This window comes from Thamnophis sirtalis, unplaced genomic scaffold (assembly GCF_051295495.1).
Source record: "Thamnophis sirtalis isolate CommonGarterSnake01/CBP01778 unplaced genomic scaffold, rThaSir2_p1.2 scaffold_11, whole genome shotgun sequence".
NCBI classification, from domain to species: domain Eukaryota; kingdom Metazoa; phylum Chordata; class Lepidosauria; order Squamata; family Natricidae; genus Thamnophis; species Thamnophis sirtalis.
The window spans coordinates 48,998,095-49,070,183 of NW_028261391.1; positions in this window are offsets into that span (position 1 = coordinate 48,998,095).

Consider the following 72,089-nt stretch of genomic DNA (forward strand, 5'->3'; position numbering starts at 1 on the left):
ACTTTCTCCAAGTTTATTAAAAAGATTAGAAATACATAATTATGTGTTGTGTAAAAATATTGTATTGACAAAAAACCTGTGAACCCCATGTGCACTTTGGATTAACAGTGATTTATAGATTATATTTATCACTGTAACAATAACAACAATATTTAGTTTTTAAAAATCTGGAACGTAAATAAAAGAATATCAATTACATCAGAAAAAAACCAAACTAGACACATTGCAAACCTAGACAGCTCTCTAAGGGAATAATGGAATACCAAGTAAGCACTTTTGCAATAAAAACAATATATGGGCTAGACCCTACTAAAATATATATTAGTAAAATAAAATTAAGCAATGTAAAATTAAACTTTTTATTATTTAAAGACTTTCATTTATGTTCATTCTGTTATTATCCAATAAATTTCAATCACATACTCCAGGGCAACATTTTTTGAGACTTCAGGTTGTGTTTGAAATGTGTAGCAGGGGATACATATCATATTTATTCCAGCTAAGGCACAAAACACATTTTAATTATTAGTGCAGCCCTAATCCTAACTATCTTTCCGACCTACATTTCAAGGGATATAATTTGAAATAATCAATATCAACAATCACAGCAAGTTTTACAAGTAATAAAACAAAATTTGGCTACAACATTTGGAGCTTTCCAAAACTAGCCACATGACAATTAACAAGCAAGCAATGCCAAAACTTGACATAACACAAAGCGTTGAAACTTCCTATTGTACATAGCAACATAAATGCTGCCCTTATATGACCATTTGTGAATATTGCTATGGTTACTTTTCACTTATTTTATTGATACAAGTGTTTCTATACTACACTACAAAATTAGGAAATTTCTAATTCAATAAATGTTAAAAAAACACACAAAAAATCAATACTAGAAATGTTACTGTGACCAGATCCAACATCCATATAGAAGATTTGTCAAAATAAGACCCTTTTAATCATCTTACCAAAAAGAATTAAGATGCAGGTGCCAATATCTCAGCGTTAAATGTTCTATAACATTCAAACTGCTGTCAAGAAGAGCAAAAATAAGTGAGAGCCTAATATAAAAGCTGATGGGGTAAGGGGAAAAAAACTCCAAGAAATGTTTGAGCATATCTTACTCAGGAATTCTGGGAGTTGAAGTCCACAGGTCATAAAGGAGCCATAGTTGCTCATCTCTGATCAACACAAAAGTCTTCTTGGCCACTGCTGAAAACTATTTTTTAAGCATAATTGTGAGTCCAACCTCCTCTTTCACCAAGATTGTACACTAATTTCTAATTGGAAAGTGCTATACCACTAGATGAAAGATGGAAGGTTTCTAAAGCCAGGGACCCCAAAACACATACTATCTCTTTTTTTTCCCTGTTTACAGTAGATCTACACAGCTCCCAGACATTGGGATAAACCATCAACACCATCGCTTATGTAGCCTGTCTCAATATATACATCAGCATCAGGGACGTGCAGTCACTAGAGGCAAGGGAGGTGGAGCCTCCCCAGTTTCCTGAGAGAAAGGAAAGAGTTTTAAATTTTTTTTTAATGAATTAAAGCCAGGATAGTTGCTACCAGATTTCAAGTCACAGTGGCTTGGTGTCTGCTCTCAGTGTTAACTAGGAGGAGGCCAGAGAACTCGGGGCCTCTTTTGCTCAAGGAATTTTTCGCCTTTTAAAAGTTAAGGCGGAGTTAAAAAGCAAAAGATTTAATATGCAAAAGAGGCATTGGTTCTCCCGCCTCCTGATCTGGGAGCAGCGAATCATGTCTTGCACTCGAGCAACTGCGCAAGTGCAAGGGTGATTCTGGAGAGGTTTTTCTTTCACCAGCCGCCATTTCTTCTGCAGCCAGCCCAGCACCGAGCGGGGAGGACGAGGAGGAGAAGAGCGGTGAGCCCTTGTGGCTGGCTGGGGAGGGACTCACCGCTCTTCTCCCAGCCAGCCAGCCACTCACCCCCACCTGACCTGCTCCCTGCTTGGCTGGCCGGCCGGCCAGCACAAAGACTCACCACTCTTCTCCTCCCAGCCAGCCAGCCACCCACCCCCACCCGACCTGCTCCCTGCCTGGCTGGCCAGCTGGCACAAAGACTCACCGCTCTTCTCCTCCCAGCCAGCCAGCCACCCAACCTGCTCCCAAGAATGTCAGCGGGGATGGAGGAGGCGGGGGGCAAGGCGGCAGAGCACAGCAGCGGCGAGAAGCAACACCCCCGCCGCTGTGTCCGACAGGCATCTCGCGTTTATGTCCATCATAAACGAGAGACGCCTGTCGGACACAGCGGCGGGGACGTTGCTTCTCGCCGCTGCCGCACTCTTGCCTCACCAACGGTATCCCTCACTGCATGTCACTGATCAGCATACTGATGACAGACTTCAAACATAAGGACAAACTCCAAATGTTATGGCCAAATTTTGTTTTATTGCTTGTAAAACTTGCTGTGATTGTTTATATTGATTTTCAAATTATATCCATTTATATGAATCATTTCATTTCATTGTTGCTATTTATTTCTGTCCTGTTGTTTCATATTTTTCTGTTTCTGGAAAGGAAAGGACAGATTAAACAACTTAATGTATGGGAAATCATGATAGTAAATAAATTAACACATGAATGTAATGCACTATAATGAAAATGTAGCAGGGGTGAAATGCTACTGGTTAGAACAAGTTCATCTGAACCAGTAGTAAAAAAGCTACCAGTTCGCTCAAACCAGTAGTAAAAAAATGCTACCGGTTCAGGCAAACCAGTAGCTCCTACAATCAGCTGTGAGAAGATCAGCTGTGCCATGCAATACAGCTGATTGTCGCACAGCTGATCATCAGAGCTACCGGTTCTTCCAAAACTGTAGCACTTTTTTACGTTCCAACAATCAGCTGTGCTACCATCAGCTGTGTCACGTGATGTGCATTTGGCATGCATGCACGTGTGAAACGAACCAGTAGTGAAACGAACCAGTAGCAGACTAGTTTGGCTAATTTTGGAAACCCTGTCATTTGAGATTACAATCATAGGACAGAGTCAGAAATGACCTGTGCTATTAGCTAGGGAAGTGACAGTTGCAAATGTTAGTTTGATTTGATATGTACAGAAGATGACTTTTGACTGGCTGACTCCATCATCCCACTGCTAACCTGTTTACCCTAACAAGCTCCTGGAATTAAGAACTTCTCTAACATGAGGCTGTGTAAGCGATTTCTTTATTCTAATTCTTTACGCACAACAAATAGCGCATGGAATGTAATTAAACAAATGACCAGGACTGAACAATTCAAGCAGCACAGTGTTAATGTGCACATAAACTTTTTGCACTTCTGAGTAGACCAGGATTTATGCATTTATCCAGCCTTTTCTGTCTATTTGCTTTTTGTTAACCCTGTGTTTGGTGCTGAGGATGTAGATGTTAGCGTTCCAAATACCATGCAGAATTAATTCAGAGTCGAAGACAAAACTATGCTTAAAGTTCCAATTTAATAAGACAGGCATGTTGGCATCGTGCTGTGGGATTCCAATTCTGGAAGTTACATCAGAATCCCACCCAGTTAAAAGTTCATGATCTTGTCCCCACACCCACAGTCCATCACATGGTCCAATCTTCTTCTTCCACACTGGCGTCTCCACCCAGCTGCCTCCGGTCAGGTGTGAAAGTGCGGAGACAAAGGATGACCGTGGCTTCTAGTAAAGAATGGAAAACAATACATTCCACAATCCTATTCCTTCTATTCCCCGCTCCCATTGACTATACTAAAGAAACAGCATAATGAAATAAGAGAAAGTGTGGCAGGCCAAAATTCTAAAAGGAATATAAATGCAGGCCTGTCAGGTGGCATCTCCTCAGAAGAAAAACGTTTCCTGAAAAGAGAATAACATAAAAGTTAATATATAAAAAATTAACCACCTACTTCCACCCCTAGGGGACCCTTTGGCTTATCAGGAACTTCTTGTGGAATTGTTCTACTAACTTTTCCACTTTTAAGTTCCAACTTTTCACCCAAGTGGCTTCAGACAAAGGGTAACCCTTCCATTGCACTAAATACTGCAAGAAATTCCTATTCAACCTAGAGTCTACAATCTTTTCCACCTCCGATTGTGTTTCCCCTTCTATCACTATAGATAGTGTTTCTCCTTTTATCTCTAAAGGAGGACAGAAAGCTTGGGTGGATGCTCTTACGCTAGACCCATTTACTGGTTTCAACAAGCTACAATGAAATTCTGGGCCAATTTTCTCTAGACTTCGGGATAGACTGAGTTGAAGTGTCAATGGATTAACTATCTTCACTATTGGGAATGGACCTAGAAATTTTGGACCAAATTCCTTGCTAGGCATTCCTAATCTTAAGTATTTGGTAGACACAAAAACTTTGTCCCCCACATGAAAGGGGTACTGGAGCGAACGGTGTTTCTCAGCTTATTTCTGGTAGGCTTCTGCTGCATCTGCTAGAGCCTTCTTCGTATTTTCCCATCCTTTCTTTAGCATGTCCATCCATTCATTCAAAGACATGGAGGAGGGAGGTTGTCTAGGCAGCTCAGGCATGGGAATAAATTCCATGCACTGGTAATCTGGAAAGGAGTAAATCCAGTGTTGCTGTGACTTGCATCGTTGTACGCCACTTCGGCGAAGGGTAGCAAGTCTGACCAGTTGTCTTGCTGATAGTCCACAAAACACCAGATGTATTTTTCCACTACCGCATTGGCTCTCTCTGTTGCGCAGTTCATGCTGGGATGAACCTCTGAGCTCAGTTCTTGTGTGGACCCAATGGATCTCAGGACCTGGCTCCAGAACTTAGCTGTGAACTGGACTCCGCAGTCTGAAATGATCCTCTTGGGCAATCCATGCAGGCGATAAACGTGTTTCACAAACATTTTTGCTAATTTCTTTGTGGATGGCAACTCTGAGCAAGCGATGAAGTGCGCCTGCTTAGAAACCACGGCTGTCTGGGAGTTGCACAATGAAGTCCATTGCGACCTCTTCCCATGGTCTGTTATGGCTGGCTTTTTGTAGCAGTCCAGACTGGTCTGTTGGGAGCGCCAATTTCATAGCTGTCATCAGCTTATCCTGGCTTCCATTACTATCATGCTGCAGTTTTCTCGACAAAACATCCCCCAACAAATTTTTGGGTTCTTGTTGGACAGCTGGGGCTTTTGTCTCTGCTGCAGGTTCTGGGCTCTTGGATTCAATCATCCCTGGCTGGCACTTTTTCTCCATCAGTGGTATTGGCTCATCCACAATCAACAATTTTCTACCACCGTCTTCCCACTTTATCATAGGTTTCCACTTGTCAAGCCATGCAAGCCCCAAGATAATTTTCTCTGGCATCTCTGGAACAACAATGAATCTGAGAAGCTTGCAGTGGCGGCCCACTTGTAACTTCACCAGGTCAGTTACTAGCATGGTTTGGGCCCCTCCAATTAGTGTTCCATCTACCTGCTCAACCCGAATGGGACAGGCCAGAGGTCTTGTGCTTATGCCTAGTTGCTTGACAATCGACATGCTGATTAAACATCGAGCGCAACTGGTGCTCACAACTGCTACAACTTCCCCCTCCAACCCCGTCTAGTAAAGAATAGAAAACAATACATTCCACAATCCTACTCATTTTATTCCCCCCTCCCATTGACTATACTAACGAAACAGCATAATGAAATAAGAGAAAGTGTGGCAGGCCAAAATTCTAAAAGGAATATAAATGCAGGCCTGACAGTAGAATCTTTTCTCCTTCTTGTGTGATATTTCTGGCTTTTATACTTGAGGAAAGTGGCACAATGGCAATCATTTTAAAGTGGCAGAATGGCAATTAGAATAGCTAGGTGAATTCAGGCAACTATATAGTAAAATGAGTAGAGTAGGAATTCCTAGAAATTGGGAGAAAAAATAATTTTGGACCTAGTCTTGCAATCTCTGGAAACAACTGAGATATCCAATTACCTGCATTTCAACTGAATTTCATGAGCATTGCTCTTATGTACATATGTGTAAGATTGTCTATGATTCACTGTATCACTATATAGTACCCTTGTAAAATCTTCAGCCCATAAAGACAGAATTCTCTTGTATCTAAACTTGAACAGTAAAACATAATCCTGCTAATTTATTTGTGGTTCCATGTGTGCATCCATCCATATGGTCATATTACATTCAATATAATAAATATTTAATTTGTATAGCAGATTCTTTACACTAGATTCTCACTTTTCTGCAAGTGCTAAGTAGCCATTTCTAAGTTTACAAACTGTGGCTAAACTGAAAGGATCCCTTCATCACAACTGTTGTTTCTTAAATTAGATTCCTCAACTGATCCCCTTAAGCGGGTTTTGCATCTAGATTTATTGAGACTAGTGCAATAATATGGCTTCATAATTTTCTTACAGTTAGCCCGCTGGCAAGTTTATTCAGAATAAGGGATGACAGTCAGTGTATTTCCTGGTGCTTATCATGTGTCTTGGTTGGTGCTGATAAGACACAAGGTCGAAGCCTTGTGGTTTTAATAGCCAAGAAGTACACTCTGGAGATAGAGCATCTTATTGGTCTAATGAAGTAGAACTGAAACATGAAGAAAAATGTTATAGTAAACTGAATATTACATCTTTGCCCTATAAAAGAAAATATTTAAAACAGAAGCAGGTTTTTTTGTTATTTTTTTAAAAATACACATTTCAAAATAAGCATATTTTTGGCAATTTCATCTGTGTGTCAGGGAAATTATATGAGTAAATTATGGTACTGTTGAAATGATGCTGATCAGGTGAAATAAAGATTGACTTCTTATGAGTTTTTTTTAAAAATGCATTAAAATAACATTTAGAAAAGAGAATCTTGATAAGTATAGAAAGAGAGAATCTATTTTGCTGCATCAAAGCCACTGCATATGGCAATGGGTGATGGGTGAACTATCCTTATTTTAAATTGCAAATGACTCATCTACAATTTCATAGGCAATTCTCAAATAGTTCATTTTTGTCAGTGCTTTGCTATATTTTTCCTTTATTGTAACATTAACATTAAAATGTTCTTAAAATAAAATTCCTATCCATATTATTGTACTATTGTATTTTTGTATTTAAAGAATAATATCTCTAATTTGAAAGCCTGTTTACAATACTATTGATCTGAAATGCAAAAGGAAATAAGGGCAATGGATCTTTCCATAAATCACAGCGGAGTATCTCTATCAGCTGGATCAAATAACAAAATTTGTTTGTTATATTCAAATTTCATCCAAATCACAAGTGTAAATTACCCTACTCTGAACAAAACATTTTGGTTAAAATTATATATATAATCACACATACACACACACACACACACACACACACATACATACATACATACATACATACATAATGCACAATTATAACTAATCTAAACATTCTGATGTCTGTGAGCATTCAGCATTTGACTAGACTTTTCCTTTCAGCTTTATTCCTGAGCAGTAGTAAGAAAGGTACCATTTATGACTGAACATAAACTATATTCTTTTAAAAGATGCGTCATTTCAGAATAATTATGGACAGGTATTAGCACTGATACACCTTTAAGATGGTTTTTAACTACAAAGAAAACCCTTTTGTCTGTAAGGATTAAATCTCTGTATCACTGTTTCTCTATTAATGTTGTATCAGGTTGTCTCTGAAATAAAGATACTGAAGTGGTCTAAGAAAGTGCTTTTGGTTGGTGATACAAACACAGATGGTGCTAAGAAAAGTCTTAATTTTCTATCTCTCTCTATAGAGGAACAAATTAATGTATCTATATATAGCTTTGGAGACTGATAGCTGTAATTTAGCCCCAGCTGCTCAGCACTTCTATTAAAAATGACAAAGTGTCTTCCAAAATTACCTGTTCTCTAATCAATCAATCAATTGCTACTCAGAAAAAGGGAGGTTCCTCTCAGCGGAGAGATGATCCTGGAACAAAACCTCTACTGTTGGGGCATGCAGAAGCCATGGAAAAGGGAACATCTGCAGAACCTTTGGATAGCATCTATGAGCAAATGTTTTTCTCAAGTGAATGGTATTAATTATATAATAATATATCCAAGGCAAAATTAAAATGTGAATTTACATGTTTTAATCACTTTTGGATTTGCACCAATTTTATCCTGTAGTATTTGCTACATGTGGAATTTTTTCAGGTAACGGTGAGTCAGATAGCAACATAAATCCATCCCATAATGTGAGGGCAGACCTATACCAGCTCATTGATCTTAAATTCTAGTAATCATGTAAAAAGATGGGAATCCAGTAGATGAAAAATCCTCTGTAGGACCTCCAGATTGATTTATCCTAAGGGGTGACTGTTACCCAAACAATCCAAAACACATGGTAACAGGTAAAGAAGAGAGTAATCTTCAGGTATCTATTCCTTAAATTAAATAAATGGAAAAAAAGCCCTTTCTTACCATCTAACAGATTATATGAAGGAAAACAAAAACATGACAGGCTTCTCACATAGTAATTGCAGTGCCACATCAATAATGTACAATATAAAAATTGATTGTCTGATGTAATATTTATGTTGTTAGTTGCAGAATTGTTATAAAAGACTGGGATGTAAAGGAGACTTTAATAACAAAGGTAAATATTTTCCTAATCCAAGAGCTAAACTGGCTCTAAACACAATAACTATGGACATTGTGCCTTTTATTTAGGGGCTTTTAATATAGTGCTTATAGTGTATCGAACAGAATGTAGGACAGTGTGTTTGGGTGATGGGCTGATAAATGTTAAGCATTCCTTTGCATATTAGAATAGTCATTAGTTAGTTTGACATGATCGTTACCTGCAAATGAATCATATGACTACAATATAAGGGAGTAATAGAATTGTACAGACTTCAAACATGACCAGGGAGGGATTTTTCCAACCTCATACAAATGTAAGAATTGCATCACTCTTCTATCTATTAAATGAGAATACACTTTCAGATTTAGAGAACAAACCAAACTGCAGGATAAGAGAACAAGCCAGGACAAAGAGTAGGAGCAGAAATACAAGACACATCAATACTCAGGTAGACCTTGTTGTTCCAAATACCATTGAGATGGAAAGCTATCATACTAACTAGGAGGACCTAGAAGCCAATGTAGACAAAATAAATGTAGTACATTCTTTTTTGAGAAATTGTAAGGTCAAAACTCACTCATAATGCACTGGGAAACAGATACCTGGCAATAATATTAGTTTTGACTTCCTAGGTAACTTTCTCCTAATTTTGCCAATTACATAATGGCAATGACTTGCTAGGCAAAACTGAAGCTTGCATCCTGATTGCATGATTGCATCTTTTACAGCTTCCTTATTGCCAAAATTAACACTGACTTTGTAAAAATTTTGCATTTTTATAAGTTAAGATTACTTGGTCGGCTAGTGGGAATATATAATTCACTGAATTTCTTGGGATGAATGATTATTTAGGATCTATTCCATCTTGAAATGTGTAAATTCAATTAAGCAGAAAGTTGTTCTGCTATTTATGCATTCTGAAATCAAGTACATTTATTTGAGGTAGTTCAGAAAATTAGTGCAACATCATTCAGAGGCTGTCTAGTTTTACCAGCAGAGCAATTTTGAAACTATTGCACCTATAATTTAACCTCCACATTAGGCAGGTTTTTCAAATGCAGGGGTGATGAGTCAATTGACATTTCTTGTCCAGATTTACAGTTTTTAGCTGTAGAGTAAATGGGACATAAGATATCAGAATATTGATTTTGCCCTCAGGTTTTATACTATTGCAATGTTGGTTTGGAGTAGTTAATTGTGCTGAAAAACTGAAATTGTGAAGCAATTGTTTGAAGTAGTAGCTATATAGACTCAGCTGCTTCAAAAAAGGTCTCTCATATACTAGTCTTAAATATTTCAACATTAGGGGGAAAATCAAGTGTTCGTTTAAACTAGAGATGGATAACTAACTGGATTACTCATTTGCAGAGTAAAAATAGAATAGGTTTTGCATGCAAAGCTTTGTATTTTAAGTCAGTTTGCAAGGCATACTAATACTACTACTAAATTCAGCCTAGAATTCTTCCAGCAGAAATGAAGTATACTTCTGTTTTAGAATGCTTGTGAGTGTTTCTGCACACTAACAGTTTTTAGAAGAGTACTTCTCAAGCATTTAAGGGCCTGAAAAGTGAGATTTTGAAGTTCTCATATGGTTTCTAAGGATATGCAGATTTGTAAAATGTAGTCTATTATACTAGACATTCTAGTAAGGAGTGTTCTGGTTTATAGAAATTTCAGATGTGATTTTTTTCTTTATTGTTAGCTGTTTCTTACTCTTCTTATATATTGCTTACTCACCTTAGTCTTTAGCAACTTTCATGTGTTTGAAGACGAACGCTTGCAGACTTTGTTTGATGTTATAACCCATTACATGCCACTAACAAAACTTTCAAGTCTATGTCCAAGGGCATCCATAGAAAGAAATATTATTTTATTTATCTAATTTATATAGTCTTCCATCTCACAAATAAGCGACTGAGTGGTGTACACTAAAACTAAAACAATACATATCCAAAATAATTATCATTAACAAATAATAAAAATGCTATAAAAACAGCCAAAACAACAATATTATGTATCTCTATTTTGTGGGCCCATATTTAGCGTTGCTATGAGGGGAAAAACCCCTTTAAGAAGACTCAAGTGTTTTGAGATTTTTGCAATAAATGTACTTTATTGACATGAAAGAAAATACAGCGATCACTGCCTCTCAGCAAAAAAAAACCAAAAAAACAAAAAAAAAAACAACACTCTGGTAGAACCGGGTATTCAAAAAAAGAATGATTATTTTTTTTTTTGGGGGGGGGAGGAAAAACTGAAGGTGTTTCAAGATGAATCATTAATTTATGACCCAGAGATGCAATGGTAGCAACTAGATAAACTGGGCAAAAGATCCTCAGTGTTGGTACCCTAACCCTAACCCTAACCCTAACCCTAACCCTAACCCTAACCCTAACCCTAACCCTAACCCTAACCCTAACCCTAACCCTAACCCTAACCCTAACCCTAACCCTAACCCTAACCCTAACCCTAACCCTCATCTTTCACATCTCGGTAGAAGGTTCTTGCAGCAACCAATCTAAATATCAACCAAACAGTAATAATAACATTCCATAATCAACTATCTTTTATTACAATGAAGAGATGATCTTCTTGCAGTCTCTCAAAAAAATGCCATATCTATTCTAATCTGTTATTTGTTTTCCCCTAAGGGTCATCCGGAATATGATACCTATCATTCCTTGCTCATGTCCCTGTAATCAATTTGCTGTCCCAAAGCCTGATTAATCCTTATAGAAAGCTTAATATGAAAAGAATAAACATGCAGTAATACAATACATACTCTGATAGCAAGTGGAAGATTAAGGCTCACTAGTGCCCTAAGCACTGACGAATCTTGGTGCCCCCCTCCTTTGTGCATACTGTACAAATCTTCATTGGTTTTTTTTTTCCTTTCTCAACTTTGTGGTGCCCCCTTTAGGCCATTTGCCCTAAGCACATGCTTGGTCTGCTTCATGGTTAATACACCAATACTGATAGCTCAAAAGGCAATGGAACTGCAAGCTCCAATAATAACAAAGAACACATAGAAAAAGCACTAAGATTAAATATGAAGAAGACCAAACTAACAATAACAGTAGGTACAACAAGAAGCCTAAGAACTGATAAGGAAAATACTGAAGAGGTAGATAGCTTCTGCTTTTTAAGACCAACCATCAAATGTAAAGCAACAATTTTCAAAAATGCACCACAGATTAACACTTGACATACTAGGCATGAAGTCCCTGGAAAACATATTTAATGTTACAAATATCATAATAAAGCAGGAAACAGTATTTCCTGTGACATTCTATGGAAGTGAAAATTGGAAAAAAGGGCACTGATGCTTTTGAAATTTGGTGTTTGAGAGACTCCAGAGAATACAAAGGGCAGTCAAGAAAGCAAAGAAATGAATCTTCAAACAAATCAACTCTGTGTTCTTACTCAGGGTGTAAACACCCATATTCAAGTGATCAAACTGGATAGAATATGTGAAGCTCTATGGAGAAGTCTTTAGCGTTGGGAAAAGTGGAAGGAAAGACAAGAAAAGAATGCACTGTTGGATGACCTGCAGCAAGGAAATGGATGAACCACAGGAAAATCTAAAGGTTAGTGACGAATAATCATGGAGAATATCTATGTGATTGCTAAGAATGAGTTGATGCACATAATGAATAAAACATGTCAAATATTGGTTAAATTCACACATATATATCCCCATTGGGAGCTATTTATAACTTTAAAAATATGACTCTTGGCCTTGTACAGGATAGCATTCAAAATATAAAGATGATTAGATTGGTCCTGAAGAGTAAGGATATAATATATCACATAATGATAAGATAAGCGGTGGACGTGATGAGCCGAGGTCTTGAGGCTGTTATGGACTGGATGACGGCTAACAAGCTTGTACTCAACCCGGAGAAGACCGAGTGGCTGCTGTGCTTTCCTCCCAATGATTCGATCAGTGTTCCATCGCTCAGGCTGGGGGGTCAAACCTTATACCCCTCAGAGAGGGTTCGCAACTTGGGAGTCCTCCTGGACCCACAGCTGACTTTTGACCACCATTTGACGGCTGTGACCAGGGGGGCATTTGCCCAGGTTCGCCTGGTGCACCAGTTGCGACCCTACCTGAACCGGGAGGCCCTCACAACAGTCACTCGGGCCCTTGTGACCTCTAGGCTGGAATACTGCAATGTGCTCTACATGGGGCTGCCCTTGAAGAGCATCCGGCGACTTCAGCTAGTCCAGAACGCAGCCGCGCGAGTGATTGTGGGTGCACCTCGGTTCACTCACATAACACCTATCCTCCGCGAGCTGCACTGGCTACCTGTCGATCTCCGGGTGCGCTTCAAGGTGCTACTTATCACTCATAAAGCCCCTCATGGTAGTGGGTCTGCGTACTTGAGAGACCACCTCCTGCCAATTACCTCCCTGCGACCAATTAGATCACATAGATTAGGCCTCCTCCGGGTTCCATCTGCCAGTCAGTGCCGACTGGCGACTACACGGAGGAGAGCCTTTTCAGTAGTAGCTCCGACCCTTTGGAACGATCTCCCCGTGGAGATTCGTACCCTCACCACCGTCCAGACCTTCCGCACAGCCCTTAAGACCTGGCTAGCCCATCAGGCCTGGGGACAAAGTTAACTGTCCCCACCCGAATGATGAATGAATGTTGCTTACTATTTTACTTCTATGTATTGTTGTGTCTATTGTCTGTATACCCCCCCTCCTTATTTTATGTAAGCCGCCCTGAGTCCCCTCAGGGAAAAGGGCGGCCTATAAGCATTAATAAATACTAAAATACTATTGCTTATGTCAAATATTGTGCCACTAGATATTCATCCCAGGAAACTGGCTTATCACTACCATCGCCACAAGGTACAGCTCATTTTTTTTCTAATATGGAACTTATTCAGCACCTAAAACAAGCTTCCTAGTTTTCTAGCCTTAGCTTCAAGTCCCCAGATGACAACTGCTATCAGCCAGCATCAGTTGTGAGTTTGAAAAAAGTTGATCTACTGTATCTGGTCCATCTTACTCCTATCTATTGCTGCTTTGTATACTTAATTTTTCTCATCTTATTTCTTATCAGATCACCCTGATACTTGCTTCTCTCCCTGTACCTGCCTCTTCTCCCTGATTTGTTTTCTTGGAGTAAATCTGCAATTGCCTCATCCCTTACTCAAATACTTTGACTAGATGCCTTGCTGGAAGATGTAAGTGTCAAAATTTAGTATCTGTCACCTATTTCTTTAAAGTCTCTGTTAGACTACACAATCTCCCTATTATATTTTCAGCTAAGCTAAAAGCAAAAAAAAAAGTTACAAAAATGCATTCATACCATAAGGATGGAAAGCAAATCCCATACTTTTATGCAAGGAGACAGCAGAATAGATCCTGCCAAGTAAACAGAGTTGGATACCATATTTTTCTGGCTTATGTGTGCATGTGGGTTTAGCCTCTGCCTGGCAGCAGAGCATCTGTGTTCCCATTATAAAGAGGGGAAACTATTGGCTGTCTGCCACATCCTAAAGGTTGTAAAATCAAATCATTGTTATGACAAAGAAAAGAAGTGAAAGAAATGAGCACAGGTGTTCAAAGGATGACAACCTGCTTCAGCTCCTGCTTTTGCCAAGGACAGCAGGTGCAAATTTTTGCAAATTTAAGACTAAGGGAATGAAGGGAAAAGAAATATTGTAAAAACCTATTTAATCCATTCAAATGATGCATGGATGCTCATGTCTCTCTCTTTTTTCCTCCATTAGAGCCTTTTTGGCTTGGCTTAACCATGTCCATTATTTCTTCATGCCTGTCTCAGTGTATCTCTTTCAAACATCTTGTATAGGTAAACTTTCTTTGATTAATTCATGTTGCTGCTCAACATGGACAAGCTTTCCATGTAATTCTCTGAAGACAATAGTTTACTCTCTCTGAAAATCCTAATCTAAAAGATGAGCTACCTTTTAAAGAGTCAGTTACAACTCTAATGTTTCAAAATGAAATGTGTGCAAATAACAAACTTAAGAATAGTAGATGGCTAAAAGAACAAAACAATTAAAAAAATCATTCATATAACACACTTGGAAATTAACTCATGTTTGGGGGCTTCATGGGTGATATTGAACATAGACTTACTGAATGAATACAATGTGCCAAAGTTCTGTCTCAAGAACATGAAGAGTCTGTAACCATGTAGAAAATTTTTATTGGTCTTTCATAGCCTGGGCAGTTGCTTGACTAAATTGCCTTATACAACCCTGACTTATAAACTGTCATTTTAAATGCTTACCTTTTCCCTTGGGATCCTCATTCATCATCCTACCTCATCCAGGATTTATTTTTCTAATCTCAGGAATTTGTGTTGCTGTTCCCAGGATTTTGGGGTGTCAACCATCTCACTAGCAGATAATGGCTTCTTAAGCTTTCTTTCACTCTAGCTGTTGTGTAGCTGTCTTTTAAACACATGATTCCAGTGCTGCCCTTTACAGAGTTTATTGTGTGTTGCACATTATATGCAATTTTGAGGTTGAACTGTATTTCTAATAATGGAGAAATGGAAATCGGTCTTTTTGATATTTGAAGCATGTAAAATGAAATCATGATGTGGTGAAGGATTTTTTGTTTGCTCTTCTGATTCCAATCTTCTAACTAGATTCTCTCCCTCTCTCTCTCTCCCTCCATATACATATACATATACATATACATATACATATACATATACATATACATATACATATACATATACATATACATATACATATACATATACATATACATATACATATACATATACATATACATATACATATACATATACATATACATATACATATACATATACATATACATCTTCTGTACAGATAGACTTTCTCTGCAACTGGAAGACCATTTTTTCTTGTGTATCAAAATTAATAAAAGGACCAATGAAGTTGCTACAAAGAAGCTTATTTGATTCCATTTCTATTACATTGTTATTCTATAATGCTGTGCCAATGAGTTTTTAAACTCTCTTGTGATTTAAAAAAAGAAACAGGCTTTCATTTTCTACATTTCAATTAAACCTCAATTTAAAAAATAATAATGATTTCCCAGGGAGCTTTTTCAGATGAGGAAATATGGGCAAAGCAGGAGGCTGACTAAGAGAGATGTTACAGAAAACGATAAGATCAGGACCTACAATTTATCCACAACAACAAAAAAATAAGCTTAAGAATTTTATCTGTCTCTATCTCTATTATCCTTAATCCATCTGAAGGCATTTAAGGGCAACCTAGGAACAAGGCAGAAGAAAGAGTCTTTTTTTTACAACATTTTTACAACATTTTGAAAATTGGAAGACAATTCTAGTATTTGTGAGATGTGTTTCATTCAGTATATTTTTCTAAACATGCCTTTAAAATAAAACCTGACCTAGTTTCATTGATTTGTGTGTGTGTGTATTGTACGCTACTTTATAGAATTTTCAAGGGCATAAGATCATGGAAGAAAATGTAATAAATTACTTTTTCTCCTGTAATAGGTTATCTGAATAAAGTCATTTTACTATGGATTGGAATCTGTGACAATGCTTTTGTACATAGCATTGTATGAGTCCAGGGAACACTAGGGCCAGGGATTGGCCAGTGCAATGGAAAAGAACAAATGCATTCTGACAAGGAAAGTAAGGATTAAACTGAAAAGAATTGTAGCTTCAGTTTTGGTTCATTAGACTAACAACTTGCATATAAATAATGAATGTAAAATTGTTATCACACATGTTGGCAAATGCTTGATTTCTCAAACTTTTGTCAAAAGGTGTTGAAAATAAAATCTAAAGTTGCAAGGTGTAAAACAAGTTTTAATGAAATTTCTTTATTTTTTAGATACAGAGATGCTATAGAAAGACTCAGTTACTGCCTCTACATCTGTTCTTAAACTTTTAGTAGAACTGACAATGCTGCTTGTAGAAAATTACTACTTTATTTACTGGACTAAAATTATGTTTAGCATATATTAGAATGGTATGGGAATTGTGAAGTCCTTGATAGTCTCCGAGCTTGGTGGTTTTGTTGCAGACATTTGATTACTAAATTAGGTAACATCATAACCTAGGATCCCACAGTTTAACCCTGAGGTACAAAAATTATCTTCTATTGGTATGGGAATTTGGAACAAGGAGAGGTGAGTTGGGCTGAGAGGAAGTGACTGGCCCAGTGGTGAAATTCAATTTTTTAAACTACTGGTTTTGTGGGCGTGGCTTGGTGGGCGTGGCAGGGAAAGGATACTGCAAAATCTCCATTCCCACCCCACTCCAGGGAGAAGGATGTTGCAAAATTTCCATCCCCACCCCACTCTGGGGCCAGCCAGAGATGATATTTGCCAGTTCTCATCTTCTCTTTCATCCCTGGACTGGCCCAAAGTCATCCAGCTGGCTTTCATATCTAAGGTAGTTCCAGAACTCATGGTTTCTGACTTTCTATCCTGGTGCCTTAACCACTAGACCAAACTGGCTCTCTTCTTGCAATTCTTGTAAACTTCTTGGAATTTTGCAAACCGGCTGTGACATATCCCAATGTACATAAAAGTATTTAACACTACAAAGCATAAAGTATATGTACTGATTGTTGCTGAGCACTTAATAATTTCAAGACTGGTTGGCTGGTTGGAATAGTTTGGATATTATTAAGAACACAACATTCTCCAAAGGAAACAACAGTCTTTGCTTTGGAGAAGATTTATATTGATCTTTTTTGCTCCAGAGAACAGCAATCAGTAGTATATAGTCATTTTCTTCCTTTCTCTTTATCTAGGATTGCTCCAGCCTTCATCTTGCTGCTTATTCAATAAAATTGTATTTGCAGAAGGACTCATGTGATGTAAAAAGAAATTTCATGAAAGCTGCCTTAGAAAGGGCAAGACTGAATTCATCCCAGAAGGAAAATGTCAGAGTAATTTGTATCATTCACTAGTCTGCCGTGTCACTTTTATTCCTTTGCTTTTGGTAGATCAGTGTCCCCAAATCAGTGGTTTCCTTTCATGTAAAGCAGAGTGACAGAACTTATCGACAAATTGGAAGAGTTCAGAGGATAACTGAAGAGATAATGAAGGCAATGGCACTCTGAAGCAAAAAGTCCAGGATGAAAGACATAAGCAGCATTGCAGTGACCAATGATTTGCCTGGGTGAGTGGGGGGGACTGTGCATATCTGAATGAGTTACCCAATAGTTAGCAGTACTGATGTGCTTCTGTGAACTATTTCTGAACAATAGGCAAATGCCTTCAAGAAAGAGGAGACCTTTTCCATTCCCTGAATTCTACATGTAAAACCTTGACCTTTTTATAGGACTACTTGCCTCAGAAATATTATTTTCCTCTTTGCTATGCCAATGTTACTCATTTTTTAATTTTTTTTCTGCATTAGGGGATCATACCCCCCCCCCCCTTTTAAGCTTTAGCTGGTTTTCCACGGGGACAGACTCAGTATGCATCCTGCAAAATGAACTTCATGGAATTTTTATCTGGAAACAATTTCTATTTTAATGTTGACATTAAAGTAATCTATATGTTGATTCCACAAACCTGCAGCCTGTCTGCTTTTTCTTAGGGATTTGAAAATACCAGTCATTGTATTTTCCAAAATATGTATAATTCTGCAATCAATGCTTTATCACTTTGAAATGTAGGTAATAAGTTTTTTTAATAGTCAAATTCTTTTACATTTCAACTCAGAATTTTTGATAAATTCATTGGCTTTTAACTTCAGGTAGGAAGCCTTCCAGTCGGCTGACCATATAATAGTTGTGTACAAGGCATAGGGATTACAGTACTGTTTGGAGCTGAGAGCATGCATCTCAGTGGCTATTAAAAAAAGAGATGGTATTGAAAATCAATTCTCTCCTTGAAGAGCTGTTTTATAAGGTATAATAAGATGAGCAATCTAATTCTAGCAATGAAAAAAAATCAAAAAGACCAAGCTATAATTTTCTTCTCTAAGAAAGTGCTGCTGTGAGGGTCACTTTGTACAGAAGAATGAAAGAGAGAAAGCCATACAGTCTTCTTGAGGTTAGTCTTTGGGTTTGGGTTTTTCTAATACTCCCCCCCCTTGTCTTGTCATGTTAAGGAGTCACTGTGTAGGTCCATATTCATTAGATTACTAGATTACTATTTAGGTATCTATGTAATCACTAGTTTACTATCTAAATCCACTAGATTGCTATCAGCAGTGACCTGAAGCCTCAGGAGCAACAAAATTAGTGTTTTCCCTGCAAAAAGTGATGAAAAAGTGATTTTTAAAATAATCAGCACAGCAAGAAACTTTCATATTTCAAGCCATAGATTGAGGTCTGGATTTTGGCTTGAGTTTGACAAACTTTAAGTGATTTCCTCCTTCCTGTTAGTCTTCTTGTTTGACTATCTGCTGTCAACTATTGGTTACTTGCACTTTTAGCTTTTTTAAAATTGAACGTGTATATTTTTGTTGGGAATGATTATGTGCAAAGCATCATGAAAATCCAAAGGAGCAGCTGCAGGACCAGCTTGGTATATGGCAGCACCCTCTTCCAACATTTTGTCTTATAGCATCAACTGCAGTTCACACTTTGACAATATCCCTGATCCTGATGATTGTATATTTATGTGAGCATTCTAGGAAATGGCAATGTGACACTGGGCCAATGATAATGTCAATAGCCCTGTTCTTACCAGAACAGAGGTTACACGAACTATGCTTTTGTGGCTCATTAGACAGTTTCAGAAATTTTAGCATTGCTTTGGGGTTGTTAGCTGCATTTAATCATATCCCACTTTGTGGCAGATTCCTGCAGGTTGTTGAGGTGGTGAGCCATGAATGAGTTTTTCCTTCACTGAGCTGCAGGGACTTCCAGATCTCATTTTTATTTGAAAGAAATGAATTATTGGCTTTGAAATGGAGCTTGCACAGCACCCCAATGGATTGTTTTTGATATTATTTTACCATTATTATAGTCAACTTCAGTAAAAGTAGTTGTAGACAATATGTGGAGTTGATTCCATGTCAGGCCTACCTAGTGGGGCAGTATCTTGCAAATCTGAATTTCCTGAACCTTATCCTCCTTTTAATAGTCCAGACAAGTACATGTGTCAGTCTCAGTCTATTTGAACAGCTTCCAAAGGTTATCTAAATTTTCTCATTTAAAAATAATTTCAGCCACTATGGTCTTGGCAATGCTATCTGGAGGTGTCTTCAAAGTTATCTTCTGGCAATAAACTTGGATTACTCTCGCTCTTTCTCCATCCCCATCCCTATCTCTATAATCTCTTCCTGTATCTTGCTCTACCTGTATCTATTATCTATATCTTTAAACTCTATCATCTGTCTATCTGTCTGTTACAGGGGTCTGCAACCTTAAACACTCAAACAGCCATTTGGACCCATTTCCCACAGAAAAGAAAACACTGGGAGCCACAAAACCTGAGTGGGCATGGCTAACCCAATGTCATTCACTCCCACCCAGTCACATGACCCCCTAGCCATACCTACCTGTTGTGGCCCAGCAGGAGTCATTGGAGCTGCAAACAGACTCAGACAGCGAGGGGCCTTATGAGTCGGCTCTGGAAGAGGTGGAGGACCCTGGACAGGGTTCCGACTCCGAGCAGGGTGCAGAGAGGCTGGTTGGCTACCAGGAGGCGCCTGAGGCATATAGCAGCGGTGAAAGCCAAAGGGAGTGTGCTCCTGACATCAGGCCTTGGCGCAGTGATGAAGAGAAAAGGGAGGTCGTCCTGGATGCCCAGCAACGCCGGGCAGATAGACGTAGAGAACAGCTACGCAGATACAAAAGATAATTGGACCCAGGTGGTTGTAATTAGGCTCCTCTCAAGATAGTATTTAAGGAGAGACTTTGTCAGGAGTCTGGTTGCAGGATTCAACTTAATTCTTAATGCTGGAGAAGCTGTTATCTGTATCTGTCAGAGTCTGGGTTGCTGCCAAGGTTCTTATCTGTTTGTTGTGCTTCCGCCACCGAGGTTTATGTTTCCTTCTAATAAAGTGCTGTGGTATTCCAGCTAAGCTTGTCTCGGTATTTGTTACTGGATGGAGGAGGGGGTCAGAACACCTACCCACTAGTCATTAGGTTAGAGAACCGGTTATTAAAAAACACCTGGAACCACAACACCCTTTTGACAACTCCCTCTCTCTCCCCCTCTCTATATCTCTTTCTCTCCCTCTCTTCCTCCCACCTCTTCTTCTCTCTGTATCTCTGTCTCTCCCTCTCTCTATATATCTCTCTCTGTGTATCTATCTCTGCTTTTCCCTCTCTATTGTCCCTCCCTCTCCAGGGGTGGGTTGCTGCCAGCATTACTGCCGGTTCAGTGCGCACACAGTTTTGCACTTCATGCATTTGCAGTTGCCCGAAAATAGATCTGCGCATGTGCAGAACATTAAAAATGGGAGGGTCCTTGCTTAGTGACTGCCACAGGAATCATTCTCAGTTATCATGGTGATTAAAAAGCAAATTAATCACCATTTCTCCCATTTACAACCTTGCAGGTCTGTAAAGCAAAGGAAAGTTGAATTAAGATTATAAGCATAGTTGTGGTTTCACTTAGAGGCCGCTTCCCCTAACAACCAAGTTAGTCCTAATTGTGATTACTAAATGAGGTCTACCTACACCACGGATTATTGGATTGGATCCTATCAGAAAAATCCTGGCCCCTTAGTACCAGTATCAGGTCTAGATACTGAACAATGAATAATCCTATATCACATGGGTGACAAATACCCTAGTTCATTGAAAGGAACCATCTCTGTTGCCTTTATAGATTCAAGGGTTTCCTTTGACTCAATTCTGTGTGACAGAATCTGAAGAAAAATGGCTGCTATATTGATTGCTCACCATATCCTCAAATTAATAAAAACACTGCATGTCAGTGCTACTGCGCAAGTTAAGAATAATAATGATGATTCAACCTATACCCATTCAGAAAGCTGTTAAACAAACATGTATTCTTTTCCCATTACTAATTAATTTGTACATTAATGAAGTTGAAGACTTTACCAACACAGAATTCCATCCTACATTGTTGTCCTCCTCCCCCAAATTTCTATTCTCTATGATGATGGCCTGGCCATTCTGTCTGTAACTCCTGAGTGGGCATGCATAAATGCCTTAGTTATGTTATTTTATTGAATACTTTGACATTAATTATTCTAAAAGACAGGTAGTTGAGAATTTAGTATTCTCAAGAGAGTGCTGTAAATCTACAATCAATTGGAAAATCAATGGAAGAATCATTGAGCAGGTCAAAACTAATATTAAGGTATCTGTTTTCAGTTTTCTATTTGCCAGACTAAAAATGCGAGAGATTGTAATCTAATCTAAGAGATCAAGAAATATGACTTCCATGAATGAAGGCAGATATACATGTCCCAGGATGATGTTTCAGGATCCAATCTTCGTCGGTCAACAAAACTAGAGGTTTAATCTTCCGAGCTTTCAGATTCATGCTGGAGCCCATCCTCAGGGAACTTCTCTCTACCAGAATGTGTGCTTTGGGCTATTCTATGCATAGTATTTATGTGGTACCTGGTTGCATGTGGCTTTTAGTTGTTGATCGGGGTGTTGATGGTCAGCTCTGAAGTTGTTGGTTGTTGTTTCCTTGTATCCATTAAGCTGGTGGTAAATCAGCACTCCTATAGACTGACAACAAGCCCATTTCCCAGGCTTCAAACATTTCCAGGGCTATCCCAGGTACAAAGATCCCAGGTATCTTTTATTATTTTATAATTAATTCCAAAGTCTTACTTTAAATTTATCTGGACCTTTAATTGATTTATAACTTTCTACAATCAAAGTTTTAATTAGCTTTTTGTTGTTTATTTCAGCCTGTTCTAGGGCTATCAGAGCAGAACCAGCAACATTGTTATTACATCAATATCAGTTGCAATTTTGATTATATTTTGTTTTGCTGTATATCCACTGAAACTGGAAATAAAATAAATTAGATCTGTAGAAGTGATAGCTGATTGTTCTAATATGTCAAAAGCTAAAATACAGTTCTTTTTTTAATTCTAAAACATACATAAAATGTTTTTCATCTCATTTTTACGTCACAGGAAACTGTCACAACAGAAAGATGGATTATACAAGCTGAAACTTGTTTGTGTAAAATTCTCCATAGGTAATAATTTCTTTTGTTATCCTTATTCTTGTCTTGTTAAATCCTACAAAGCCTGTATATCTCTGTCCAAACTGGCTGAGAAATACAGTGTCTTTTGTGTTCAATAAGATAATAACTCATAATTCAGGATCCTTAACCTCTTCAGTTGATGTCTTGTTTGTTCAAAAAGAAAGAGAAGGTCTTGCATTCCAATAGATGGATCAAGAGACACTTGTGTAACTACCAGTGACTAAATAAAGAACAGGCTATTTCCTCAATAGATAAAGCTCTTGCATAATTAGTTGACATAATACAAATGAATAATTTCCAACAGTACAGGAATGATTGAAAGGGGGGAGATGGGTCACAAGAAAATGCCCCTTTGCTAGTTTTTAAAGTGCATTTTTCTTTTCATTCTGAAGGATACTTTTATTAAACCTGTGACCTTTATTGTTAGGCCTGAGGTAGCTGGAGGATAATATTCTGGGTCTGGGTGAAAAGAGACGTTCTTTTCATATCAGCAATTTGGTAGGTTGGTATCTATCAAAACACATTGATTGTTCTATTGTGATTGTGTTCACATGGTATATGTTCAAATGAACAGTAAACAAGCATTCTTTGCTCTTCACTTGGGATATTTGATTACTCGGGCGTGGATCTTTACTATTTCTGTAACAGAAAGACCTTTTGGGGCAAGTTTTCCATCCTGATGGAAACCTTCTTTGGAAGTCACCATCCTAATATTCAAGGGAAACATTTGTCATCAGTGAACTATAAAAACCGTCAGGGATCTCATGTAGGTTCTCTTTATTCTTCCAGTCAAATGAAATGTTGGAAAGATATTATGTAAAGGGGCTTGGGACTCATCTGTCCATCTGTCTATCAGCAGGATAACTCTATGAAAATTGAACATAGTAGAAACAAATTTAGGATAGTAGGGAAAGTCAACAAAGCAATGAATTAAAAATAGATCCGGCCGTCGGCTATGGAGAAAAACTTTCCAGGAAAATAATTCCCCCAATGCATTCCTATTGGACGTGCACTTTGGCACACTCTGCACATTTTCCCTGAATTATTTGTTCCAATCCACTGAAATATTGGAAATAAATTATGTACAGCATTTTGGAATAATCTCAGTCTGCCAGGAGGATAACTCTCCAGAATCTTAACTGAATAGCACCAAATTTGATATAGTGAGAGAAGTTAGCAAAAGAAAGAGCTCCGAAATGAGTTACAGCCTTATGCCATGCAGCAAAGTAGTTCAGGGGAAATCCCCTCTGTTACCTCAGGTGGGAAACCTTTTCTTTCCTTTTTATTTGATCCTGAGTGAAGGGACATTATTAAGGGACAGAAACCATTCCAGATGCTGTGCTCCACATGCTTTCTCTATCTTGCTGTTATTGGGTTGAGAACCATGCCATAGTGGTGTATATTATTTCATAAGTGCAAATATGTATTATTTTATAAACACAATAAGTGTCATTTTAGTTTTTATAAAATTGCCACTAATCAATTATACTCTAGTTAGCAGAGTACTCCAGGCAAAAATATTGTGCTGTTACTCAGCAGCCGCCAACATATATTTGCATATCTCTCCATCGTGCCATGGTCTCTTAGCTAAATTGTGGGAATGGTTTCCTCTGAAAATATTGCAATGATGGTATGAAGGTTATTTATATGAATTTATAGGAAAGCCTCGGATATTGGATGCTTCTGTGGTAGCTATTTGGAAATGGTTATTGAGGAAGCTATTTTACAGCAGTGAATAACAAACATAGCAAGGAATAAAAAGATGGTAAACTTCCCAATTCAAGTTCCTCAAAGGAATTATGTTTCTCTACTTCTCCCTGTTGCAACCTCTCTTTTCTGTAGCATTGCTATGCCCGATTCCTTCAGAAAGAATCTTGTCCTTGAGCAATTCTTGTATATTTTCTCATTTTCCTGGAGAAATTATTCACTTAATTCACGTTGTCCCTAAATTTAATTTTGTGAAGAAATCTAGTGTAGTCATTTGTGCCTAGTGATGTTTCACCTTTGACTTTGCTAGCATAATCTTTACAGAAGCCAGAATTTAAATCCTGGGTATCTTAAATTCTGGGTGTCTCTTAAACACCGAGTAACTAAGAAAATGCCAAACAGGGGATTGTAGTTGTTGAGGACTCAGAAAGTCCTCGACTTACGACCTGGCGGCTAGCAACCAGCCAAGCCACACCCTGATTGGCTAAGGCATGGCTAGGGGCGCACTCAATGGCTTTCCCTGCTTGATAGCTCCGTATAAATATTTGTCAAGCAGGGAAGGTGCTGAATCGCCTGTAAATAGTTCTTACTTGAATAAAGCGTTCCTTGTTCTGCAGTTCTGGCTCCAGCCTCATCCTTCCGCCAATCCATTAAACTGGCGACGAAGGTGGGATCACGGCGATTCCATTGATCGGTGCCTAGGATGAACAAGAAGACCGTCAGCCGTGAAGCCGCACAATCCGCGGAGCTTCCGTCGGCTCTTCAGCCCGCAATTTTACTTCACCTCATGTTTCTTGACCAAGAGATGGCAGCTCTGCCACCATTCGCTCCGTTCGGAACCTCCGGTGAGTCCTGGGCCAGGTTCCTCGAGTGCTTTGAGTGCTCCCTCATAGCCTCAAAAAATCACAACCTGCCTCCTGAGGAGAAGTGCAGCCGGAGGAGGGAGAGGAGGAGGGAAGCCTCTGCATGTCGGCTTCCCTCCTCCTCTCCCTCCTCCGGCTGCCCGTGCCTGCCTCGTCAACGAGCTAGTGCCGCTTGATGAGCCCGCCTACGAACAAGTGGCCCAGCTCCGTGCTCAGCCTAGGCGGCCTCCTCCTCCGCCAGCCGTTCCTGCCACGTCTGCTTGTGTGGGCTGCAGAGGCAGGCATGATCGCTCCGCATACCCCTTCAAGGGCTCTGTGTGCCGCCGTTGTGGCAAGAAAGGCCACCTAGCGCAGGCCTGCCATGCCTCGCTGCCTGCTCCCTCCTTCCTGCAGCTGCCAGCCACTCCACAGCCTCAACCACATCGCCAACCGGATCGTCGGCCTCTGCGGCGGGCTGAAGACTGCTACGCAGTGACCCTGCCCGACTACATCGAGGAGACTGTCAGCCAGACCTCTGCAGGGTCGAAGAAAATCTCTGCTGCCCTTAGCCTGGAAGGCCAGCCCTGCAGCATGGAAGTGGACTCCGGCTCCTCCCGCTCCCTACTTTCCTGGGCTACCTTTGCCCGCCTGTGCCCCCGAGTTAGCCGTGACCAGCTGCAGCCGGCTGACACGTCCCTCAGAGACTACCAGGGGGAAGAAGGCGGGGCTTAGTAGTGTGAAGACGGACTTTCAGGCTGCTCCTGAATGTCCATCTAAACTGGATCATCGGGATGGTTCTTTTTGGACCCAAGCTGTCCCGAAGAGACAGTGAAAGGTAGGGGGAGACCCAGTGGTCCCAGAGACACCCGCAAAGTCTCTGGGGATCCAGGGAAAACCCTCTTTGCCAGTGATTTCCAGATTAGCCTCAAGGCTACTGAAACTGCTGACAGCCCCAAATAGACTGTAGAAGATCATGTCGTTTGGTGAGAGTCTTAAAATCTTTTTTTTATTGGAAAGAGATCACTCTAAATTTGGAAACTTAGTTTAAAATAAGGCTGACTAGTGAGGAAAGCGGCAGGTATAAGCTTTGCCAATTGAAGAATTATTTTTTACTTTTTCTGTTTCTCTTTTTATCTTTGGAAACCGGGCTGGACTTTCTTGCAATTCAAATCGGCTTTCTGTGTTTTTCTTTTTACCGTTGATATCTTCAACTCCGGACCTTGTGGGGACATTGAATTTAAACTTAAAGTGCTCTGAAGATCTGTTTTTCTTTTTTTTAGCTCTTAGTAATTCTAGTTACTTTCTTTATATTTGTAAACAAAATTACGGAAGCTTTAATACTGAGTTAATGAAGTTAATACAAGCTATTACTGCCATCTAGCGGACTTGAAATATTGTTACCAAAAGTTTCCCTGTAAAAAAGGCTTTATTTACACAGCTGCTGCTCTTCCTTATCTGGAACTTTGCTTCAGATGAAATAACAGAGCAGCAAAGGAAGCTGAGAATGACCTTGAAAAGACTTTTATCTTTGGGGGGGGGGGAGGAAAGACTGAACTTATTTGTTTTAGCTTGGTGGCAGTCTCTTTTTCTTTTTTCTTTTACATTTCTTTCATATTATTCTGCTGGGGAGATATTGATATTGACCCTTTTCTTTTTTTATTATTATCCTTTTTGACTTTTTGACTACTTACACTCTTTTTCTTTTTTTGTGGCTTGAAGCATCCTTGTTTTTTCTTTGGGGGGGGGTTCTTACCCTATGTCTTCTTTTTGCAATTTTTTGAAGACATTGGGACATCAATAGATGGCTCACCTTAAATTTTGAGCAAACTAGTCTGAATAGCCTTTTTTCTTCTTTCCTTCTTTCTTTTCTTATTATTTCACTATCTCTCCCTTTTCTCTCTCCTTTTTTCATCCTCTTTCTTAAGTCAGATCTCCACTCTCCCCCCTTCTTCTGTCTCTTATGCCTTTTTCCTCATTGTACCTATAATCTTACACCTTCCAAAACTTGCTGACCATGAGTAGAAAAGCAGCCCCTGTTGGCTCTACAACAATTTCTGCCCCCTCACCTGTGGGAGGCCAGAGGACAATACAGCCAATGCTTCAGCAAGAAAAAGAGAAAGGAGCAAATTTTGAGACAATCATGCAAGCAATGCAGAAAATGCAAGCAGGACTTGACAGTAAGGATGACAAGATTGTAAAGAAGTTTGAGAGTATGGAAAAATGGAGATAACGGAACAACAAAACCAAAGCATAGTACAAAAAGTTGATAAAATGGAAGGAAAAATTGAAAGTATGCATAACTGGATGATGAAATATGAAGACAGGATTCAAAAAATTGAAGATAAAATCCAAGAAGGAGAGAAGAAAATCGAGAAGCTAGAGAGCAGACTAAGTGACATTGAAAGAGAGAGTAGTGGAATACTAAGATGGGAGATGGATAGGTCTGAATTTTTCTTAAGATTTCAAAACATAGAAAAAGAAAAAGGAGAGAACTTAGTTCAGATAATATCTAAGATTCTGATAGATGTATTAGAGATATCCCAAGATAAGATGATAGATATGATAGACGAATCCTTTCGAGTATATACAAGATATGCAATGAGAAATGCTCTTCCAAGGGAAGTCCATGTAAGATTTACTAAGAAAACAACCAAATTACAAATTTTACAGAAAATGAGAGATAGAAAATTAGAGTACAAAGGCAAGGAGATTGTAGTTCTCAAACAAATTTCGAGAGAGGTGAGAGAGAGGAGAAGAGAATACCAATTCCTGACCAAAGTCTTGATTTAAAAAGGTGTTAATTACAGATAGCTCATACCGGAAGGTCTACTATGTACATGGCAAGGACAAAGACACAGGATAGATACAACTGAGAAGGCAGAAGCTTTTTATGCAGAATATTTTAGAGAAATGGCTGAGAAAACTGGGAAAGATGACTCTGTGGCACAACTACTGGAGTCACCTACAGCTGCGACTGAAAAAATAGAAGGAGCTGTAGGTGGAATTGAGAAAGAAGAAGGTGCTGTGGGGGATGTAAGCTGTAGAGAAAAACAAGAACCCAGATCTACTAGAACTATAAACCCTGTATATAAAGTATAAATATGGAAGAAAGAAAAATGATTACAATTAACATCAATGGACTTAATTCGGTAACTAAAAGAAAGAAAACATTTCATAAATTAGAGAAGTTAAAACTTGACATAATTTGCCTACAAGAAGTACATATCCAAAAGAGATATGAACATTTACTAATTCAACAAAAGCTTGGGAAAATGTTTTCAACACTGGCAAACTGCAAGAAAAGAGGAGTGGTCTTTTATATTAAAGGCAATATTCCAGCAAAATTAATTTATGCAGATAAAGAGGGAAGAATTCTGATGGTGAAAATCATGGATACTAAAAAAACACTCCTAATTGGAATTTATGCCCCCAATGAAAAACAAGACGAATTCTATAAAAAAATTACATAAAAGAATTTTGGACTTAGACTATGTTGATATTTGTATGATGGGAGACTTTAATGGCATCGTGAACCAAAATATGGACTATAAAACACACAAAACAAAGAAGTTACATAGAAAGTTGCTGCCGAAATCCTTCTTTAGGATGATAGATGAAGTAAATCTAAAAGATATATGGAGAGAAAGAAATGTCAAAAAAGAACAATACACTTTCTATTCAAATAGACATTTATCATTTTCTAGAATAGATATGATATGGGCTTCAGCAGAGTTGAGCTGCAATGTACAAGAAATTGAGATTGGAGCAAGCACTTGGGCGGACCACAACCCGATTTCAATTAAATGGAAAGGCCAAGGGCAAGATCCAGATGGACATTAAATAATACTATATTGAAAGAAAAAGACTTTGTACAAAAAATGGAAAAAGAGTTAGTCCTTTTCTTTAAAGAAAATAGGAAAGAAGATACATCAATGCAGAATCTTTGGGACACAATGAAGGCTGTTACTAGAGGTCTGATAATAGACTATACAAGGAAGAGAAACCTAAAGAAAAGACAAATGCATAAAGCTTTAGATAATGATTACAAAATACTTGAAAGAGAATTACAGAGATCGCCACAAAAAAAAAGATGTCAAGATAAAAATGGACATAATTAAACATAAAATAGACCTACTGGAAAAGGAAGAACTGGCACAAAAAATTAGAGGTGCTAAACAGAACTATTTTGAAAATGCAAATAAACCAGGCAGGTGGTTGGCATATAAGCTGAAAAAAGAGAGAGAAACAAAGAAAATATTCCAATTAAGAGATGAACAAGGACAAATTCAGTATGGAAATATTGAGGAAAAAATATATACAAGACTACTATGCTAAGCTCTACGAACAAGAGAAGGTGGAGGAAAGAGGAGTCAAAAAGTACTTACAGGATGCCAATCTTCCCCAGATATCAGATGAAATTAGAACAATGCTAGAAAGTAAAATAACAATGATGGAGCTAACAGATGCACTTAAAAAACAAAACAATGGGAAAGCCCTAGGACCAGATGGACTACCTGTGGAATTTTACAGAACATTTGAAGAAACATTGATTCTCCCACTCCTACAAGTCATGAATGAACTGATATTTGAGAGCAAAATACCAAAGTCATGGTCAGAAGCGTATATTACATTACTACCTAAGGAAGAGACCGATCTAACACAAATTAAGAATTATAGACCAATTTCCTTATTAAATTCAGACTATAAGCTATTTGCATCTATACTAGCTGAAAGACTTAAAAAATATTTAAATGGCTTCATCCACTCAGATCAAAATAGCTTTTTACCTAAGAGACAAATTAAAGATAATATGAGAATGATTTTGAATACTTTGGAATATTATGAGGCTCACCCTGAAAAACAAATGGCTTTGATGTTTATCGATGCGCAGAAGGCTTTTGACAATGTGAATTGGCAATTTATGTTTTTACAACTGGAGCAGATGAACTTTGGTAAGAAATTTACTCAAACCATACGAATGATATATCAGAAACAAGTAGCAAAGATAATGGTAAGTGGAGAATTAACAGATCCTATTGAAATAAAGAGAGGTACAAGACAAGGTTGTCCATTATCACCACTACTCTTTGTCTTAACATTAGAGGTCTTAAACAGAAAGATCAGAGAAGAAGAAGAAATAAGAGGAATGAAAATTAAGAAAGAAGAATATAAGCTACAAGCGTTTGCAGATGATCTAGTTTTTATTCTTGAAGATCCACTAGAAATAGCACCCAAACTGCTAGAAAGAAAAGAGGAATATGGAAAAGTAGCAGGCTTGAAAATAAACAAAGACAAAACAAAGATTATGACAAAGAATATGCCAACAACACAAAAGGAAGAGTTGTCAGAAACTTTGCAGATTCAAATTACAAGTAAGGTTAAATATTTGGGGATATACTTATCACCTAGATGCAGCACTCTTAAGGAGGAGAACTATACTAGACTAAAACAACAAATAGCGACTGATCTGATGAAATGGGAAAATTTGCATCTATCAATGATGGGAAGAATTTCTACAATTAAAATGAACATTTTACCTAGAATTTTATACCTGTTTTAGACAATCCCAATCAGATTGGGTAAGGATTTTTTTCAAGATTTAAATAAAATAGTTTTGAAGTTTATTTGGCAAGGGAAAAAAGCTAGAATAAAACTTAAATTGTTACAAGATGCTAGAATTAGAGGATGATTTGGCCTACCTGATTGGGAGCTATACTACCAAGCAACAAAATTGATGTGGATTAAGGAGTGGATATCATTAAAAAAACTCTAGATTATTGAATGTAGAAGGTCATGATTTACTGTTGGGATGGCATGCTTTCTTATGGTATAAGGGAACTAAAGCATATGGTTATTTTAGAAGACATTATATAAGGGAGGCATTGTTATTAAACTGGGAAAAGGTAAAAAGATTACACTACTTAAAAATTCCAGTCTGGATATCAACAATTGAAGCATTTTCATATCCAATAATATATAAAAAGGAACAAACAGTTAGGTATGTTGAATTATTGAATGCAGAGGGTGAACTCAAATCTATCCAAGAGTTGAAACAAGAAGGGATAGAAATGAACTGGTATTCATATGTACAGTTACAATGTAGATATAATGAAGATAGAAAATCCAAAGGTTTTTACAATAAAATGACTGAGTTGGGCAAACTTTTAACAGGTACTAATGAAAAAGTAATTAAAAAACTATACAGATACTTATTGGAGGTTAAACTACAAGAAGAACAAGTCAAAGAAACTATGATCGCTTGGGGGGAAAATTTAGGTTTCGGATTGATTTAGAGAAATGACAGAAACTGTGGTCTCAAAATTATAAAATGACAATGTCTACTGCATATAGAGAAAATTTGTATAAGATGTTTTACAGGTGGCATCTACCCCCAACCAGAATTGCATGAATGTCCAAGAATAAATCAGAAAAGTGTTGGAAATGTCATCAGATACCGGGCTCATATTACCACATGTGGTGGACTTGCATTGAAGCTAAAAGATACTGGACTAAAATCCACATGTGGCTGGAGAAAATGACACACAAACAAATAGACTTTAAACCAGAGGTCTTTTTATTGGGGATCATACCAGAAATCTATAACAAAGACTTAAAATATCTGATTGTAAATGTGTTAACAGCAGCCAGAATCGTATTTGCAAAAAACTGGAAAAATGAAACAATACCAAAACAGGAAGAAGTTATTCGAAAAATAATGGATTGTGCTGAAATGAGAAAATTGACACTTGAAATTAGAGAACAAGAGGACGAGCAATTTTATAAGATATGGGACTTGTTTTATCAGTGACTGGGGGAAAAAACTTGTTTTAGTCATGCTTTAACTGAAGGAGTTAAATGATAACACAATCATGCTGTGAAATAAATTAACAATGTATCTATGAATTGAGTACTTTAGAACTTTTTGCTTTAAAAAGGATAAGGATAATAATGATTTTATGTATACTTGATAGAGGACTGGTGATATAATGTATAGCGTTAAGAACATACTACAATGATATCTTGTTGTTGATAAATAATTTTAATAAGGGAATAATTGAAAATTGGTATATATATGTAGTGAATGTTGAATGTTGAATGTTGAATGTTGATTTTATTTATATGCCGCCCTTTTCCCCCGAAGGGGACTCAGGGCGGCTCACAACTCAAACCAGGGAAGGGGGGGATACAGACAAAATGAAAGTAATTACAGTTTAGAAAAGATCTGTTACTTGTCTTGATGTTTTTTTATCTTTACCAGTATGGCCACTATATCTTAGCAAAAGCAATTATCATGTAAGACTTATATACTGCCCCATAGAACTTTACAGCACACTCTGGGCGGTTTACAATATCAGCATATTGTCCCCAACCATCCATGTCATTTTATCTACCTGGAAGGCTAAAAGGATGAAAGGCTGAGTTAAGCTTGATTCCCATCAGGATTGAAATCCAGGCTGTAGGCAGAGTTTGCCTATGGTACTGCATTCTAACCACTGCACCACCAGGGCTCCTGGTACTTAGGCACCGTGCAAAGGTTTTTCAGTAAAAGGGCTAGATTCTTTCATGTTCTGGGTATAGGATTCACAGAATGGATCTTACTGGCCTCTGCTTATTATGTGTTTTATTATGCATTTTAGTTTGTGTGTGTGATTATTTAGAATATTTTTTTGAAAAATGAAGGAATAAGATTTCTGTCTGAATCTATGATGTACAAGGATAATAATGAACATAAGCATACCTGATAGTTGATTGGTGGAATTATCTATAATTGAAAACAGTGATATACAAATATAAATGGTTGATAAAAAATTTTTTTTCTATTACATGGGATTATATAAAGGTATACTGTTATCAAATAGATAATCAAGAATGTAAGGGAATCATGATTTATTGGGAAAAATAATACTAATTGTAACTGAACATATACTGTACAATGAAAGTGAGGTATTTAGTTATACTAGATGAAAAATCTGAGATGGTAAATATTATTCGAGAATATGGATGTTAAAACACCTGTAACCAAACGACATGCTGTATGTGATGATGTTCTTTTTATTATTATTGTGTGTATTAAATATATAAGTATATATACAACAGAGAGATACAAAGTGTGTGTGTGTGGGGGAATATATTTAGGATAGATTAGCAAAGGTAAGGGAATAAGAAATGATACTAAATTATGTCTGGGTTCCCAAGGAAACATAAACTGAGATTTAAAATAGACACACCAACAATAATAGAAAAAGAAAGGGAGAGAGGAGGAGAGAATGAAAGGAAGACGGGGAAAGAAGAAAGAGGTAAGGAGAGGAGGGTGGAAAGGAGAGAAAAGGAGGAGAGAGGGTAGAAAGGGGAAGAGGAAGAGCAGGAGTAGGAGAAAGATATGAGAAGAAGGAAGGGGAAGGAGAGGAGGAAGGAGGAAAGTAGAGAAGGGAGGGAGGGAGAAAGGAAAGGGAAAGGAAAGGAGGATGGAAGGGAGAGAAAAGGAAGGAGAGAGGGTAGGAAGGGAAAGAGGAAGAGCAGGAGCAAGGGAGAGGTAAGGGAAGAAGGAAGGGGAAGGAGAGGAGGAAGGAAGAAAGTAGAGAAGGGAGAGAGGGTGAAAAGAAAGAGGTAAGGAGAGGAGGATGGAAAGGAGAGAAAGAGGAGGAGAGAGAGTAGGAAGGGGAAGAGGAAGAGCAGGAGTAGGAGAAAGGTACAGGAAGAAGGAAGGGAAAGGAGATGAGGAAGGAAGAAAGTAGAGAAGGGAGGGAGGGAGAAAAGAAAGGGAAAATAAGGTGGTGTTACAACAGGAGGAAGGGATGGTAAACAAAGCAACCCAAACTGTATATTATAACCTATTAAATGAAATAATAAATGTATAAGAATGATAAATGTTAAAACACCTGTAACCAAACGACATGCTGTATGTGATGATGGTTTTTTTGTGGTTTTTTTGTTTTTTTATTGTTGTGTGTATGTGTGGTCTATGTAATAAAAAAAAAACTTATATAAAAAAAATAAGAAAAAAAAGAGACTACCAGGGGACTCCTATTCCCACCCTGGGTTGTTTCCCCATCTGGGTTGACTATGGGGATTTTCATGGCCGCCTGCCTGTATTAATTGTTCAAAAGCCCCTGCCTGCCCTGTTGGGTTTAGATTGGTTCCCTCCCCTGGAGCTGTCAATTGAAGGAATCCATCGGGTGGGTGACTCTGCCCCCTCATTGGAAGACGTCCTCATGGAATTCGTGGACGTCTTCGATGGCCAGCTGGGCTTTTGGCCAGCGACAAGCTGACCCCCCATCCTCTCTCCCAGGATGACCCGCTGGACGGAGTTCCTAGCAGCATACTCCTACACGCTGCTGTACTGTCCTGGCAAGCAGTTGGGGCATGCCGATGCCCTCAGCTGCTGCCCACTGCCCGGCACAGACCCTTCTCCGGTGCCCGCCCTGTCTGTCCTTTCGATTGCCTCCCTGGGCCTTCCTCTCACTGCCTCTGATGTGGCCGCTCACACCAAGGCCAACCCGGTTCTCTCCCAGGTGTGCTCCTGGGTGCTCTGCAGTTGGCCTCTGGGGAAGGTGCCCGATGCCTTCCGGCCTTATAAGGTCCGCCAGATGGAATTGTCTATCCATAGCGGGTGCCTTATCTGGGGGGACAGGGTGGTTGTTCCTCCCCCGCTGCGGTCTCAGGTCCTATCTCAGCTCCACAGGGATCACCCGGGCATAGCGAGCATGAAGGCGTTGGCATGCAGCTATGTCTGGTGGCCCCTGCTGGATACTGAGATAGTGGCTTGGGTGGGGCATTGTGCCCCGTGTCAGTTGTCCCGTCCCGCCCCTCCAGCAGTGCCTACTTGCGAGTGGGAAGCTCCGAGAGGCCCATGGTCTCGTTTGCACATTGATTTTGCCGGTCCCTTTCACGGCCAGGTGTTCCTGGTCATAGTGGATGCATACTCTCGCTGGGTGGAGCTGGTCCTCATGACCTCCACCACGGCTGAGAGTACAGTCAGGGCCCTACGTCGCTTGTTCATGACCCATGGGTTGCCGGACGTTATTGTGTCAGACAACAGGCCCCAGTTTGCTTCCACTATGTTCCAGGAATTCTTGGCCTCACAGGGCATCTGGCACACCACCCCCTATCATCCGGCCTGCAAGGCCGGGCGGAGCGTGCAGTCTGCTCGGCCAAGGAGGCCGCTTGGCTGGATGGAACAGGGCGATTGGCCAGCGGCTTACCTGTTAAGCCAACTCTCCACCCCCTGCCCAATGACCAACAAAAGCCCCACAGAATTGCTGATAGGTCAGCCCCTGCGAACCCCCCTAGATAGGCTCCATCCGCTCTATTCAGGGGAGCAGCCATGCAACCTGGGGGTTTCCCCTCCCCGCTCTTTCCTGGTGGGGGACTTGGTTTGGGCCCGCTCATTCACTGGGGATGCTAAATGGGTGGCTGCCTCTATTCTGTCCATAACCGGTCCCTGTTCTTATAGGGTTGGACTGGCCGATGGATCCGAGTGGAGGCGCCACGTCGATCAGTTAAGGAGACGTCTTCCCACTGAGACCAGCACCCTTTCTGATCCAGGGGCCCAGGACACCGCTGCCCTCCAGCCGGTTAACGACTTCCAGTTCGAGGCCTTTCCCCAGGCAGGCCTCTCCTATTCTGATGTTGCAGGACTTCCGCCTGCCCGTTCCCTTGCTCAACCCGAGTTCGCGTTTCGAGATTTAAACACACGGGCCTTTCCCCAGGCAGACTCCACCTACCTGGATGCCACCTGCTGGCCGGCGTCCTCAGCTCCACCTCAAGCCGATCCGGCCCTTTTCCCCAGTTACCACAGTTGCAATACACCGGCTGCCGTGACTCCATCCCAGATGCTGTGCCCCCACGGCCAGCCTACCAGCTGCGTTGTGCCCGCCTTCTGGGCCGACCCAAGATGGTGTTGCTCAGAGCTCCACTCCCTCTTGGGAGGAGCTTCAATGAGCACGACTCACCCCTCCGATGACTCCTGCAGGACTGAGGTGTTCTGGGTGGGTTCGGCACCACCGCGCCTATCTGGCCGATTACTCATGCTCCAACTCTGTGCATGCACTCTCACTCTCGCTGGGGGGAAGGGGTGTTGAGGACTTGGAAAGTCCTCGACTTATGATCTGGCGGCTAGCAACCAGCCAAGCCGCGCCCTGATTGGCTAAGGCGCGGCTTGGCTGAGCGCGGGCCGCTAGGGGTGCGCTCATTGGCTTTCCCTGCTTGATAGCTCTGTATAAATAGCTGTCAAGCAGGGAAGGTGCTGAATCGCCTGTAAATAGTTCTTACTTGAATAAAGCGTTCCTTGTTCTGCAGTTCTGGCTCCAGCCTCATCCTTCTGCCGATCCACTAAAGTAGTAGCAGAGCTCTTGTAAGATTCAAGTGTTATGAAAAGATCAGTTAAGTAATCTTTCAGGATGCTAAATAAAGAACTAGGAAATGATGCATTGCTGTTAAATCTACCCTTCCAACAATGTAGTGCCCTCCAATAAAAATAATTGAATTTTAATTCAGAAGAAAAACCTGCTTTCCAAATTATCAGCAGCCCTGAGTTTTGTGAAGCTTTCTGATTCTCCTTAGCAGCTGCACAAAGAGATCAGTTCAGAGGTGGATCAGGTATAGCTGTGAGCAATATCTGTTCCTGGGTAGGCAAATTTAAAACTCTAAGAAAAAGACTGAAATAAAATACAATCTCTTTTCCTCACCTCACCTGGTACTCTTTTGTATGTAAAATAACATATTGTTCACAGCTAGCTTTTATCCTTAAGATATTTCCTCCTGCTTTGGGACCTCTATTCCTATTTTTTTAAATGAGGAAGAATAGAAAAAAAAAAGGTGAGCCAAATTGTCTATCAAAGTTCTGTCTTCATGGACACCATATAAAAAGGACCAGGTTGGAAACAATCATAGATATAGAAGGAGAGTTCAATATGTAAACTTTTATTATCAAATCACCAATATTGTTTGAGGCATATCCAAAGTGGATCCAATTAAGCTATATAGGACAACCCCTTTATTCAGTTATTATTAACTGCACAGTTAATATTCTGGGTAGAAATAATAATAAAAAGATTTCCCAGCAAGACTTAAAAATATAACAATGAGAATGCCATTCCAAGTTTCGATGAAATAGCCTAGAAGAACATAAACATTTTAGCACACAAAAATCAGTTTAAACTCACATTAATCAACCTACTGTATGAAGGATCGTAATGAAAAGACAAATCCATATGTTTCACCCCTGAATTCCATTTCCAACAGCTAGGGGAAAAATCACAGATACTTATTAAACATTCTTGGAGGTGGCCACTATGCATAGAATATTTTTTGTTGTGCTGATCTTATTTTAAGAGCAAAAGAACCTAATCTCCCATTCTTGAAAAACATTATCACTGGTTTACCAGAAGAGACATTCAAGCTCATTATTCTCAAAGTCACATAAATTATTAATATCAGTTTCACGACATCCTGTAAAAAAATAAAGTATTGCCTTAACTAATTCTTCCAAAATCTTCAACCTTGATGGAACTTCAAAAACAACAGTGGTAATAATCAAAATAAGGACTTGAATGGAGTAAACTGTTGTTCAATAATATTAGCTGGGTAAAAGGACCCACATTATAGAATCTGCAATATTCACTTTGTGATATATATCTTGCAGCATTCATATGTCTTATGGCATTAAGTCCAAAAATTGATCCTGGTTTGAATTGCTGCAGCTCTGCAGACTTTTATCTTCTTATTGGCAGGAACTCCTTATTCACCCTGGCTCCTTCATCTTGGGATGAAGCCAGCCACTAGGTCGACTCTTTCCTCTGAAGCTTCCAAACACAGTTCTCACAAATTGCACCCCCCAGTACAAATACCGTGAGTTAGTAGAGGGATCCCAACCCCTCAATTTCCACAAACTCAAGATCTCATTATCTGAATTTTCCTTATCAACAATACTATACAAGAATACAATCCCTGTAAATACTGAGAGCCACCTGTGGCTCTCAGTTGCAAATAGTAGTTCCTTAGACAGAAAAGGAGGCATCCGAAACTATAATGCTGAAATCAAATATGGCTCTCTTTATTCCCCTATAATATTTCTATTGGAAGTATTGGAAAAAATATGGAAAAGAAATATCTGGACTAGCTGTAAAAGCTGTATTCCTGTGTCAAAAGCAAACCCCATGCTGTTCAAAAAGCCTTTTTCCCAAGGAAATGGGCATAGGGTTGTAGCTTATGTATTGTTTCAGGAGGCTCTTTGGTTTTGCCTGTTAGTCTTCTCCACAGTCAATTTGTTTCTTGCCTACCCAGCTTAAGGCTTGAGTATTTTCTGCTTTCACAGGAACGGATAGAGATTAAGAAAAGGATAGCAAAACCTTTTGTTGCAGGTGCTTGATTATGCTTTGGAAGGAACAGAGAGGCTAGTCAAGTCTTTCTTGGTGTGGCTTCATGCCAGGAGTTGACACATATTGAATTTTTCCATATATAGTTCTGGTATTGATTTAGTCAATTAATAAGGTTCAAGGATGGGGCTGGAAGTGCCTTTCCTGTAAGCACACAATGTATTTTTGTTGACATTTGAAGCATACACAATGAACCAGAAACCAGGTGAGTTTTTCAAATGTATTTTATCCTCCCTCCCAATTTTGTTCTCATTATTTTAAGAAATATAGCTTTCCTTGCTCAGCTTTCCCTGAAGAAATGTTAAGATGGCATTGCCCTTCAGGCAATTCATGGGCAACTTGGGAACAGTAATAGTTGTCATGGCGGCATCATATATCCTGCTGGAATTAATGTAAACATTTTTTTCCAAACTGCCTATCAGCTGAAAACATGGCCAGAAACTTGATGTGTCTAACAAGACACATTCAGATAATAGCAAGGCATGTTGGCTTTAGTGAGCTATGAATATGAGTAGCAAGACACCAAAATCCTAGGAATAGAAAATTTAAAATCAGATTGAGCCTCCAAGGGGTGCTTACAGTATAAACTCCATAATAGTCCATCCAAAATATATTCTCTGAGACTACAGGCCCCTAAAACATGTACCATTAAGGGTATTTTTGAATTGCATCCTCCATCTCTTTGTTTCATATGATTATTGTGTAGTAATGATGATGATCTGTGTAAGAATAGTAATAGTTATAATTAGCATTGAACATGCACAAAAAGTTATTGCTCTTTCTGATGAATACAGCCTGTCAGCTAAAGTGTTCCCTAGAAGGTTTAACTGTCAACATTTCCCAGAAAAGATACACACAGGAGCATGGGTATATTTAATAGCAAGGATGAATAAAGAAGAAAAAGAGAATGAATAGCATACAAAAAGATACCAGCGTAAAAAACAACATATCATGCATGTTTTTATACAATCAAAATAAAATGAAAGGCCCCAGTCCAATAGATACATGAAAGTAGTTTGGGAGGAAGGAATGTCAAAGTTAGTTAGCAATTAAGCTGTTTTAGAACATGATCTATGTGTGAGTCCTCAGTCCAAAAGTCTATGCACATAGATCACAAGTTCTGAGTATTGCCAAACTTATGAGTTGCCAACCAAAAAATACAAAGTGGAAGAAATATATTACAGATCTTTAAATCAAAACACATCGAAAGGAACAGAGAACATAGAATAAATGAAGAAAGAACAAAACGCTATAACATTTAATATGTTATGCAAAAAGAACAAAGAACTGCAAAAGAACCAAGGCATCTAACAGAGATGGCAGGCATCAGGAATCAGATACATTGTCTCATAACTCTAGGAATTTGACCTGTAACAAGGTCATCAGGATATTTGGTAGATATTGATTCATAAGGGTGAGCTAAAGCCAAGGCAAGCAAAAGTACAAAGCCATACTCATCACAAAAATAGGTCATAAATACACTTGGAGGCCACAGATTTTTTAAAACCCTCTAACAGTTGTAATGATGCCTCCAATTCTGTTTCAAAGACCTTCCTTTCTCTCTTAGACTGATGCTTAATATCATATACCAATCTACCTCAACTGGATGCCATTCAGGTGTGCTGGGATTATAATAGGAATTCCTAGCCAACATAGGAACATACATACAAGCAAATGTAGTAAAATTATACTGAAGATGTTCAGCTTTGGTTCCCCAAATTTCTTACTGAAAAGGGGAGACTGAAATGGGGAGTACTAGGAGAGAGAAGAATATCACACACAAATTATGGTAATAATGCTATTGGTTGACTTGGATATGAATGATTCTATGTAGGCAAGTAGCAGGTGAAGAATATACAAATCTTTGTTCCCTTTCTCATAGATTTTCCCCCAAAACACATAATTCAAAGTTTTTATCTTGTAGCATTCCAGAGACATTATCTGAGAAACGGGTGGAAGACACAATATTAGAAAAACAGGTGAACATTGGGGGCATTCTCAGGAGTCAAGAAAATCAAGACGGGAGTATTTTTTTTGTAAAACTTTTTTTATTTTTCCTTTCAAATTCATTCTTAGATATACATGCTTATAATTGTTATTTAATGTATTCAGATAATTTTTATGCCTGTATATTTACATTTTGATATTTTCTTATTTCCCCTCCCCCTATATTAATCATGTATCATATATCATCTCAGATATTTATTTCATGTTTTGTTGGATAGGGAGTATTTTTGACATCCCTACCTTGACATACTTGAATGGCAAAGAATGGGCTATATGCCTATTGCTACTGTGTCTTTGTTATAGGTGGCAGTTTGTATATATTTCTATCACGTTTTCAACAATTATTATCCTATCAGAATGGGTTAAATATCTACTATTCATGAAAAATTGCTCCAATTTATTTTTTTGACACAAAAGAAAGGCAGTTTTCATGGGAATAATGTTCTGCTTGTAGTGGTAGTTCTCAAATTACGAACCTATTATGATTGTAAGTTTTGATGGTTGTAAAGCAGATCATCACATGGCCAGACCTGATTTTATGAGCTTTTATATATCATTTGTTAAGTGAACCATTGTTCACTATAGTATGTTTCTGCAGAAAATTGGAAGTAAATACTGGTTTTCAGTAAAAATGATATCAATTATGGTTATGTGACTGCAGAACATTGCAAATGACCATAAATGCAATCCGGTTGCTGAATGCCAGAAATGTGGTCATGTAACTGCAGGGAAGGGCCCCAGCTGTCACAACTTTGGAACCAAATTGTACATACCTTATGGGGACAGGGTCCATCATAATTTCAAATGGTCGCTAAGTGACCAGTTGTAAGTCAAAGACTATCTGTAAGCGTAATTGCTATTTTATCTTGGGTAGATATATCTGCCTATTATACAAACCAATCCCCTGAATCCAGCATATCCTATTGTCTACCTGCCTGTAACCAAATAACATGCTGTAGGTGATGATTTTTTTTTGTTTTCTTTGGTTTTTTTTATTGTTGTGTGTATGTGTTGTCTATGTAATAAAAATAAAAATCTATATTAAAAAAAACTTACCTTAAACTGCTGTTGGATTATAATCTCCTTTTTCTTTGGACAAGTTAGTTCTACAATAGCTATGTCAAGGGAATCTAACACACTCTCATAGAGGACCAGGTGTTTCTACACTTCAGGAATGAATTTAATAGGATTCAATTTCCTTTCTCATTATGCGTAATGATTTCCTATCATTAGTCTTTTTGTTAACCACCAGTTTCCATTTGTAAATAGACAATCAATAACGACAAGGCTTTGGCAATGAATAATCCTGTGGAATAGATGGAAAGTCTTAGACTAAACTTGTAGGGTATGCTGACGAGATGCCAGCTGGATATTGTAATATGTAGATTAATTGTTATTATTTATAAAACAAAATATACAAATTCTGAAGGAGCTGATTAATATGGGACTTATACCCTCATTCTCTGAAGTACTGCAATGCAGTCTTTGAAAACTACCTCAAAAGCTATAATTAAGGCAAAATGCAATAGCTCATATCTTTTGGTTTCTAGGAAGTCTCAAGACCAGCTTCCTCGAATCAGAATTGGCCTGTACTGTATGGTTGTTCATTGTTATTTCTTCCATTAAATAAAGGGAGCTGAAATCATGAGACACTGTTCTGGAGTTATGGACCTGCTCTTCGGAATAGTGTTCCCTCAGCAGTCAGGCTTCCCCTTTCAGGATAGCATCCTGAAAGATGACAAAAACATTTTTTTTCCAGAAGGCATGCAGTAATTAATTTATCACAATTTATTCTAGTACTGATTTATATTTTTGTTTGCCCATTAACATTAGAACTCAGTGTCTATGGAGATTCTCAGTCATCCAGATCATGGTGGTCCCAAAGGTGCTTTTTCAAGAGGCAACTGGCCTTTCTGGTTTTTCTTTGAAGATGTTTTGCTTCTCTGAGCTCTGAGCTGAATAAGCTTCTTGGGTGAGAAGCGAAATGTTTTCAAAGAAAAAACAGAAAGTCTAGTTGCCTCTTGAAAAAGCACCTTTAGGATCAGGACTCAGTATTATCTTAATTTTTAATTGCTTTTTTCCAAGTTTTAATCATTACTCCTAATTGTTGGTTCTATAAAACAGAGGGAATCTCTGGCAGATTCAGCAGTAAGCAAATATAATTAAGATCTATTTATGCTATCTTTATAACAGTTTATAAATAACAAAGAACCAACAACAGTTTGTTGCATCATCTTGGTGCTGTAAGTGCTGTATCATTTTGCACATTATCACTTCCTCATTGAACAACCTTCCCCCTTTGGTATTTTCTAATTTTGTTTGCATAGTTGTTCCTAGGATTCTTAACCAGCATGGTCAAGATTGGGAAGGCAGAAATAGAATAAGGGGTGAAAACCTGTGATCACTGGGAAGAAACATAAGCCATTATGCTTAGGGCCTGGATATCTACGGGACCGTCTTCTGCCACATACCTCCCAGCGACCGATAAGATCTCACAGGATGGGCCTTCTCCAGGTGCCATCAACTAGACAATGTTGTTTGGCGGCTCCTCGGGGGAGAGCCTTCTCTGTAGCTGCTCCGGCCCTATGGAACGATCTACCCCCAGAGATCCGGACCCTCCCCACTCTCGCAGCCTTCAAAAAGTCTATTAAGACCTGGCTTTTCCAGCAGGCCTGGGGCTGTTGACCTCTTGAATGAGGTCCAGCCCCACTACGGTTGAGTGTGTTGTGTTTTAACCTGCTTTGTTTTCTTTTCTTTTTAAACTTTTTAGTATTTTTAAATTGTCTTTTATGTAAGCCGCCCGGAGTCCTTCGGGATTGGGCAGCATATAAGTTTATTAAATTTATAATTTATAACTCATTTCTACTTTTAGGCTAGAGTTGAGAGTAGCAAAAGAAGAATAATCTTTGTTATACAAGCCATAATAATAATTGTATTCAATCTTGCAACATTACTGGTGTAAAAGCAACCTCAGGTAATTAAGGGCCAAACAATCTGATAGTAAGGGAGGATTTCTCAAGTACAGTCTCAACTAATCAAAATCATCTAAAGTAACACACTTCAGGAATTCTGAGGTCAGAAGTATCTAGGGAATATATCCTGCAGACATCTGACCTGGTCTCTAAGCCCCTAATTGGGGCAAAAGTTTCAGCTTGTAGTTATGTCAAAGAAGAATAATACATGAGCACAAGCAGGAGTTTGCTGCCCAGATGACTTCTTGGTGACAGATGCCACTGGATTTTCAACTTCAATTGTATATACAGAATTTGAGGCACATGTAAAAAAATGGTGCTTTCAAAATAAGGCAACTGTCAAGCCAGATGAGTTTAGCAATTTGTGTGGTTTCTTTTTGACACTAGTTGAAGCACAACAGTTTCAAACTTTTTTATTTACAGGAATCATACACTTCATATAATTTTTCACAACCTCCTTTTGTGTGCTTCTTTTTAAAAGCATAGTTTATCATGATAAACAACTGATAATCCAAGCTGATTGCTGATTGCTGATCCCAATTAATGGCTGTATGGTGCTTCTTTTCTCTTCTAAAAAGCAATGGACATATAGGTTTGAAACAAAATAAATTAAAACTGAGAACAAAATAACCTTTCTGCTTTCAAGGGGTCATTCACATTTTGTTAAGAGGGAGCATTTTAGAATGAAGGTTGAGGTGAGGTAAGAATAATTTTACTTATTTAGCAAATTTATGTAGCTGCCTATCTCTCACAATGTAATTCTGAGTGACATACAAGCACAGCAACAATCAAAACAATGTAACCAATCTTAAAACACAGAAACATGAATAAAAATAAAAACAAAAAAAGCTAAGATCACGGAATAACAATCAGCTAACATCATATAACCATTTCACATTCTCGCACACTCCCTAAGGGTCTTGAATATTGCTGGAAAAAAACATGTTTTAAGAGCTTTTGAAGCAATGATTGATTAAGATGATCAATCAAAGGAAAGCTTTTCTCTTCTTTTTCTTACCTTTTACACAATGCATGAGCATCACTTCAAACAACACAGAACTTCTAGCTTCAGTTGATCGAGTATGATGCTACTTCAAGGAGCTTTCTTAGAAACTTGGTAAGAAAGGAAAAAAGGAAGCATATTCAGTTCCCAGGATGATTAAGCAACACTGTGACAAAAAGGTGAGACATTTTGCAAAAGGCTCCAACCATGTCTCTGGCAATATGCTTGCCTTGGCCCTGCAGTAGCCCCCTTTCCTGCTCTCTGGGACAATAGTAGCACTGAATAGGTATTGATAGTGCTCTCTTTGTAAAGTTGAACAGCTGCTTAGAAAAGCAACAGCAGCAGCAACATTGTTCAAGGAGAAGAGGTGACAAGAATGCAGGTAAAAGAGTCAGAGGTAGGATAAGATACATGTTTTGTTTGTTTTTACTTTGCTCAAATATAATTTTTCCTGAAAAAAACAAGTGTTGATTACCAGGAGTTTCTTCAGCAGCTAAAGCAGAAATGGTCATAGAAGCATAGTGTCTCGTGGCTGGATAGGAAAGGGCAGTCCTGAAATAAGCTGATTGAAGGTCTGGGAGTCCCACCCTCCCAAGGGCTCTCTTTCTGCCTCCACCTTTGCCTCCATCCACATGACAGATTTTTGCAATATAAGAGGACTGCTCCCATTTTCTAATGGAAAATCTAGCCTTAGCCAGTCCCAATATCAGACTAGCTTTGAAAAAAATGGTTTCATTAAGATACCCCTTCAATCAAGGAGTGCACTGGTTTGGAAGTTAGCAAGCCCACGTTCAAGACCTGAGTGCTGTTTTGTGGCAAGTTATCATCATTTCTCCAGTTCCTTTATGAGATGAAAGGAGCTTCCATGGGCATTTCCCTGGTCAATGGTGATGTCACCAGCTAACCTTTCAATCCAGAAGTGCCTGAAATGGTGCTTCCAGCATGAACAGGATGGGATGGGACCTTCAAACAATTTCAGACTGTCTTGTGAGCTGGAACATGGAAAGTGTGATGAAAGCCAAGATTTGTGGTTTACCTCATATCAAGACTTTTTAAAGATTGGTCCATGGGTGTCATAGTCATGAGGTAAAGGTTCTACATTAGGCCACACATTATCTAGGAATGGCATTAATGATGATGTCACTGCTCTAACTGTAACTTTAAATTTATAACCTTTATCAAATCTGACAGGATGAGTCACACTGTTTAGAATTGATCTTTTTCTTTTAAAAGTATCATTTTTAATCTAGTACTTTCCTAAAGTAATTGCCAGATTATTCCATAGGCAATAGTCTATGACAGGGCAAGTATTAAAGAACTCTTCAAGATGTTACACTTGTGAGGCCTTTTGCAATATTCAGCAAAATTTTCAAAATACATTTTGAGGATTGCCTATTACAGATCAGCTCATTCATAGAAATCTGGATCACTCTTCTAGTTCGGAAATTATTATTTGAAAAGGCCGATATACAGTGCAATAAGATTTGCTGAATGCTAAACTGAATAGGAAAAATTGTTTTTATTTATTTTTTGCTTCATATACCTGTATCTATAAAGACATAGTTTTTTTCACAGGAGCCTCACACTCTTGGAGCAAATTGTGATGTCCTTTAGAACTCTTATGATTGTCTGGTAATTTGCTGTTCTCCCTAATTGTGCTATATCAGTCTTAAGTATAGTACAGGTAGTCTTCATCTTCAGACCACAACTGAACCCCAAATTTCCATTGCTGAAAAAAAAAGTTAAGTAACTTTTGCCTCATTTTATGACTCCACGGTTGTTAAATTAATCACTGCACTTGTTAAGCTAGTAACACAGTTGTTAAGTGAATAGGGGTTCCCAAATAACTTTGCCTGTAAGGTAGAAAAAATTGATCACACGATCCCAGAGCACTGCACAGCCATCATAAATATGAGCCAGTTTCTGAATGTTGATCACATGGCCATGGGGACACTGCAACAAATGTAAGTGTGAACAATGGTCATAAGTCACTTTTTTTCAGTTTTCCAGATACTGAATTTGGTTATGATTTGAGTTACAAACATCACCATTTAACATAACCTATCTCGAGATAGAGGCAGTGTTCAGATTGCTCTTGTAACGTTTCGGAGAAATTGAGACAGAATTCTCAGAGGCAGTACTTCTGTGAAGTAAGACCTTTCTCCAGGCCAATTTTCTCACCACTCCATATTTATTGTGCAGCACCATACATCAAAACAATTTGGCATCTACAGCTGAGTGAAAGGATCATAACATACTAGGAAGACCTTAATTTAAAGACTAATCAGCATTTGAAAGGATTACTAGTTTACTGTGTCAGAGAATGATTAAACCCTAATCTTCTGAAATGGTTCTGCAAAGTGAGCCAACCGTGTTATGAGGGCATTTTTCCTTCTGCTGAAGAGTTCCTCTCATTAGGAAGATTTTCTGTCATCATATTCATTTGGAATTGGCCTTTCTATTACTAAAGATTCTGAATTTAGGGATGATACAAAATACGACTTAATTTTTGAACATTTGGAAATTAACTTTCTTTCTTGGTCCCTGAATTTTTTTCTCATAAGATCTAATTTCATTAAAACATTGAAGTACAATTTTTTTTGTATGCCCCTCCCTCCCTCCACCCCCCCAACCTCCCTCCTCCTTCCCCCCCCCCCGACTTCCCAGAACCCGTACACAGTATGGATTTTTAATGAACACAGTCTAAAATCTATTGAGAAAAAAGAAATAAAGAAATTAATGACATTCTACATTGACCTTAGCTTCTTCTTACTGAACTAACTTTAAACAGTTTAAATCATTTCTGATCTTAAGCATAGGCTAACTGGAATTTCTTGGTCCCGTATTTATTTTGTATATAGTCAATCCATTTTTTCCAGTCTTGTTTATATCTCTCATTTGAGTGATCTTTAAGATATGCCGATATTTTAGCCATCTCGGCTAAGTTTGTGACTTTCAATGTCCATTCTTGGATTGTAGGCAAGTCTTCCTTCTTCCAGTATTGCGCCACCAACAGTCTTGCTGCAGTTATTAGGTGCAGAATCAAGTTAGTCTCTACCACTGTAAAGTCAGTACATATACCTAGTAAAAATAACTGAGGAGTAAACTTTATCCTTCTTTTAAAAATATTTTGCATAACCCACCATATTTTTATCCAGAATGCCTTAACCTTTTGGCAGGTCCACCATATATGATAATATGTAGCATTGAGAGAACCACACCTCCAACATTTAGGCTGTACATTCGGATCCATAGAAGCCAACTTTTTAGGATCTAAATGCCATCTAGAGAACATCTTGTAAAAATTTTCTCTCAGATTTTGAGCTTGTGTAAATTTCACATTTCTTACCCAGATTCTTTCCCATGTATCCAACATTATTGGTTCTTCAATATTTTGAGCCCATTTTATCATACAATCTTTAACTAATTCTGTTTCCGAATCCATCTGTATTAATACATTATATATATCCTCTTTATATGCATTAAGCTTTGATCTCTTATTTGTTTAAACAAGTTATCCTCAACTTGGATAAAACCAATTTTTTGATCTATTTTCCACCTAGCCTGTAATTGCCCATACTGGAACCATGTTTGAACTACCTTCTCCTCTTTTAATACCTCTAAAGATTTTAATTGTAATACCCCCCTTTCCGAGGTAAGAAGCTGTCTGTAAGTAATTCTGTCCTGTTTTTGTGCTATATTCATATTTTCAATTGCGTGTCTGGGAATTGCCCACATGGGTATCTTGTCATTTAATTTATATTGGTATTTTTTCCAAACCCGCAGTAAAGCATTTCTTAAAATATGACTTTTAAAATTCTTATCCAATTTTTTGTTGAATAACAGGTAAGCATGCCAACCAAATACCAGATCGTGTCCCTCAATATTCAATATTCTATCATTGGTTAAATGAGTCCAATCACTAATTACAGATAATGCCACTGCATCATAATATAGTTTTAAATTAGGTAGTTTCAATCCTCCTCTCTCACGTACATCTTGCATTATTTTCATCTTTACCCTCGGCTTCTTTCCTGCCCATACAAATTTGTTGATACCCTTCTGCCATTCTAAAAGGTTCGCATCTTTTTTAAGTATAGGTAACATTTGGAAAAGAAATAAAAATTTTGGTAAAATGTTCATTTTCACTGCCGCTATCCTACCCAGCAAAGATAAGTGCAATTTCTCCCATTTTTTCATCTCCGTCTGTATACTATGCCAAAGTGGTTCATAATTATGCTTATATAATTTCCCATTTGAAGTTAAAATGTTAACTCCAAGATATTTGACTTTTTTAACTACCTCACATCCTAGCATCACTCCTAATTCTTCCTTTTGTTTAATATTCATATTTATAGCTAATATTTTGGTTTTTCCTAAATTTATTTTAAAGCCAGACACTTGACCATATTGATTAATCGTATTCATTAAAACCATACTGGATTCCTGCGGTTGTTCCAATATTATGACCAAATCATCCGCAAAAGCGCGGACTCCATATTCTTGCTGCCTAATCTTGATCCCTTTTAAACCATCCAAGCCCCGTATTTTATTCAACAATACTTCCAAAGTTATAATAAACAATAATGGGGACAAATGACAGCCCTGTTTTGTACCTTTTCCAATTTGAAAAGAGTCTGTTAAACTTCCATTGACTATGATTTGTGCTGTTTGCTGTTGGTATATTGCTTTAATTGACTGTAAAAAATTGTCTCCTATCTGCATTTTTTGCAATATCTTCAGCAGAAATTGCCAGTTAACTCGATCAAAGGCCTTCTCAGCATCCAAAAATATAAACGCAATATAAAAAAAAATTGTACTTCAATGTTTTAATGATTGATGAATGATGAAATATTTGTGTTTTTTTAAAAGAAATAAAACCTTTTTAAACAACAACAACAACAAAAAAAGAAGATCTAATTTCCATACCGGAGATCATCATAATTAATTTTCTTTCTTCTTTCAGACTCCAAAGTCTCATGATCCTAGAAAAAGTTACAACTGATTTAAGAAATTGGCAAAAGGTTTATGTGAATGTCTCTATATGCTTCGAGCCAGCCTTTTCTATCACAGTCTGAAATTTTGAAGAGCTTTAGTATGTTAGATAGATAGATAGATAAGTTTATTTATATGCCGCCCTTTTCCCTGGGGGGACTCAGGGCGGCTCACAACTTAAAAGGGGGGGGAGGAAGACAACCTTTTACATATAAGACAATACATAATTAAAAACACAACATTCATACCATTCGGGCGGGTTACAGTCTTAACCCCAGGCCTGACGGGATAGCCAGATTCTGAGGGCTGTGTGGAAGGTCTGGAGGGTGGTGAGGGTACGAATCCCCACGGGGAGATCGTTCCATAGGGTTGGAGCTGCCACCGAGAAGGCTCTCCTCCGCGTGGTTGCCAGTCGACATTGACCGGCAGATGGAACTCGGAGGAGGCCTAATCGATGAGATCTAATAGGTCGCGTGGAGGTAATTGGCAGTAGGCGGTCTCTCAAGTACCCAGATCCACTACCATGAAGGGCTTTATGGGTGACAAGTAGCACCCTGAAGCGTACCCGGAGATCGACAGGTAGCCAGTGCAGCTCGCGGAGGATAGGTGTTATGTGGGTGAAGCGAGGTGCACCCACAATCGCTTGCGCGGCCGCATTCTGGACTAGCTGAAGTCGCCGAATACTCTTCAAGGGCAGCCCCATGTAGAGCACATTGCAGTACTCCAGCCTAGAGGTCACAAGGGCACGAGTGACTGTTGTGAGAGCCTCCCGGTTCAGGTAGGGGCGCAACTGGTGCACCTGGTGAACCTGGGAAAATGCCCCCCTGGTCACAGCTGACAAATGATGTTCGAAAGTCAGCTGTGGGTCCAGGAGGACTCCCAAGTTGCGGACCCTATCTGAGGGGTGTAGTGTTTGACCCCCCCAGCCTGAGAGATGGAATACTTACCAAATTGGTGGGAGGGAAACAACAGCCACTCGGTCTTATCTGGGTTGAGCACGAGTTTGTTAGCCCTCATCCAGTCCCTAACAGCTTCAAGTCCCTGGTTCATCACGTCCACCGCTTCATTGAGTTGGCACAGGGCGGACAGATACAACTGAGTATTGTCCGCATACTGGTGGTATTTTATCCCGTGCCGCCGAATGATCTCGCCCAGCGGTTTCATGTAGATGTTGAAAAGTAGGGGGGACAGGACCGAACCCTGCGGCACCCCATATGTTAGGGGCCTAGGGGTCGATCTCTGCCCTCCAACTAACACCGACTGCGACCTGTCCGAGAGGTAAGAGGAGAACCCCCGCAAAACAGTGCCTCCCACCCCCACCTCCCGCAGTCGTCGCAGAAGGATACCATGGTCGATGGTATCGAAAGCTGCTGAGAGGTCAAGGAGAACCAGGATGGAGGCGTAGCCTCTATCCCTGGCTCTCCAGAGGTCATCGGTCAATGCGACCAAAGCGGTTTCTGTGCTGTAACCAGGCCTGAAGCCGGACTGGAATGGGTCGAGATAGCTAGATAGATGTTGTATGTCTAGTATGTTTTTTATTTATCCGTACATCAGATAAGCTAAATGGCAAGTGGTAAACAAAGATTTAAATTTCATTTCCTCACTAGACAGTTAGAACTGAAGAAGTTTCTTGGATGAGAAGCAAACCATTTTCAAAAAACCCAAGAAAGTCCAGTTGCATTTTGGAAAAAGCATCATTAGGACAACAATGACCCGGAAGTTTGATAATCTTCAGAAACATTCAAATTTCAATATTCAAAGAATGGTGAATTTGGTTTCTGGAAAAAAAGAACTTCTGTCACATCAGCAAAATGTTTTAAAGCCGATATGGAAAACTTCTGCTGAGATTATTTTGAACAAAAGCTATTGTGATTTACTTTCCAGTAGGAAATGTGTCAAAGTCAAGATGCTGGGAATGCAATGTGTTAAGTGGACTAAGATCTTCAGGAAAATTTCTGATAGGCAGATTCTATTAAGAAATATATCTTAAAATAATCACTCTGTGAAAAGTAGGTAGAAATTGCAATATATATTAGAGGTGAATTGATATTTCACACAACATTGCTTTCCTTCCAGTTTTCCCTTGTTGGCTGATTAGTTTCAACAGGAAAGCCACAAAATAATGAAGGCTACAAAGAGAAAATAAAGATTCCTAACACCTTAGGGTGAGCAGTTTACTTAGTAAAGTTTAAACAAAAGTCATGTATTGTATTTTAATTCAACTGATCCCTTTTAAAGAGACAGACATATAATGTCTCCATTCATTCAAACACATGTACAAAAAACAGTAGTGAAATTATTGGCTCTGATAGTCATACAAGAAATGGAGCATTTTTAAAAAGGATCTTCTAGATTTATTACAGAGATGAATTAAAATTAGCAAGACCTGGATCACAATCTTCGTTACTAATCCTACTAATCCATTAACCTTAATCCATCAATGGACTTTAATCCATTAATACCACAAAACTATTGTGAAGATAAAAGGGTGGGAAACTTGTTCATGACCTTGAATTTCTCAGGTGAAAAGCAGGATATAAACATATCTGACAAAGAAATTGTAACATTATTTATAAAGAAGAGAAAGATGGTGCTGTTTTAAACTCTAAAAGTTTTAGGCTTATATTTTGTAAACTCAATTTTTCTATACATAAAGTTCACAGGACTCAAACAACATTGAATTGGTAATCCTCCTGCCTCAGTTGCAGAGTTTCTTCCTTAATATTCTTCAGATCTTACAGAACTATAACTCCCAGAAACTCCTAGCAAATGGTGCAGAATATTGAAATACTATTCAGCTAAGATTCTTTGCCAGTTTGTATCTAACTATGACTCAGACTTACCTTTACCGAAAAGTGTTTTTATTCCATGCTGCAAGATGTTATCTTCCATGAGACAAGGTTAAATTATACTAATCTGTACTGGGTCTTTCCCTCCCTAGTTAGCAATAAGGGTAGCAAGATGAATATTGTATTGTGGTCTGCCAGCTCAAGCCTGTGTGGATCTGCATTTCAGCTCAGCGGTGGGAATGGCCTTAGACTGATATCTTAGGAAATCAGTAATATATCTTTTTTCTAAAGAAGAAGCCTGTCTGTACCTCCCACAGCTGTGAGCAGCTGCCACATTTATCCTAGATATGACATTAAATAACTGGAAAATTAGAGGTTGATTTATAAACATCAGAGAGCCCAATACGCCTATTAAATAAGTCAAAGTGTTTGTATATTCTTGCAAGTTTGGCTCTTTTAACAGGAGATGGCAGCAACCTTAATAATAATTGCCAAGTGTCAAGGAAATAACTGGCTATGGGATAAAGAGAGCCATGTCTCCATTCTTCTGCAGTCAGTAGACACTACTGAAAGTTCAGCATCATTTGAAAGGCATCAGATTGGAAAAGGGTGTGCTAGATAACTTGAAAATCATCTGAAGGAGAGCACTCATATTCCCATGCCCAGTTAAGGTTACTATAACAAATCTTGATTTTGTTTGTTTGATTGTTTATTTCTCACATTTGCATGGCTGTCCATTTCACAAAAAGCAACCCTGGTTGGTGTGTACAACAATGAACATGTGTGCGCATGTGGAAAGAAATAGCAGAAACTTTACGTTAAAAAAACAAACCCAAAGATCTCGACCCTAAAGTAAACACTGTAAAACTTTGGGGTGTCAGTTGCACTGTCTAGTGAAAATACAGTAGGAGATATTAGCCTCTGGATTTAATAGAACTTTAGGAGTCCGCATTTTTAAAGGGAAATATATATTTTCTCGACAATGCAGAAATCAATTTCTACCGTGTTTTCAAATCTTTCATATTCTGTTGAAGGGATGCTAAATCTCACCCTCTATGCAGCCAAAATGACATTACTGACCTTGTGGACTGTAATATGTTGGAGCATATAACCCATGCTTCCACTTATGATAAGGTGACCAGATTTTCAGATTGGTAAAGAGGGACACCTTAGACCGGGGGGGGGGGGGGGGTTGATTAAAAATTTTATATGGAGCAACAACAATTTTCATACAACGGAAAAATAGTATTTTAATATTTTTTTTTATTTTAACATAACTACAATTTACAAATATAAATTGTAACTGTTGCCAAACATCAAAATTTTGATCACGTGACCATGAGAATGCTGCAACGGTCGCTAAGTGTGAAAATGGTAGCTAAGTGTGAAAAATGGTCATCAGTCACTTTTTTCAATGCCGTTGTAACTTTGGTCACTAAACAGCCATGTTCCTGACTTAACAACCACAATGATTCACTTAACGTGGCAATAAAAGGTTGCAAAATGAGGCAAAATTCATTTAACAAATGTCTCTCTTAGCAACAGAAATTGGGGGATCAAAGCACCATCTGTCTAAATTTGCATCAGGCAGGCAGTAACATTTTCATAGACCATGATCAGAGGAGCAGCTGATCCTATGGAGAGACTCCTCCTGCATTCAGTCCCAGGCCTACAAGTGGAAGTACCCCTTCCTTCCTTCCTTCCTTCCTTCCTTCCTTCCTTCCTTCCTTCCTTCCTTCCTTCCTTCCTTTCACCTTCCCTCCCTCCCTCTTTCTTCCTTCTAGCCTTCCTCCCTTTCCATTCTTTCTCCTTCCTTCCTTCCTCTTGCCTATCTACTTTCTGTCTTTCTGCTCTTTAGATCTCTCTTCCCCCTTCCTTCCTCCTTCCATCCTTTCACCAAAAATCAGGATGTTTTATTAGCATCAGCATCATTCTGCTGAAAATGCAGGATTCTGTGGTACTTCTCCTTTCAGTCCCGATGCGGGCAACCCACTCGGCGTCCCTGGCCCGTGCTAGGAAATAATAGCCCCTGAGATCCCACCTGCCGCAACATCGCTTTCGGGAGAAAAAGGAGGTGGGGGATAGTTCTCCCCCCCGGCAGCAAAAACTTGTCGCAGCCACCAGAGCTCCGTCCCCCCACGACTTCTCGCCTTCCCTCAGGAGGAAGTTGCTTGCAATCTCACCCTCTTGCAAGGCTCTCGACTCCTCCGGGGACTCTTCGCCGTGGTGGCTTGACAAGCTCAGGCTTTCTCCTGCTGCTGTTGCCGCTGCTGTCTGGCTCCAGCAAAACGCGGCACGGGATGGCTTGGGGACTGAGCGTGGCTGGCGCAAAACATGTCAAAGACACTGGCCGCGCCACGTAAGTTCCCGCCCCCGCCCCCGCGCCTGTTCTTTTTGGAGGCCTGGCATCTTGGGTAAGATCGGGGACCTTGCAAAGGCCTTGCGAGGTCCCCGAACATGTCAAAGATGCCAGCCGTGCCGCGTACATTCCTGCCCCCACGCTCGCACCTGTTCTTTTTGGATAAGGTGGCCAGATTTTAAGATGGGGGAGCTGACGATAGTTTGAGCAGGCGCGGCCAGCGCAAACTACCGTCAGTTGCCACGCGCTCATCAAAAAAGTCCAGGGAGAGTAGGTGTTAGGCAGGAAGGCTTCTGGTGGCTCCCGGGTGGCGATCTCACTGCCATCCACTCGCCGGCTCTTCCCGCCCGGACGCCCAAAGCCGTCCAGCCTGCCCGGGGCGAGTCAGCTGCGGTGCAGCCGATGGTGGGCAGGAAGGCTTCTGGCAGTGATCCCACCGCCATCCACTCGCCGGCTCTTCCCGCCCTGATGCCCGAAGCCTTCCAGCCAGCCCGGGGCGAGTCGGCTGCAGTGCAGCCAGTGGTGGGCAGGAAGGTTTCGGGCGGCTCCTGGGTGGCGGGTGTCCGGGTGGGAAGAGCCGGTGGGGGTGGGGATGGCATCTTCGCTGTGAAGCAGAGGCGCAGCACCGCCAGCAGCAGGGCATCTTCCATTGGGCAGTGAGGCAAGCTGTGCACGTGAGGTTGCTTGGCCAGCCCACCTCATGACTCCTGTTAGTGCTTGGCAGTGTGTACCTGCCACGCAGCCTCCAGCCCCGCAGGCCATCCTCCCGGCGCACAGCCACTATCATCCTGCAATTCTTTGGCAGTGTTGGTGGCAGCGGCGGCTGCGAGACCTCAGCCACCGCCATCTCCTCCCTCCCTCTGAGCCCCCTCCCTCCGGCTTCCCTCAGGCCCTGCCCTGCTCTTCCCTCGCCCTCACACAGCGGGTCCTGGCTGCACTGCCGATGCCCTTTCGTCCATTCACCCATGAAAATCGGGACTTTTTAAAAACGTCGCAGGACGCGGGATAAATTGTGAAAAAGCATGACTGTCCCGCCAAAAGAGGGACATCTGGTCACCTTAACTTATGATCCACCTCTATTTTCATAAAAATTCAAAAATTGCAAAATACCTTACTTGACCACCTTTCAGTGGAAGTTAAACACAGGTATTTCTGTTCCCTCATTTTATATATACTGTATATAATTGCTTAGAGATCTATGAAATGTTAGCATCATAAAAACAAGGAAGTATACATTTCAAGTGAAAAGTTTGTTCCTACTTTTAATGAATCGACCTCTTATAAGCAAAGTACCTGATATGAAACACTACCTGCTGCGTGAGAAGTAGCATCTTACCCAGTGTAAAACTCCAGGCAAATATTCAATAGTGGGAAAAAATTTCCACAAAAGAGATGATAACCTACCCTCATAACCTACAGCTCTGGTCTTACAAATTACAAAATAGAAGTTCTGCAATTTGTGCTGCACTACATCGCACCAAAAGTAAATTGTTTTGGCTGTCCAGGGAGGAATGTGACAACAGAGGAATATGGCTCCAGTGTGGGATGAATGCCAAAGGTCTATGTGAAAATATCCTTTGTTTTGGAACATTTTATTTCAGTTTTATAATGGATATAGACACCTGCATGATTGATAACATAGATATTATTTTGAAAATAGTAGTTTCAGCATTTGTCCTAGATGGTGAGTGCCTTTCTCATGATTATATTAGATATCAACATCTAAGCTAGCCATTGAGATTTTTTATTTATTTATTTGAATTTATAAGCCACCCAGTTCCAGTGGAATAGGTTACTTGACTGTGGTGCCAATTTTGTGAATGAAAAGTGGCCACTCCTATTTAAAAATACCCTTTATAGCAGAGGGCAAAAGTGTTTTCAGGCATGTTTGGTGTGATTTCATCCATTTTATTAAAATAAAAAATACAAAAGCAAATAGAAGTGGAACGATAGTGTTAAAAGAAAAGTGGTATCAACAGTGGTAAGCTCCTTGGGTGCAATCCCCAAACAACTGGAGCATCCCTTGAATACCATTGGCATTGACAAAATGACCATCAGTCAATTGCAAAAAGACAGCTTTGCTTGGTACATCTTACATCCTATGACAAAATCTTTAACTCCATCAAACATCCACATCTGCCTATCCTAGATCCTTGGAAAGGATTCACAAGGAAGATAAAAATGCCCAAATTCAATGTAAACATTTGGTTGACTGTACGACTAACCATACTAAAAACCTGTTTTATACAGGAGTTAACTAAAACCACTAAAGAGTCATCCTAGCTTCCTGCTCTACATCCTTTCAACCTCCAGCCATATTCTCTGCTGTCATAGCTTAATGATATTGCTTTCTTCTTAAATCACGTTACAGTTTTTCCAACATCTGGAGGTGCAAGGCTGGAGGATCCTGATAAAAACTTAAAAGATGTCAGTATTCTTTAAAAAATAGCTTCCAGGGCAGCACTTGAATAAGGCTCTTGCATCTTGAGTAAAATATAGAATTAGCATTCACATTCTGAAAATTAATACAGCTCCTGGCAAGGAGGACATGAATCTCCAGAAGATGTTTGAGGTAAACATCTTTTCTCCCTTATTTTCTAGTCCTACCAGCATTTGGTCTGAGATAACACATCTGCTCAGCTAATGCTTTTTTCCCCTCCTAGCAGTTAAGAGTTAATGACTATATTTCATAAAACAATCTAAGCCTGTTGAATTCCATCATTGGCAGATTGACTGACTGTGAAATGATACATTTGACTTGAGGTCCCTCTGCTACTGTATTTAGCTCTGTCCTTACATCTGAAATGACAAGCCTTATACTGTACCCTTTTGGGTTATCAAAATAAAATCTGTATACTGCATGTGTTATTCTACTTAAGATAAAGCCATGTGTTTCTATTTCAAATTCATCTAAAATTCTGGGCTTGTGCAAGGTGGACGTACAACCAGGTGGACAGAACTGGTAAAGACATTTGAAAACTAGCACATTAAAAAAGGAAGATGTTTTTCCATTTCTAAAAATTAAAATTGAGCATTCATTATTTAAATGTAAATTAATTCAAGTATAATTTTGTAAAAAATCTTATAAATTCTAGAACTGGATGTTGTCTGTTGAGATAAATACATGGTATTGTCATGATTAGAATCCAGATTTATTCTCCTGTACTAAAGGTGTAATATTAATCTGCATAGGTTTACAGATAAAGTTTGGAATAAATGTTAATATTTCACATTTCTCAATTATTTGTATTGTGTGAGACTCTAGCCAAATGAATGGCACAGGTTTTTAATACAGTTTTAAATTATGACAGATAATAATGAAATGCTATGAGGATTATAAACTAGATTAGGAGGGAATCAACCTTGACTGTTGTTTTGGAAAGACAAATACTGAAGCTGAAGGTTAAATACTTTGGCTACCTGACGAGAAGTTGACGGCTCATTGTAAAAAACCAATGTTGGGAAAGATTGAAGGCAAAAGGAGAGGGGATGACAGAGGATGAGACACTTAGCTAGTGTCATCAGTTCAATAAGCATGAATTTGGACAAGCTCTGGTAGACAGTGGAGGTAGGGAAGCCTGGTGTGCCATGGTCGATGGGGTTATAAAGAGTCAGACACAAATTAGTGACTAAATAACAATTCTAACAAAACTTCATAAAAACTTCATATTATATCAGCAGGGTTGCAATGATTCAGCATGTTGTAAAGTATTTTGCACTTTAATTGACATACTAATTATCTGTAATTCATTTTTTACAGACACATTTGCCAATCTGTTTTTTTTAGTTTTTTATAATAATATATAGTTTTTAATACATATATGCATACACACACACCCCTGTGTGAAAGCATGAGACATGATTTCTCTTTCAGAATCAGTTTTTCCCTAGGTTAATCTTCTTGAAATATATCCAATTCCTTCTTTCTGTCAACAAGTTTGGGGCTTAAAAACAAAACTGCTGCTCTTACCTCAAGAGCTCAGGTTGAAATAATACCACAAAGTGAAAAGGTTAATACCATGCATCAAAACTTCCCTGTATGAAATATCCCTTTTCTTAATACCTTAGTCATGCCTACTCAATGCTTCTTAACTATTACATTTTAATAATGATAATTAGTATGCATTTTGCTCTCTCATTATTCTATATGAAATGTCTGCCACTGCCATTATTTTTTATTACTGCATTTTATAATGTACATGTAAGGAAAAACTAAAAAAGAAAAAAAGATATTTAATTGAATTGAGGAGTAAAGACAAATGAATTGTATTCCAATGACTAGGCATCTAAAACTAAAAAAGAAAAAAGATATTTAATTGAATTCAGGAGTAAAGACAAATGAATTTCAGAAAAGTTGCAAAACTGGGTACTTCATTTAGACTACCACTGGTCTAGCTGATTCTGGGTGGGAGAAGGAACAGAGCCAAGGAAATCAAATATTAATGCCCTTAATTTGCCCTGCCACAATGGTAAAAGTGCAGTAGTATCAAGGCACATTGTTGAGGCAGATTACAATTTAGCCATCAGTACAATGCAAATTATACCATTCATTTGTCTCTTTGCTCAAAGCCGGAAAGGATTCCCATTAACCCGTCTTTTTGGAAGTAGGCTGTGTGATGGAAGGAGAAATTTTGGAAATGAAATGATCTGATGGACATTTAAAACTCTGCACGTTCACATTTACTTGGGAGTTTTTTTTAAAACCAGTAACTCCATATGCCCATTACATAATGAACATGTTCATTATGTTTCTTGTTCCTCAGAGGTCTTCTTTCGAAACCTATTGTCCAACATGAGAAATTTAAATATCTGAAGTTAAATTTGATAGCATGCTGCAAGTGAACAAAATTTTCCTCAGAAACATTCATCTATTTTCTAGCTGTTTAGGGCTCATGAATATCATAGCTTTTCTTCACACATCTAACCCAAGACAGAATCCATTGAGCCCTTCAGTTTCTAGCATCCTTTCTCATTGGTTTTGTTTGGAGCAACATCCAAGAGGCCAAAGTAGCAAGTATGAAAATGATTTTTTTTTAATGGAGGGGGTTATTTAGACTATGGTTAATTTCCCCTATCAACATTTCATGCTTTTAAGGCAACTAAGGATTCTCCCCAGTTTTTTATTTTCTAAGAAAATTGTGCATATTAATTGAATCTTCTAATTGATCGCAATCTGGTTCTATCCTTGTAATAATTAAATGGCCTTCCAGGGCAAATGTTGCACATTTTTACAGTAACAACAAAATCTATTGAATATCTCCATGCAGTTTTGAAATGAACCTTCTCATTTGGTCCTACAATTCTGAAATGAAGAATGTTGTGCTTTACAATTGTTATTTCCTAATTGTAGTGAATCTCCCAGAAAATGGGTAAACAAACAAAATTATTCTGACATCAGTTTTATCTTCATCATTCTTTATCATTTTCAATAATGTGGGTTTTTACAAAAATATTTATGGAACATTGTCATTGGAACATTCTAGAAATTATTTTTTTCTGGTGTTAAAATTTTATGCTTTCATTCTGAAATCAGAAATGTGCATATCCCCTGAGCTGTTGGGTCTGATCCTATGAAATTATTATTTAGAAAGCCACTGATTATCAGGGAGATACGGAAGCTATTCAAGGAAGAATCAGAACCATTCTCCTCTCTAAAGATGGGACACTCAATATTAAAAATATTTTAGTTAAAAATAATACTAGGTTCATCTATTTAAAAAAACATTTAAAGAAAATGTTTGATTTTTAAAAAATTTATAACACTACTGAGAAGCACAATCAATCTGTCATCATGTCTAATAGTGAATATTTTTTGTGTCATTAACTCAGATCTATTTTTCATCATATACTTTAAACCACAGCTTTGAATCTTGCCTGTAGCTATTGTTCATGTCATTCTTTAGTTGTTGGCACCGTTTCTTAATGAAAAATAAATTAAGGTAAAGCTCAATACTATATTGTGGTACTAACCATAATGTATTAAACAGGAGTAATTTGCCTTTTGAGAACATTGAGCCTAAATACGCTTGCTAGAAAGTGAAGCCTATTGAACTTAAAAGCATTTATTTTCAGGTACATTTGCTTGTACACTAGACTTCAAGTAAATTAATCCCTGGCAGAATTTAGAAGAGAAATAAGTGCAAGTCTGGACATAGAATGTGGAAGACTTGTTCATCAGAAGGACTTGAGTCAGTTTAGAAGCTGTAGAAAAAGATATTGTAATTTATCAATCAATAATCAGTTAAACAACATGAACTGGAGAAAATAGGCAGTTCTTCTAATGGAGCAGATAAAAAGTAGGTCAACAAGGATTGGGGTAAGGATTGATATTTATTCCCTGAGGATCCTCCATTATTGATCACAAACCTGCAATAACTAGGATCAACAACTGTCTGTGAAAGCTAAACCACAAACTTTTTTTAACCTTTTCATTCTATAATCTTTCTTGAAATCTACCACCTTCTTCATCTCAATTAATTTCTGCTACCAGTGTCCAGACTTTCACCTGTATTCCCAATATATCTATACACTGAAAATATTTTGACAACTCGATGCAACCAATACATTTATTTTGGACTATAAAAATACTATGGAATGATATGAGTTCATGTTATCTAAACAGCGAGATTTCAAATTTTAAATCTACACTCTCTTTGAAATGAGAGTAGTGAAATTGCCTACTGTTCAGTTGACGCCAATCACTGAAGAAATAACAAAAATAGAAGGCAAATATATCTCCTTTTCAAATTAAATACATAAAAATTAGAACAGCAGTTCAATATAGATAAATGCCTCGAGCCAAAAAATCCTCCTTTCACATATACTGTGAAGAAGTCTGAGTTAGTGATAGCTGAGTGGGAGTAAAAAAAAACCTTGGGATTGGGTTGTAGAGTTCAGTAAAAATACTGATAGATAATTCAGAACTTTCAGAGCGAATATGTTAGGAATAATTAAGAAATAGATGTGAAATAGTGCATCCAATATTGTAGCAACTTCTTACACATTGTTAATGTGATCACAGACAGTTTTGGAGATATCAACATTTCCAAATAATAATGTGCAAAAGTGCAAAAGGCAGGCTTCCAAAAGATTAGGAATTAAAAGCTATTTCCTAGAAGAAAGCTTTTGGACATCTTAAGTCTTAAGTCCAGCTCTCTGGAACAGACTGCATTGTTGGAAAAGGTGGAAGGAAAGGATGACCCAGTTACAGTGGTAATGAGTGCATTGTTGGAAGACTTGAAACCACAGGTTAAGGATATATTGTTATAAGATATAAAGATATATATTGGAGAATATCTATGTGTTTTCTAGAACTCAAAAACAACTTAATAGCACATAATCCGTAAGAAAATTTACATTTTTAAAGGATAGAAGATAATTTAAAAAACATTTTCCTCTTCTTGGATAATATTAGAATCTTGGTTCTCCATGAAACATAATAGAAAGCAGTAAAAATAGATTACAATGCATAATTAAATAGTGGAATTCACTATTATAATATGGAATGTTTACATTTTAAATACACATATCAAACAAACTCATGGAAAATAAAATTTTCAATGGATACATATTTTTTGAAACTTGTTCACCCACTTTTTAGTTCCTGGAGAAAGATGTGAAGATTCTGTTTTATTCTAGTAGAATCTTCCAGTTCATAAATGGAAAATACACACATATCGCAACAAGACTGAAATTCTATTGTCACACTGACTTTCTAATAACAGAATTATCTGTATTTGCTTGCCAACTACACAGTTCTTTGTATTGCCATAATTTCTAAGTCTTTGATATATTCACATATTCTAATCTTACTGAATTTTGTGACACCATGTTTCATATTAACTCAAAGTGAGCAATAATGGGCAACAGTGGGAGAGACTGTATAATACTTCTACTCTTCCAGCATAATGAAGTTGGCAGGCCAAACTTTTAAAAATCACCCTGGAAGCAGAGGCCTCCAACCTTGGCAACTATAAGCTTGGAGGACTTCAACTTTAAGTCTGGAGGACTTCAACTTTAAGCCTGGAGAACTTCAGCTTTGCTGGCTGGGGAATTCTGGGAGTTGAAGTCCTGCAGGTTTATAGTTGCCAAAGTTGGAGATCCCTGCTCTAAAGTATCCAATAAGCTTAACATGAACTCTTTTGTTGAATAAATATCATGTAATATAGTAGGAATCTGTCCTTTAAAAAATAGCTTTTATTTCAAGTTTATTGAAGGTAAACAATATTTATTGGCTGGTAATAATGCTGGACCCAGATTGTGAAACCAATAAATGTTTCCATTTATTGCAATTTGGGGCAATGCAAATTCCTACTGTGATAACTTATTTTAAAGTATGATCAGCAATAATATTATCTAAGGTAATCTGTACGAATAGCTTTGCTTGACTATGACTTTAAGAAAATGAGATTTATTTGCAATTTTCAAAATTGAATTATCACAGAATATAAATTGGCCATCTGAATAGAGATTAAAATGATTTTTCATGATAGCATAAGATAGCACCTATATTAAATCAGATTGAATTTCATAATTAGTTAGCATGGCAAAAACTTAGCTGAGAAAGAGGAGAGCTACAATTTTATATGTCTGGGACATCACATTCAGAAAGTTTGCATTACTACACTTCATCTGCTAGTTTGTTGTCCATAGAAAAACCTATTAGAAACAATTTAAAAAAAACTTTCTATACTTAAAGATGTTTCACATCTGATGTGGAGGTGATAGTCAAGGGTGGATGACTGAAGTGTCTTCTCTATGCAATTATCAGAAGGAGGAGGAATGAAGGAGGAGGCATGAAGTCCAAGAATAAATACTTATTTCAAACAGACAGATGTATAAGTGTTGCTCTTCTATAACTTGGAACTAGAAATAGATCCATCAGTCACTCTTTCTTGTTTCATGGAACTTCATAAGACATATCATATTCAAAATTATGTTGGGAGATAAGAGATGCCCCAATGGGACTCAGAAGTACAGTCAAGGGAGATATTTTGGAGATGAGAAAAGGAATACTATGAAATGTTTGAATTGCTATAATACAGGTATAGCAATAGCAATAGCAATAGCAGTTAGACTTATATACCGCTTCATAGGGCTTTCAGCCCTCTCTAAGCGGTTTACAGAGTCAGCATATTGCCCCCAACAACAATCCGGGTCCTCATTTTACCCACCTCGGAAGGATGGAAGGCTGAGTCAACCCTGGGCCGGTGAGATTTGAACAGCCGAACTGTAGAACTACAGTCAGCTGGAGTAGCCTGCAGTGCTGCATTTAACCACTGTGCCACTTTGGCTCTGTATGCCTGTACAAGAATGTGGTTACAGATTAAAAGTAGATGAAGCAAAACTCATTTATTATGAAGAAATAACAGAATAACAGAACAGAGTTACAGAGTTGGAAGGGACCTTGGAGGTCTTCTAGTCCAACTCCCTGCTCAGGCAGGAAACCCAAACCATTTCAGACAAATGTTTGTCCAATCTTCTCTGCAGTCTGCAAATAGTTTAGACAGTGGTGGGCTGCAACCAGTTTAACAACCGGTTCGTTGAGTGCACGCTTCGCATTTGCACGTGCCTTACACGGGCTTCATGTGTTCATGCAGCATTAAAAAATGACCTTTTTAGCTTCAAAACTTACCTTCTATGTCAGCGCCTGTGAGTAAAACAGCTGACATGCAGCAATCCGCTGTGCCGTGTGATTCAGCTGAGTTAGAAATAGGGAAATATAGGACAGGAAAATGCAGGGGTGGGAAGAGGAGGCCAAATGCTTAGCAGAACTACTGGTTCTCTCAAACCACTATGAACTGGCTGAATCCCACACCTGAGTTTAGAGCAAAAGCATTGGATAGGTTGTTGTCTGAAAATTGTGCAAAAAAACCCCCCAACTTAAATGTCTTTTTGAAAAAAAAAACCTGAGTATGAAAACATACATGTCCAGGCTGGAAATGAACAGCTAGAAAGACATGTAAGACATAGCCATGCCATTGATTTTTTAAAGCTGGATACAATAGACAGATTTTTCCCCCTTAAAGTTTAAATCAAATGTTGCCTTCTATTCCTTGAACCTACAGAAAAGTATGGCAGAATAAATGATTGGTAATATGAGGCTGTGAATAGGCACTGCTATATTCCCAATGAAAGCCAAATTAAAGAAAAGTATAGGTGGATCCACCAATATTCACCAATCTCCTAATATAGGCAGGGTTGGCCAAGTATAATTAGGTACTTGGTATTGATGGATACACGATTTAGCCACTTGTCATTTCGTTCGATGAATGAAGTTCCTGTACTGGAAGGGTGCATTGGGGGAAATGGAATAAAATGCTCCCCAGTTAAGTACAAATTCTCCTGCCAGCAGCCAAATCATTTCTGAGCTTGGGTTACTACTCTTCTAAAAAAAAGAACTCGAGTCAGTAGCCGAGCTGGTGATTGAGTTCCCCAAGCTTATTGTGCTGGAGGATTTCAACCTGCCGTCGCTTGGCGAACGCTCTGTTGGAGCACAGGAGTTCATGGCTTCCATGACAGCAATGGACTTGACCCAGGTAATTCAGGGTCCGACTCATACAGCGGGTCACATGCTCGACCTCGTATTTCTCTCGGAGCAGTGGAGACGTGATCTAGATTTAAAGGGCATTAAGATCTTGCCCCTGTCATGGTCAGATCACTTCCTATTGAGGCTCGACTTTTGGAAACTAATCCCCCACTGTAGGGAGGTGGAATCGATTAGGTGGTTCCGCCCCAGGCACCTGATGGACCCTATGGGATTTCAGATGGAACTTGGTGAGATACCTGACTCTCTGGCCCACAGTCCGGCAGAGTCCTTGGTCGCTGCTTGGAATGTAGCAGAGGCGGAGGCTCTAAACCGGATTGCGCCTTTACGGCCTCTCCGCAGCAGTGGATCCAGGAGGGCTCCTTGGTTCACCGAGGAACTCCGGGAGATGAAGCGCCAAAAGAGACGACTAGAGCAATGCTAGTAACTCCGAATCCGACCGAACACAATTAAGAGCCTTTATTAGGACTTATCTAGTGGCGATACGGGCGGCAAAATGTCCGCATTTTTCCGCTCTTATTGCATCCGCAGAATCGTGCCCAGCTGCCCTGTTTAGGATAGTCCGCTCCCTCTTGAAAGGGAGGGATGCAGACGAGCCTTTTCAGGGTAGAGCTGAGGAATTTGTCCAGTTTCTGTTGGATAAAATTGCTTGGATCTGGACAGACCTGGACTCCACTTGGACGGTACCAGCCGAGATGCCGGGGGAAGGTCTTGAGCAGATTTTATGGAGCGAGTTACAACTCGTCGCTCCTGAGGAAGTGGACAAGGCCATGGGAGCGGTGAGTGCCTCCACCTGTTTACTGGACCCGTGTCCCTCCTGGCTGGTTTGTCCAGCAGGGAGGTAACACATGGCTGGCTCCAGAGGATTGTTAACACCTCTCTTCGGGAGGGATCCTTCCCACACCCTCTAAAGGATGCGGTAGTGAGACCCCTCCTTAAGAAACCTTCCCTGGATCCAGCCATTTTGAACAACTATCGCCCAGTCTCCAACCTCCCATTTGTTGGAAAGGTTGTTGAGAAGGTGGTGGCCTTGCAACTCCGACAGACCTTGGATGAAACAGATTATCTGGATCCCTTTCAGTCGGGTTTCAGGCCTGGTTACAGCACCGAAACTGCTTTGGCCCCTCAAATATGGGGTGCCGCAGGGTTCGGTCCTGTCCCCCCTCCTATTTAATATCTACATGAAGCCGCTGGGTGAGATCATACGCCGGCACGGGATCAAATATCATCAATATGCGGACGATACTCAATTGTATCTGTCCGCCCCGTGCCAACTCAGCGAAGCAGTGGAAGTGATGTGCCAGTGCCTGGAGGCTGTCAGGGTGTGGATGGGAGCGAACAAGCTTGCACTCAATCCAGACAAGACTGAGTGGCTATTGATGTTGCCTCCCAAGGATAGTCCAGACATTCCATCTCTGAGCCCGGGGGGTGAAATTATACACCCTTCAGAGAGGTCCCGCAATTTGGGTGTCCTCCTGGACCCGCAGCTGATGTTAGAACAAACACCATTTGTCAGCTGTGACCAGGGGGGCTTTTGCCCAGGTTCGCCTGGTGCACCAGTTGCGGTCCTATCTGGACCGGGAGACACTTCAAATGGTCACTCATGCCCTCATCACCTCAAGACTGGATTACTGTAATGTGCTCTACATGGGCCTTCCCCTGAAGAGTTTTTGAAGACTGCAGTTGGTCCAGAATGCAGCCGTGCAAGCGATAATGGGTGTACCTAGGTACACCCATGTCACACCTATCCTCCGCGAGCTGCACTGGCTCCCCATTGGTCTCCGGATGTGCTTTTAAAGCCCAACATGGTTTAGGACCTGGCTACCTGAGAGACCATCTCCTGCCACATACCTCCCAACGGCCAACAAGATCACACAGGTTGGGCCTCCTCCGAGTGCCGTCTCTGTTGCTGCACCGGCCCTGTGGAACGAACTACCCATAGAAATCCGGACCCTTACCACTCTCCCGGCCTTTTGTAAAGCCACTAAGACCTGGCTGTTCCGGCAGGCCTGGAGCTGTTGATTATATCCAGCCCCACTGGACGGGTTGTATGGTGTGTCAATTTTAATATTGTATTTCTTATCTATAATTTTAAAATAAGCTTTTTTATCTTGCTTGTGAGCCGCCCAGAGTCCCAATGGGAGTGGGCGGCATACAAATTTTATTAAACTAAGCTAGAAACTAGAATTAATATCAAGGAATAGTCTGGCTGACAGTATGCGAAAGGTTATGGGATAAAGTGGAAGATAACTATAACAAACAAAGTGTGATCTTACAAGAGAATGTAAGCAATGGAGCAAGTGAAGAAATTAATTCTGAAGTTATTTTAGACAGCAACCAGAAATGGCCATGGACTATCCCAACTAGTATAGGAAGTTAGTAAATTCCCCCCTTCCCAACAAATAAAGATAATACAAAGTTCAGCCATGTAAAATACCTTGTAGCAGAAGCAAAAGAAAAAAAAAATATTTGTCTGGTGGTGACAGAACTATCAACCCACAGAACAGAAACAGTAACTAGGTTTTTTGAGCCTTTGCTCAGCTCCATGTTGTGCATTAGTTCTATCAGTCCCTGAGCTACACAGTCTTGCTTACAATCTTTCTTGATTTGATTACAGGTAGTCCTTGACTTACAACCACAGTTGAGCCCACATTTCTGTTGCTAGGTGAGACAGTTGTAAGTGAATTTTGTCCCATTTTATGACCTTTCTTGACATGGTTGTTAAATGAATTAATGCAGTTGTTAAGTTAATCACATGGTTGTTATAGTTAATCTGGCTTCCCCTTGATTTTGTTTGTCAGAAGATTGTGAAAGGTAATGACATGAACCCAGGTCACTGGAACAGTGCAACCATCATAACTATGAGCCAGTTGCCAAGTGTCTGAATTTTGATCACATGACCATGGAGATTCTGAATGGTCATTAGTGTGGAAAATGATCATAAGTCACTTTTTAACACTTAGGTGAGCTGTGTGATCCTCGGAAGCTTTTTTAAAAAGCTCTTTAAAGCATTTTTCCCCCTGCCGGCCCAGGGAAAAATGCTTTAAAGGGCTAAAAAAATAGCTGAAACTGAAAAAAAAAAGTTGGCCATGCCCACGCAGTCACATGACCCCCACCAAGCCATGCCCACAGAACCAGTGGGTGGGTGGGGGAATTAGATTTCACCACTGGTTAATGTCACACGGGTTAATATCACACGATAATGGCTTGGTAAGAACATGCTTGGAATACTGCATCTAATTTTGGTCTCTAGTGTGCAAAAAAAAAGACATTGAGACTCTAGAAAGAGTAAAGAGCAACAAAGATTATTAGAGGACTGGAGGCTGAAACAAAAAAAGAACAGTTGCTGGAATTGAGTATGCCTAGTTTAATGAAAAGAGAGACTAGGAGTGACATGATAGCAGTGATATCTAAGGGGTTGCCATAAAGAAGAGGGAGTCAACCTATTCTGCAAAGCACCTGAGGGCAGGACAAGAAGCAATGGGTGGAAACTAATCAAGGAGAGAAGCAACTTAGAACTGAGGAGAAATTTCCTGACAATTAGAACAATCAGTGGAATGACTTGCCTCCAGAAGTTGTGGATGCTCCAACACTGGAAGTTTTCAAGAAGAGATCAACCAGAATAGATCTGAGCAGGGGGTTGGATTAGAAGATCTCCAAGGTCCCTTCCAATTCTGTTATTCTGCCAGACAATCACTGTGGTGGAGATGAATGAAAGCCTTGGAAAAATTATTCAGATGTCACAATGTGATTATGACAGAAAAGGTTAGAATTCTACAAACACTGTTTTTTCCTGTGACACTTTATGAATGTAAAAGTTGAACTTCAAAAAAGGAGAGTACTGATCTTTGAACTCTGTTTTGAAGAACACTCCAAGATAACATAGCCAGGAAAACAAATTGATCAATTATAGAACAAATCAATCCAATGTTCTTGCTTGAGGAACAAATGGCTATCTTTAGGCTACTATATTATGGGCACATTATTAAAAAAAAGTACTGTTTGAGAGATCATGATACTGAAAAAGTAGAACAAAAGACATGAAGAGGACAACCAGTAGCAAGGTGGATAGACTTGATTGCAAAAGCAACTATCCATCATTAAGAGAGTTAAAAGACCAGGCTGAGGACACATATCTTGGAGAAAATCTGCCTGTACAGTTGCTAAACTGAATTTAATGGCATATATTCATTCACACAGGCATAATATTCCATTTTCCCTGCAGCTCAGCACAATGCATATACGATCAATTTCTTCTTTCTTTTTTTTACAAACAAAAGGAAATACTGCTCAATATGAAAAATATGTCCTCACCTTTTTCCACTTCAGTTTACATGCAGTGTAAGGTTGCAGAGAGTCAGGCTTGCTGAGCCCACAGTTTTGCAAACCGTGTGTGAAAGATGATAATTTATGTGTGGGGAAATTGTGTGTATATGTAAATGGTAGATCAATTAATTTTACAAACTGGCTGCCTTGTTTTACAGATGATTAATTTCAATTAGTAGTCATTAATTCAGTTAGTATTAAGGGTGATTGTTGTGCCCTAGTCCTTCTATAATTTGGAGTGCAAACACATAAAAATGTATCACACACAGATATATATAGGGAAAATATATTCTGGATTGGTTTCAGTAGGAATGAGCAAAACAAGAAAATTGGAAAGTGTACATGTTTTTGTTTGCCTATTTATAATCTCCCCCCTGTCTAATCTTTCTTTTAAGGAGGTTATCTTTTTAAACTCAGGGTTATTTTCCTTTGAAGTAAATATATTTCTCAGGCTTTTAGTCCTGTTCTGTTTGGCTGACTTTATAGCTGAAATTGAAAAGTTTTTTGCTGTGTTATTTTAAGAACTTTGGTGAAAATCTTTGTAGCTAACGCCACAGTTCTTGACAAAGTTGACAAATCTATGCTACCCTCTGAATATTCTCTTCTGTTGAATAAAGTGATACAATATCTAAGGTTTTTTTGAGGGTTAAAATGCCTATGATAAAAGGTTTTTATATCTTTGTATATGTGTATCTAATTAATTTTTGTCCAAATTAGCAATTAAAACCAATTCAGATTTCATGTTTGAATGAGTTGGTAATATTAATTTTAAAAATTGGCAATAAACATCAGATTTAATGGGATATGTTTTAATATATTGCTTTTGCTTCTTATATATACCACTAGATACAGTGTTTGGGTTTTTTCATTTAATAAATTTAATTCAAATATAATTTGCATCCTTCCTTCTCCAATGTTGGTTGTTAATACTCTAATCTGAGCATTATCTGGACAGATACACAATATTCATTTCATTTTCAGGGCCTCTTGAAAATAGAGTTAAATTAGGATGTAAACATGAAAGAAAAAAATTGTCTGAAACCTATACATATTTCCTATAATTTTAGCCTCTATTGCATAGGCATTCGATAGATCAACATTTGAAGATGAAATACGGAGCTACACTTTTGTCAGCATGCCCAAGTTCAATATGCTTTCCCAGTTTCAAAAGACTTAGTTGACCTTGGCTGATTAAAAACAGGCTAAAAACCCTCAAGTTTTATTTAACGTGGATGGCAGACAGCCAGCATACCTTAGGGGAGGCAAACTAGATGGAGAAACTGGAAATACATCTTAGAGGAAGGCAGTGGCAACCTACTTTTGTAAATCTTAGAAGAAGAAAAAACTGGCATATGTACATAGTAAACAGAAAGTGAGCTTGTCTCAAGGTAGAGTTTAATTGTTGATTGTATTATGAACAAAGAGTTAGCATACTGACGAGACTAATGAAACCATAGGCCTCCATTCTCTCCATATTCGACTTCAGCCACTTAATATTTTTGGATGAAGTTCACAGTTGGCTTTTGAGGTTGTAAAAAAACTGTAAAGAGAGCCAAGATAAAAAATAAATAAACAAATCACATTGATCTTGCTAGTAATATGTTTAGGTGAATGTATTCCAATAGCTAAAGAGGCAAAATAGAAGTGGAACCTTTTTGAAACAGTTAAGTACTGTACTTTTAACTTTTTCCCAAAGGTGCTTTTTCAAGAGGTAATTGAACTTCCTTGGTTTTCTTTGAAGGCGTTTCGCTTCTCATCCAGGAATCTTTTTCAGCTAAGATTAGATGGTGGGAATGGAAGAATTTATATTCCTTGCAGTCAGCTGATCATTTGCATTCATTTAGAGGGTTGTTAAGGTCACTTGGAGGTTTATCTGACTCCTTAGGGTTATCTGAGTAGTGTAAATGGGTGTGGAGTCTTCTTGGAACTGCTGAAAGGACTATGGAACTGTTCTTTCTGCAGGATGTTTTCTGCCCTGTACTCCTTCACTGTTGAACACAGGCACAGGCTGTTGGGAATAAGCCTATGTTGTCTGCAGCTCAAACAGAAGGGCAAATGGTTCCTGTACTCTACAATTTTTCTGGAAATCCATTCATACTCCTGCACCATTTGAAAGGTATTCATCCCAAAGTGCACAACTAAATGTCAATGGAGATTCTCAGTTATCCAGGTCATGGTTGTCCCAATAGTGCTTTTCCAAGGGGCAACTGGACTTTCTTGTTTTTCTTTGAAGACATTTTGCTTCTCATCCAAGAAGATTTTTCGGGTCATATAAATCCTTCCATTCCCTAGCATCCTGTCAGAGCTGAAGAAGCTTCAGTATCATTCTCTGAATGCCCTCCAACTACTTTATGTTCTCTTCTTTTTTATATTTTTCATGCCAAAAAACATACTATGTACCCTGCTTTGATGTTTATAGTTTTGTCAGCCTCCGCTTTGCTGCTGCTTCGGCTGCCATTGAAATGGGGAGGGGGGCATGGTATTTGG